The sequence below is a fragment of the Macrobrachium nipponense genome, chromosome 19, assembly GCF_015104395.2.
Source record: "Macrobrachium nipponense isolate FS-2020 chromosome 19, ASM1510439v2, whole genome shotgun sequence".
NCBI lineage: Eukaryota > Metazoa > Arthropoda > Malacostraca > Decapoda > Palaemonidae > Macrobrachium > Macrobrachium nipponense.
Window position 1 is genome coordinate 834,798 of NC_061088.1, and position 71,486 is coordinate 906,283.

General features: G+C 44.6%; 3 protein-coding genes across 4 annotated transcripts in view; 1 reads left to right on the top strand and 2 right to left on the bottom strand.

The window, feature by feature from the left end:
* The first annotated feature begins 5,630 nt into the window (after positions 1-5,630).
* LOC135213417 (ATP synthase subunit b, mitochondrial-like) lies at positions 5,631-32,207 on the top strand. Its single transcript, XM_064247382.1, has 5 exons — positions 5,631-5,787; positions 27,784-27,969; positions 29,402-29,565; positions 30,341-30,529; positions 31,777-32,207. Exons 1-5 carry the CDS (start codon positions 5,760-5,762, stop codon positions 31,954-31,956), a joined length of 747 nt encoding a protein of 248 aa, XP_064103452.1. The 5' UTR covers positions 5,631-5,759; the 3' UTR covers positions 31,957-32,207.
* Positions 32,208-39,399: 7,192 nt separating this feature from the next.
* LOC135219043 (PH domain-containing protein DDB_G0287875-like) lies at positions 39,400-44,666 on the bottom strand. Its single transcript, XM_064255476.1, has 5 exons — positions 44,571-44,666; positions 44,004-44,199; positions 42,716-43,176; positions 41,842-42,018; positions 39,400-39,657 (listed from the first exon to the last, which is right to left on the bottom strand). The coding sequence occupies exons 1-5, from the start codon at positions 44,664-44,666 to the stop codon at positions 39,400-39,402; spliced, it is 1,188 nt and encodes a 395-aa protein (XP_064111546.1).
* Positions 44,667-65,801: 21,135 nt separating this feature from the next.
* The window catches only part of LOC135213401 (putative uncharacterized protein DDB_G0290521), a 13,427-nt gene continuing 7,742 nt past the window's right edge, over positions 65,802-71,486 (bottom strand). For both annotated transcript variants that reach the window (XM_064247376.1, XM_064247377.1), the window contains 3 exons: positions 70,158-70,600; positions 68,680-68,871; positions 65,802-67,326 (listed from right to left, as the gene is read on the bottom strand). In XM_064247376.1, coding sequence (XP_064103446.1) covers positions 66,931-67,326; positions 68,680-68,871; positions 70,158-70,600 — 1,031 coding nt within the window. In that variant the 3' untranslated portion in view covers positions 65,802-66,930. The remainder of the gene's footprint in view (positions 67,327-68,679; positions 68,872-70,157; positions 70,601-71,486) is intronic.

Sequence of the window (71,486 nt, forward strand, 5' to 3'; positions counted from 1 at the left end):
GAGAGGCTTTAGTTTTAAGAATTTTGTACCTTGATTTGATTCTGAACCGTAAAGGTTACTGTGCAAGTCTGCATGATTTCCACAGTTTTGCATAATTTTGACAGGTTACGCAATAGTACTATTTACTGTAATATATTTCAAAGTACTAAACAACTAAGCGATAAGTTGAAAATGTGAAGAATGACGCAAACTATTTTACGTGTAATCTTCTCTCAGATGGTAATGAAGAAACTGTTGTTAACTCTTTTTATTTGTTATGCGTCGTACATTGATGACATTGACCATATGGTCGATGAAGATAGACAAACCGCCAAGAAACCTTCTCTAAGCTGGGCTCAGGTGTGTTTAACCATGACCGCTGTTGCCTCCACAGTGTTTGAAATTGTCATAGCCCAGAGATTCAACTCCATTTACCTAGTGTGATTGTAAGTACAGCTCGGTAAATTCGAAGAAAATTTTGTAAGCTGGATCACATGTAGTTAGAACCTCTATTGTTCCTTTAACTGGAAGGTTGATGAAATCTATTTTCGTTTTTTCCATGGGTAGTACGTACCTATTATTTTGCTAGAAATTTTCAGAATATGTAGGTAGTAAGAGTGATTAACTTTTTTGTCAAACATGAAGTACCTATATATCCAGTAATTTTCAAGTATATGTTCATGTAATTTATGGGCTAAATATGCTAAAATATTAATGGAGAAAGCCTGAAGTCACTGTGCTGTTCAACTGTGGTAATGGTTCAACATTCCACTTGACAATCCCACCACTTATAAGGAGATGCGCACTTTAATCGGAAAGTTTCAGTTTTTTTAATTAATAATAATGTTGCCTTATTACTGATGTTGAGTGCATTTTGTTCATCTTATTTAAAATCGTTTTTGTGTATGTACTTAGATTTTTTCTTGAAAGCTGCGCATCTGCTTATTTTTGTATTTCCATAGACCAAAGTTTTCTATCACTTGTACAGTCAACTTTTGCATTTGCCATTTTGTGCCACTTGGTTAGTTGCATTCTTGATGTAAATTCAGTTATTTAAGTCTATTTTTGAAGAATGTTATTTTTAGATTGGTCACAGTAAACTGTGCGTTAGCAAAGCTGAGGCAGAACAGAGGAAATCTTGTTTTTTTTTTCCCTTTACCGGCGTTACTCATGACAGGTCACATTCAAGTCGTTTTGTTCAGTGTACCAAGTAGGATGAGTGACTGTTCTGAGTAATGTTTGAGAAACTTGGGTCACCCCAGAAGGACTTGTTCTCTGTGAAAAGTGAAACTTGGTGTGTAAGGTGGAGGTGTAGAGGTTAAAATAGTACGAGACGAAAGGTAAAGTAAAATGCGATGCAGCTGGGATGTAAGGGATGCTGAAAAAGAAGGACCTGGAGAACGTCCTCTTTGTGCCGTGTGATGCACTAAGAAGACAATACCTCCTAACCAAGGGGGTGTTTGTTAATTAAAATATTGATTATGAATTGTCATTGTAAATTTTCTTATGTTTCATTGAGAGTTAAGTTCGAAGCAACTTCGGACAGAAAACTGACAGTTAAGAATATTTTCTTGTAAGTATTTACTTTTATATTTCAGTGTGAATTAAACATGAGGCAACTTTGGAGTGAAAACTGTCGCAGTTAAGAGTACTTTATTGGAAGAAAGTTATGTTGGTGTTTTAAAAGCTAGGTAATTAAGATGTCATTTTTCATGATGACTGTAATTTGGGAAATTGCAGGACAAAATTAAGCTAGAGGCAAAAAAGGCACTATATTCACAGTCATGGAAACTCAAGTCAAATAGCCATACCATGTAGAAAAAGCTTATTGTCTGACTGAGCCTCAATCGTTGATTACGAAAGGTTCTTTGCAGTGACCCTTAGACCCCTCAATGCAACCCCTTTTATTCATTCCCTTTACTGTGCCCTCATTCGTATTTCCATTTCAAATTTCACTCCTGACAACTGTTTCAACATTATTACAGCTCTGAATGGCCTCATAGGCCCTAGTACTTGGTCTTTGCCTAAATTCTATTCTCCAATTCCAGTGCACCACCTCTGGTAAAGTAGGATATCCCAAATAATAATAATCGAACTATAGTACTCTGGTTTTTTTTCCATCTGTCCACCCGCCTGTGGGTTTTTTTGTATGGTAACACCGCGTCCCGGGCTTTAGATAGTTACATTCAACAATTATAATAATATCCTATTTCGAATATTAACGGTGTAATTCGCATACAGTAAGTTATTAAAACACTTTTCAGTTGCAAATGTACACCCAGATATCCTTTTATTTACCTAAAACTATCTAAAGCCCAGGACGCGGTGTTACCATACGCAAACACCATGGAAAAAACTGAGTATAGTAAATAAAAAAATAAAATAGGAATTAGGCCTGTGAGTTTAAAATTAAGAGATCTTTTAGATGGGGTGTTATTCGTTAAGGAATTGAACAGTTTCCACATCGAAAGTTATCGTACCCATGAAAGTGAACTTATCAAGTGATAGGGTCCCTTGGGAATTATTTGAAAATTGGGAGGTTCCCACTTCCAGAACAGGAACATTCCATGTTAATCTATCGCTCTCCTTGTCCCTGTCATGCCGTAATGGGTGCTAGTACCGTCAGTAGCAGCACCTCGGTATTGCACTGTATGTATCACAAAAGGAGGCTTGCAACTTTGCAGCTCTCAAACTCCTACCCCCTCTAATATGAAGGACTTCCAAACCTTCTCCAGCGCCTCAGTGGCGTGATTGGTATGGTCCTGGCCTGCCGAGGTCCTCGGTGGCCGCGAGTTCGGTTCTCGGACATTCCACTGAGGGGTAAGATGTGTGTTCGGAAGTCACGTAAAGCCGTTGGTCCCGTTGCTGAAAAACCACTGGTTCCATGAAACACCACCTCAGTGGCGTGGTTGGTATGGTGTTGGCGTCCCACTTCGGTGGTCGCGAGTTCGATTCTCGGCCATTCCATTGAGGAGTGAGAGATGTGTATTTCTGGTGATAGAAATTCACTCTCGACGTGGTTCGGAAGTCACGTAAAGCCGTTGGTCCCGTTGCTGAATCGCCGCTGGTTCCATGCAACGTAAAAACTCCATACAAACAAAAACAAACCATGCAACGTAAAAACCCCATACAAACAAATCCAAGCTTTCTCGTCAATAATCATAATTTATTATATATAAGAGGCACAGTTATTCAACTCAGTCTTTCTTGTAGATTTATGGGGTAAGAGGCACAGTAACTCCCTCTTTTTAATATAAAAGTAAGCCGAAGTATGGTGGAGATAAGCCTACAGCCAAAGCATATTAGAATGACCACAGCTTCTCGTCCTACTTGTCGCAAATCAAAGAACTTTTCTCTATATCATTATAAACATGTCGGTATTTAAATGATTCCGTATCTCTTAAAACTTCAGTGTGACCAAATTTGTATAAATTGCAACATCCCAGGTCGCAAATGATAAAATTCATGCTTCTCTCGGATATGGTAAACCTTTTTTGTTGGTTATCTCGGTTATATATTGCTATTAGGTTAGTCAGATGTTGACATCTATGTGTTTCTAAAGAGGTCCTTAATGCTAGCTATCATATGATTTTTTTATATATTAGGCTCTTGTGTTGATCGTGTATTGAGATCGAAAGCAATTTTCAGTTAAATATAGTTTTCTTATCCATCGTGAGATAATGTTGTTCAAACACGTATGCAATATGACGGTTTTCATAAATTTTAGGTTAATATCAGATTTAATTCGGCGATATAACTACATATCTTAGTAACAGACTGTTTCGTGGTAAACGGTAACTCAAATTTAGGCAACGTATTAAAACTGGGATTAAGCTAGCGTAAGTTATTACATAATGCTTTCAGGTTATAAATCAAAATGGTGAACGTATCTCACAGCGTTGCCGATCATTTTGGCTGCAAGAAAACAATACTACTTCAGGTCTTCCTTATATAGATAGCGATTCGCTATATTTGTCGCTAGGTGTGTCTGAAGTTATGTAATCAGTGTATTTACACTTGAAAGTACTTTTATAAGACAAGAATCTCGATATCAGTGAAATACATAACAATACTTAAACATGAACTTAGAAGTAGTCCATTTTACTACTTCTTCTTCTTTAATTTTTAATGCATACGTTATAAACGTCATGATCAGACGGTGAGAGTTAACTAATTTTTATCTTATTAACCTTATTATGATTGTGGCAGGTGGAGAGGGCATATGATTTTATAATTCAAAATATACTAAAATAGAAATGCCAATTGTTGTTGAATTCTATATATTTTCCAAATTTGTGGTTACAAGCTTATCGTACTGAATCGTACTGAATTGTAAGTTAAACGATGACTTATCATGGCAAAAAATGTATGCAAGCTCAAAGAAAGAATATAAAATAATGTTTTTTTAAAGCAAAAATAGGAAAATGTAATGACCTGAGTTAGCAAGAAACATTGATGACAAATGGACATTGTTGCTGCAACACTGTTTTGTATTGATTTGATATATAAATTTACAATACGATATATTACATTGTCGAAAAATAATTTTTTTTATAAATATATAAAACTTTAAATTCTGAAGTGGCTGCTTTCGCTATTTATTGAGGAATTGTTCAATGATCCTTAGAGTTAACAATACACATCACTGATAAACAAACATTTTTACTGCAACACCAGCTTACATTATCGAAATGTGTGAAAGTATAATATGTGACGCGTTCGCAAAAAATATATAAGTTTTTCTATACAAATTCAAACTTTAAAGCCTGAAATGGCTACTTTTGCTATGTACTGAGTGATTGTTTGATGACTTCCAAAGTTAGCCGTAGCCATAATAAGCATATATTTTTGCTGCAATGTTAGCTTGTGCTAATTATAAATGCAAAATTAAGATATACAGGGCGTTATTAAAATAATATAGAAGTTTTTTCGACATATATTCAAACTTTAAAGCCTGAAGTGGCTACTTTTGCTACGTATTGAGCGATTGCTTGATATGACTCCCTAGTTAGCAGTTACACAAAGTAAGCAACGCCTGAACGCCTATGTTAATTATAAATGTAAAATTAAGATATAGAAAGCGTTATAAAAACATTATAGGAGTTTTATTTCTATATATATTCAAACTTAAAGCTTGACTTGGCTACTTTTGTTGTGTATTGAGCGACTGCTTGATGACTCCCAAAGTTAGATGTACACATAATTATATTTTTGCTGCAACGTCGGCTTGTGTTAAATTTAAGATACATAATGCGGTAGAAAAAACATTACAGAAGGGTTTTCTATATATATTCAAAATTTTTAGCCTGAAGAGGCTACTTTTGCTATGTATTGGAGTATTGCTGTACACATTATAAGTACATATTTTTGCTGCAACGCCGGCTTGTGTTAATCATAAATGTAAAGTTAAGATATAGAACGCCTTATAAAACATCATAGAAGTCTTTTTCTATACATATTCAAACTTTTAAGCCTGAAGAGGCTACTTTTGCTATGTATTGAACGATTGCTTGATGAGTCCCATAGTTAGCACTTACCCAAAATAAGCATATATTTTAGCTGCAACGTCGTATTGTGTTAAAATTAAGATACACAACGCGTTAGAAAAACATTACAGAAGGTTTTTCTATATATATTCAAAATTTTAAGCCTGAAGAGGCTACTTTTGCTGTGTAATGGCGTACTGCTGGCAACACTGTCTCTACGGCAGCTCTGCTCAGCTGAGCTGAGAAGGACGACGGAGGCCACCAAACTACAGCCGGTTGAAGACTTCAATAACAATGCTCTCCCGGCTCGCTCAGAGATCTTGTAAGTATATTTCAGCCTCGGGAAATGAATTAATCATCTCGAGAATGGCGTGGGGCTAATATCGACGCCAGAATGGGCCCGGAAATGGACGAAAATCGGGGAAGAAGTTGTATCTCTCGTCGAAGCAGACGACGACCTTATTACAATGGCGAAAAGGTTGCCGGTTTAGTTTCCGTCGGTTCGACTTCTAATCAATTTTCTCGTTTTCGTCGATAATCGAATTATAATTAATCAAATTAAATTCATTTTATCACGAAATGCTTCGTGACGTTCGTAAAGTGACCTCTATGTACCTAGGCCTAGGCTACGTATTGGTCCAGCTGATGTGAGGCTTAGGCCTACTTCGCTACTAAGCTTTTACGACTTTCGGTTTAGCCTATATTTAATAAATTTGTATTATTTTGTTTGACAGTCTACTAATTAAAAGTGGTAGTTTTTTTTATACCTATAAAAAAAAAATTGTGGTAGATCTAAGCCCTTAAACGGCTGCGAACTATAGACCGGCAGTTGACGTTTTTCTGCAGAATACCTAGTACTACCTACTACCTACTACCTAGTACCTAATTTCCTCCCGAACAAGAATTTAAAGTATTATTTTTTGTGCCGGTTGTATAATTTACCTTTGAACTCTATCGCACGGTAAGGGGGACTGAAGGGAATGTGGGGTTTTGGGGGTGGGGGTAAAACACTTAGGAGAATGACGCCTTAAACTCTAGGTATCCTATGGTAAGGGGAGCCCGAAAGGGGAAGTGGGGTAATGGGGGTGGGGTAAAACACTTTGGGGAAGGTTTTGCTAAATTATTGTGTTATTTCCTCTTATGAGATTTGAAACACGAAATAGCTACTACAAGCTGAAATAAAGCGATAAATAAAACGACAATGGAGCCGTTACATAGCCAAAATCCACCTAGCCCTATTACTACGGCTATTACGATGCTGAATCCAACTGCGCATGCGCCATGGTATAGGAGACTAAGGGGAGCTTTTGTTTCAGTCAGCGACTCCTTAACTATGTTATACATACTTCTAAGCTTGTCTTCCTTCAAGGGGGTGGTTAACACATTCTTCTAGTAGGTTAGGTTAGGTTGTTTAGGTTAGTATCATAACCTAGTAGGTATATGTTACACTCCCTGCTGGATATGTATCCCACACCCCCTACCAGAATTCAAATACTAGTAATGGCGGCTTACTTTTATTGGCCCCGAACCAAAACTTTGAAGATTGTTCAGTTGAAGTAGACTGTGGCAGTTAACGTTTTCCTATGTTATTTTACTGGTAATTCTACAGAATAGTTCCGCACGGATTGCAGGCAACGTAACCGCGGATACGACATACACTAGGGATTGGGGCTTCCTGTGTATTTTGCCGTGTTTAGTTCTGGTCCCCGGGGGTTAATTACAGTCGTCCGAATAATTATTACTTAAAATTCTTGCTCAGGAGGTAAAACTGCATAGAAAAACCGCAACTGCCATAGTCGAGGCCGCCACGGAATAGTACCTTAGATCTGCCATTTCACTTACTTTACAAGAGTTTAAGGTAATATTTTGCCGGTCGCCCGTAACTAATCTGTTATTTACCTTTGAACTCTGTACGTCAGTATATCGCACCCCTTGTACGGTCATGTAGTCTTCAAAGGTAAATTACGGTTTAATTACAGTCGGCTGAATAAATATTACTTTAAATTCTTGTTCAGTAAGTAAAATATCATAGGAAAATGTCAACTGCCATAGTCTACTTTACTGCGGAATGAGGGCTTAGAATGGCCAAATTAATAGTTTTTTCTATCTTAAATTATATCATAAGCTGTTAAAATAGCATAGGCCTATCGTATTACCATACCCTAAGCCTGTGTTGGTTTAGCCGTGATGGGCTAACATGTCTAGATATAATTACTGCCTTATTTCTTAGGTTCCTTTTGTTAAAATAGGTACAATTAATTTTTCCATGATGAAGGACTGTAGGCCTATATCTCAAAGCTTTTAAAATATCCTAGGCCAAAGCACAGCCTTTTGTTGTGATGGGGTAGCATAGGCCTAGCAGTATTACTGTTATTTGGCTAGTAAACCCTGAATGGCTGGTACAAAAAAACAAAGCGGAAGCATCACACGACTCAGTTTTTAGTACCCATCCCACTGGGATGAAAGTAAAATTATAATGAAATATGGTGAATTTCTCAAATGATCTCACCAGTACCGCATCGTACACACCAGTTTCTACACTGCTTAGCTGAAAAATTGTATGAAAACAATATATTCTTGCATCTGTCTCCTTTTGCTTTTACCAAATTGGGGGTAAGTAGACCAATTACACTTTGAGTAGCTTTACAAATGGCTAGTTTGGTTAAAATGGATGCAAGGTATTTTTAAGAACAACTGGAGCAGGGTCTTACGCTATCCCCAAGCAGAAACTTAGTCCATGCTGCAGAATAGTTATATATAGATCTACCAAAATTACAGTTGTTCCGACACGGCATACAAACCTTCGGTCCTTTTACAATAGGAAGGTACTAGCGGCAGCTGGATAGGTCGTAAGCTTTCGAACAAGGGGTTCGGTAGTTAACTGCTTGTCCGACAGGCGCGCGCGCGCGACTGGGAGGTAAACAAACCACTTTTGCTTTCGGCCTCACAGTGGATGGACGTGTGTGTTCGCTCTCTGCCCGCTGCTCGTCGTTTGCTTTTCTAAGTTTGGTTGTAATTGTGTATGAAAGAGTATTGTAAGTACAATTATTCTCTCTTTACATATTAATTACGGCTTCATTGAATAATGATGGAATCTCCTCGCCTCGCTACCCCAAGGAGACTTTGCCCGGGTATCGAAGGGCGCAAATGCGGGAAGTTTAGATCATTCCCGGAGATTGACCCTCATATTTTGTGTGCTCGGTGTCGGGGGCGCGAATGCACCCGGGCCGAGCCCTGTGATGTGTGTATTGACTGGTCGGAGGCGTTTCAGTGGACTTTGTATAGGGCAGGAAGAAGCGAAGGCCTGCAAAGGAGTCGTCGGAAAGCTCTCCCGCGACTCCTTTGGTGACGGACACTTCGTCTTCTTTCCTGCCGCCCGCTCAACTTCCACGTCTCGCGCCTTCCCCTTCGGGGGGGGGTGGGGGGGGGTCTAGGTCCTTCTCCTCTCCTGACGTGTCGAGTGTGGAGGAGGGCGCTAGATACCCTGACGTAGAGTTGTATTCTGGGTCCTCTATCCGCTCGTCTTCGCGCGAGCGGGTAGAGGATCCTCCTAATCACCCGACTTTTGCCTCCTCAGGTGCGGTTGCCGTGAAGGATGACCTCGGACAGGTGTGGGCATCGTTGGGGCTGCAGGGCGTGCCGAGTGTCCAGGGGCTGCTCTATCATCTGGCTGGCTCCGTGGCGGTTACTCATGCAACGGTCACAACCACCACCACGACCCTGACAACACCCGGCTACGCGTCACCTCCTCACCTGGTGTACACCCAGCACGCGGTCTCTGTGACACCCACAACATCGGTGCAGGGGCCAGTCGCCGTAACTCGGGGGAGTGTGATGCCGCCACCTGGGTTTGCCGTGTTGACCACTACCCGGACTTCATGTGCCCGAAGAGCTCGCCCCTGGAACCTCCCAAAACCAAGGCCGGTGGACCGATGACGTCTGTGCCGCTGGTTCGACCATCTGTACCGCCCACACAGCCTGCCGTACCTGCCGTGACCACCGCTGCTGTTCCTGTTCCTGCTCCTGCCGTCTCGACTGCCGTTCCTGTGATGCTCGCACCTGCTGATGTTGTTCCCGTTCCTGGCGCCGCTGCTCCCGATGCTGGTCTGTTTCGGACAGGTACGTCCGGGCCCTGTTGCTTCGGCAACAGCAGCCCCCGGCTCCGTCCTGGATGACAGATCTGACGTCGGTCCTGAGGAGGTTGACGAAGAAGAAGAAGAAGAGGAGGAAGGTGTCGTCGTCGTCTTCATCGTCTTCTTCGTCGTCGTCGTCGTCTGCCGCCTCTTCCCCTTCTTCTTCTAAGGCTCCCCCGCCTAAGAAGAAGAAGGTCGCCTCCCCCCCCCCTCCCCCCCCCTAAGAAGTCTCCTTCGGGAGCTTCTAAGGGCCCGTCTCGCTCTGGTGAGACGGGGGGGTTCTTCCGCTGGTTGCCCTGATCCTTCGGGAGCAGGACCCGTCTCTTCTCCCGCAAGGAAGAAGACTACGGGGACCAGAGGGGTGCCGGCTAACACCGGCACTTCCTCACCTGCTGTTAGTGGTTCGGCCACAGCAGCAGGATCCGGCTCGGCCGCTCGTTCGCGAGACGGTACCGAGTGTACGGTCGCCTACCAGCGACCGTGCAGCCAGGAACCAGACCTCTGAGTCCGCTCAGCGTCAGGTTCACGGCACGGAGCGGAAGACTGGTGACAGCCGCTCACGCGACTCTCACCAGACCAGCTCTCGCTCTCACGGCGAGCGGCTGGCTACCCGGGCGGACGTGACGGTCCATGACCGGCCACGGGCTGAGGCTGGGAAGAGGTCCCCCCGTTCGCCGGCACCCAGCCACGGCTGGTACCAGCGAACTGACGCACCGTGAGGATACGCACCGGTCTCACCGTGACAGTGGAGCTCGCCGGCGTCGCCTGACCGTCGCTCTCACAGAGAGCGATCGGGTACGGCGACCAGACCCCAGCTCCTCTGACACACGAGACCTGGCCGCTGTTCTCGGTCCAGCCGTTCTCCACAGCGAGACGGCTCGACTAGGTCCGCAGCTCGATCGCCACCGCGGGCGGTTGGCGATCGCCTGCAGTCCTCCAAGCCCGCTGGTTCTGCCAGTGAGCGAGGAGAGAGCGTCGGGTCTGCCTCTCCCATACCTTCAACCTCCTCGGTTATTACACCGGGAGGGGCGAGGTATTGAGGAGTGATCGTGAGGGGTGCGCCCCTCAGGATCCCGCCACGTCGTCGTACGTACCAGGCTCGGTTCTCGGACCAGCCAGGTCGTACGCACAGGTGGTTGGCGGAAGGAGGACCGAGAGGGGGCTGTCGCTGCTCCTCTCCTTGAGGGAGGAGGGTCTCGGGAGGTACTCCTGTTCGAGGGACTGGACGGTCCGACTCCACAGGATGCTATCACGCGACGATCCAGAGGAACTTTGCCGAGGTTATTGCGCTGATTCGTCAGCACAACGACCTCGGGGAAGGATCGCCGCTCCCACCATCCGAGCCCACGTCCCGGCTCGAGTCGTTCTGGGGCCGAAGAGGGAACCCAGACCGACGGTGGGTTTGCCGCGTTCCGAGCTTGCGGACTCAGTGCTGGACCAGGTTGAATCGCTTGTCTCCGGACAAGACGGTTTGCTCAGTCTGGCGGCAGGTCGAGCAAGCTGCTTCCACCTCCTCTGCTACGACAGCGGCGGTTTTACGTGCCATCTGAAGACCCGATGCCGCCCAAACAGGTGAACCCGGAGTTAGCTAGGCTGACTCCGGGTGTGTCTCTGCAACAGCTCCTGTCCGAGAACCTGTGGTTCTCGCAGCAAGAGGCACTCGGCCTGGGAATCTACTGCCATGGCAGCTTTCCAGGCCGTCTCCTGGCTAGATCTGTGGTCCCTCACAGTATCTAAGGTCGCAGCCAACTCCGGGGGAATTTCTCCGAGGATGACTCGGCCTTCAGGAGAGTTTGCCAGTCTGGGGAAGAGCCATCTCCTTCCTTGCCCACCAGACGGTGAACCTGTGGGCCAACCTGGTTCTCCTCGACGAAGGGACGCTGTCCTTACTCGGGTTTCCAGGGCGGCCGGGCGTGAGGCGGCGTTGGGGCTTCGAAAACGGACCTCTACGGAGTTCCACGTCTCTCTTCCCAGGAGAGATGGTGGACGCTGCGGTGGACAGACGGCGCACTGAGGACAGTGACCGTCTGGTTCACCAGGCAGTTCTCGAAGGCTTCTGGGCAGCCTCGGGACCTGCGGCCAAGTCTAAGAGCTCGGCTAGCGCTTCCTCGGCTGCTAAGACGGTTGCTGCGTCGAAGCCCCGAGGAATGACTCTGTCTTCTTCGACTTCTAGCAAGGGGGGCCGTAACCAGCCCTCCTCCCAGCCCTCCTCATCCCGTGGAGGCTCTGGGAAGAAGTCGAAGAAAGGGGGGAAACGCTAGGGACGGCGTTCCCCTCACCTGCTGCCGGAAGTGGGGGGGTGCCTGGCCAGCCATTGGGCAACTTGGCAGCGCTACGGCGCCGAGACCTGGATTGTAGATGTCCTTCGGGAGGGATATCTATTACCCTTCGAATCTCGGCCACCCCTCACCTCCAACCCGGTCCAACAGCAGTCGTACGTTCCAGGGTCATCGAAGGACGTAGCACTCAGACAGGAGATCAAGACCATGCTGAGCAAGAGAGCTGTAGAGATCGTCGCGGATCAGTCACCGGGTGGCGTTTTACAGTCGATCTTCCTGGTGGGAAAAGTCTACGGGAGGCTGGCGCCCGGTGATAGATCTCTCTCCCCTGAACGCGGTTTTTTGTTCGCCAGACCCGTTCACGATGGAGACGGCACGCTCAGCGCTCGCAGTTGCTACAGGACAGGGATTCGACTGCCTCGAGTTCTGTCGCGATCTGGGGATCGTTGTGAACTTCGAGAAGTCCGATCTCGAGCCCAAGCAGAGGATGAAGTACCTGGGTATGCTGATCGACACGGTAGCAGGGCGAGTCTTCCCCGCAGACTCGCGGATCAGCAGATTCAGGGAGGCAGCCAACCAGTTCCTGTCTCGGCAGGAACAGGTAGCTCAGCGATGGCAAGTCGTGATCGGACACCTGTCGTCACTCGAGAAGTTAGTCCCTCACGGGCGTCTTCACCTGCGGTCTCTTCAGTGGAGGCTAAAGGAGAGTTGGTCACAGGCGACGGATCCCCCAAGCTTTCCAGTGTCTCTGACACAGGAGGTGAGGCAGGACCTAGCCTGGTGGCTCGACGACAGGAACCTCTTAAGAGGAGTGCCTCTGCGCACTCCCCCCCCGGACATGCAGCTGTTCTCAGACGCATCGACCGAGATGGGATGGGGCGCACACCTGGAGGAGTTGCTGACTTCAGGAGTGTGGGACGAGAACGACAAGCACCTTCACATCAATGTTCTGGAACTCAAGGCAGCGTTCCTCGCTCTCCAAGAGTTTTCAGGACCGCTTGATGGGACACTCAGTGGTGTTGATGTGCGACAACACCACGGTGGTGGCTTACGTCAACAAACAGGGGGGCCTAGTGTCTCTCCCGTTGTACCAGTTGACTCGGCAGGTGCACGAGTGGGCTCAGGCACACTCAATAGAGCTGTCGGCACGCTACATTCCAGGGAAGAGGAATGTAGTAGCAGACACGCTCAGCCGTCGGGATCAGGTGATAGGGACCGAATGGTCTCTACACCAGGACGTGATGGAAAGGCTCTTCGACCTGTGGGGGCGACCAGTCGTGGATCTGTTCGCCACCCGGCACAACATTGGAAGCTCCAGGTGTTCTTCTCGGCCGTGCCGGACCCATGGGCAGCTGCAGAGGACGCTCTTCAACACCCGTGGGACAACCTCTTCGCCTATGCCTTTCCCCCGTTCAGCCTGATTCGCAAGGTGATCAGTCGAGCGCTGGTCACCCCGAATCTCAGGATGATCCTGGTGGCTCCCAAATGGCCACAGGCCATTTGGTATCCGGACCTGCTGGCTCTTCTCGCAGGAGAACCGAGAGAGATTCCCCCTTGGCACAACCTTCTCGCCCAGCCACCACGTCGAGCGGTACCACCGAGCAGTCCAGTCCCTACGTCTTCACGGCTGGCTGTTGTCCACCATCTCTTGCGAACGAGAGGCTTTTCTCGTAGCGCAGCAACAGAGATGGCTGGGAACGTCCGTCAGTCCTCTGCAGCTGTGTTACCAGGGGAAGTGGGGCCGTCTTCTGTGGTTGGTGTCGTAGACGGGGTCTATCTCCTCTCAGAGCCACTCTTCAGCAGGTAGCGGATTTCCTCGTTTTTGCTTCGCCGAGAGAAGCTCCTCTCAGTCCCCACAGTTAAAGGATACAGAGCCGCATTGGCGCTCGTCCTGAAACTGAGGGGGTTGGACATCTCGAACTCGTTCGAGATCTCCTTGCTTATGATGGAGCTTCGAAAGGTCTTTGCCCACCCAGGGAACTCAGGCCCCTGCGTGGGGAAGTGACTCTCGTCCTTAGGAGTCTGACTCGAACACCGTTCGAGCCACTCCGAGAGTCGTCAGACAGGGATCTGACCCTCAAGACCCTCTTCTTGCTGGCCCTGGCATCGGCGAAGAGAGTAGGGGAACTTCATGGTCTTCCCTATTGGACTTCACCGCTAATGATGTCGGATGAAGATGCTGCTTTGTCCTGTGAGGGCGCTACGGCGCTATCTGAAGAGAACTCGACACCTCAGGCCTGAGTGTCGACGCCTCTTCGTTAGCACCGGGTCACCAAGAAAGAAGTATCCAAGAACACTCTTTCATTCTGGCTGCGTGAGGTCATCAGGAGGGCGTATGAGGCTGATGGTAGTGACGACATCCGTACGTCCCGTCCGAGAGCTCACGAAGTCAGAAGTATTGGCCCCTCGTTGGCGTTTCGCAAGAACTTCTCCGTGGCGCAGGTCCTGAAGGCAGGGGTCTGGTCTAACCAGACTACCTTTACGTCCTTCTACCTTCGGGATATTGCCCACAGGTCCTTGGATACCTTTTCCTTGGGACCCGTGGTGGCTGCTCAACAAGTTGTGTAGCTAACCCAGACCCTCGCAGGCTGAACAGCATCGAGTCCTGGTGTGACTGTGTGGATGGATGTGTGAGTGAGTGAGTGAGTGACTGGCTCTCTCTTCCCGTCTTTTCCTTCCCCTCTACCTGCGGGCAGAGGGCCATGGTCGTCACTACGCTGGATGAGGACGAGATGCAAGGTGAGCTATATGACAGAGCCCCATCCTATCCCTTTCACTAGGGATAGGAGCAGAATATCCACCACTTCCTTCTACAAGGGGGGAAGTGGATGCCTACAAGAGTCAAACCCATGACTTTATATTTGCTCCTGTACAGGAACAAGTTCTTGCATTGCTGGTACGAAGAGATACGCATGCCTCTCTTCTTAGTACTCGGTCCAGAGGTCTGACCATTGATCCTGCCGGTGCACACCCCGATCAATCGGACAGGGGCTTGGATCCTCCCTCGCTCTTTACGACCAGGGAGGCTTCCAAGGTTGGGCGAACACCAGTCTGTTCACAAAAGACTCAGATTCCACCCACCAAGAAGTGAGTCTTCCTATTGTAAAAGGACCGAAGGTTTGTATGCCGTGTCGGAACAAATGACAATTTGTCCAAAATTGCATTTTCCTAACTATACAAACCTGAGGTCCTTTTACACATAGCCCCACCTCATGCCACCCCTCACTCTGCAGTTTTTTGCTTGGGCCAAAGCAAAAGTGATTTGTTTACCTCCCAGTCGCGCGCGCGCGCGCCTGTCTGACAAGCAGTTAACTACCGAACCCCTTGTTCGAAAGCTTACTACGACCTATCCAGCTGCCGCTAGTACCTTCCTATTGTAAAAGGACCTCAGGTTTTGTATAGTTAGGAAAAATGCAATTTTGGACAAATTGTCATTTTCCCATAGTATGTGGGTTGCGTATTAAGAATTTGCCATTACATTTTTTGGGGATCGATTGTAATTAACCCCCAGGGGCTAGTATGAAACGCGGAGAAATACATATGATGCCCCAATCCCTAGTGGCTGTCGGGGGTTTTTATTGGTGCCAAGAAGCCAGCAAGTTGTCTTAATTTAGATAAGTCTGAAACTTACTAAACTTACTGATTATATCTTTCCAAAATATGGATGCTACAGGTACACTTGTATTTTAGCTATGTAGTCCAGTGCTATCGTTCATTCTATGTTTATCTAGTCTCCCTTTTGTGACAGTTTTGACTTATAATCCTATGTAAGTAGAGACCAGAATTCTAAGAGACAGTCTTTTTTCGGATGTGGAGGCTTTAATTATTATATTGCAATACACCCCCTGAACACCTGAACTAGCCCTGGTCACTTACCAGCCCGAACCATCATTTATTAAAAATTTACCAAATCTTTGGTTAAAATAAACGATCAGTGTTGCCAATCTCCTGGCAAACACCCTCGTTACCTAGTTACCAGCCCACCGCTAGTAGCCCTGCCTCACGGGCCGGTCACACCTGCCCTCTCACGTCAATCACTTATCGTTCGCGGTGGAGTACAGATGTATCCACAGCGAACTCCTTTTTGGTCTTGCCCGGCCTTCATTTGCACCTTTGATTTGATTGATTTTGGTGACGAATTACGCATCCCTTTGGATTACGGTTGGATTGCTCTTAATACCTTGTCATTAGACATTGATTCTGCAAAGGAAGAAACAACACAGGCTACGACAACGACTACTGCATCCTCGGCCACGACATCACAGAAAACGACGAGCGGAAGTTCAACAACGTATCGTCTTTGCCAACAATGCAAGAAAAGGATGAGTACCCTATTACACGATAGTCATTCCTTATGCGTAAATTGTAGGCCTGTTCAATATAATGTAAAGACCAGATGTTTGGAATGTCAGGAGTGGTCTTTGGACCAGATGTTAGGGTATCTCAAACATAGGAAAGGTCTCGTATTAAGAAGTAACTGTAGGCAGGAAGAGACTAACGTAGATCAAGATAAAGACTTAGAGACAGTGCTCTTGAGAGTACGCTGACATCGAGTATGACATCTGTTACCGATTTTATGTCAAGATTATGTGAGGATAGATCGAGCAATAGGGATACTGAAATTACTAATCGTTCTTTTCCAGCTCCCCTGCCTGTTCCAGAATCAGCCCTAACCGGTGCTGGGGGTTATGGGGATCCGCAAGCCCACAGGGCAGGATCCGCCGTCCCCCCTGGCGCGGAGCAGGCAGTGTTGGCAGCAGATTCCCCTTCCCTCGATGACATCTCTGTTACCGATTTTATGTCAAGATTATGTGAGGATAGCTCGAGCAATAGGGATACTGAAAGTTACTAATCGTTCTTTTCCAGCTCCCCTGCCTGTTCCAGAATCAGCCCTAACCGGTGCTGGGGGTTATGGGGATCCGCAAGCCCACAGGGCAGGATCCGCTGTCCCCCCCTGGCGCGGAGCAGGCAGTGTTGGCAGCAGATTCCCCTTGCCCTCGAATGTTGTGTAAGTTCTCAGGATGATAAAAACTTAGGTCAGATATAGACGAGTAGGGATAATAGGCTACATAGTGTTTAGTTTAGGAAGAGAAGTGCAGGCTTCTTTGGGTCGGGTTTCTATTAAAAGTAGTAGTTGTTCCGACACGGCATACAAACCTTCGGTCCTTTTACAATAGGAAGGTACTAGCGGCAGCTGGATAGGTCGTAAGCTTTCGAACAAGGGGTTCGGTAGTTAACTGCTTGTCCGACAGGCGCGCGCAAAGTTCGAGAAGCCCAGAGGGAAAAAAAAAAAACACACCGGCGGACTGGTAGGTAAACAAATCACTTTTGCTTTCGGCCTTCTGGCGTGTGGACGTGTATCATCGCTCTCTGCCCGCTTCATCGTCGTTGCTTTCGCATGATTGTGTTTTTCTTTTTCTATTTATCTAGTGAAACTGAATTGTAAGTACAATCATTTCATATTTATTTCCATTGAATTCAATTGTGAATTAAAGGATCTTGGTTCATCACCACGCCTCCGATTACCCGAGTGCCGGGAACCTGAAGGGCGTAAGTGCGGGAATTCATTTTCCCAGAAATGATCCTCGTATTGTGTATGCTCGGTGCGAGGGCGGGAGCGCTCGCTCCCGAGCGTATGGGTTGGAAATGTGTAGATGAAAATCGTAAGTAAGTGCTCTTTCATTTATTTTTTTTTGACCTGTATGCCCGTTGCCGAGCGAATGCGCTCGGCACGGAAACTATTCAGTATGGAAGTGGAATCGCAAGTACAGTATTCTTTTTTCATTTTCATATATTATTTTGATTGTAGCAATACTCATTTTGGATCAGTTTCCGAGCTTACCTCCCGGAAATTGATCCTTTCCCCTTTTTATTTTGAATGAAGTGAAATCGCAAGTGCAGTTCTTTTTCATTTTCATTTTTTATTGAGATTGCATTGTTTACTGGGATCAATGTTTCCGCTATTTCCGCGGGAATTGATCCTTCCCCTTTTTATTTGTATGAAGTGAAATCGCAAGCGCAGTATTCTTTTTCATTTTCATATATTTTTTGATTGCATCAATTCATTATGGATCAAGGTTTCCATAAACCTTGATCCATAAAGGTAAGGAATGGATCCTTTTACCCTTGCGCTCGGTACCGAGGGCGCAAATGCGCTCGATCCGAGCCCTTTTTCATTGTGAAGTGAATCGTAATGCAAGATGCATTTTCATTTTATTCCTTATTATTGATTGCATCAATATTTATTTGGTTCAAGTTCCGCTCAGTCAGGGAATTGATCCTTATGCCCTTGCATTCGGGTCCGATGGCACGATTGCTCTCGGGCTCTTATATTGTTGTTGGGTACATGGGTACTGTGCGGGGGGGGGGGTGGGGAACGAGAACCCCCCCCCGCTCAGCTCCCACAGATGGCCCTTCCCCTTGGGGGGGGGGAGGTTATCGGCATTCTTCTCCTCGCCCGATCCGTCGAGCGCGGGGGAGGGCGCTCGGTGCCCGATGTACAATTGTATTAGGGGTCTTCCACTCGTTCGGAGAGGGCTCACCCCCCGCGCGAGGGGACTTCCCCCCCACTAATCGCTACTACTGTTATTTCCGCAGGTGCTACTGCCACGAGGGTGGACCTTGGTGAGGTATGGGCGTCCTTCCATTTGCAGGGCGTGCTAGTGTCCAGGGGCTGCGGTTCTATGTCTGGGCCTACTGCGGTCACCCATGGAGTGGTGACCACGCAACCAGGTGACGACGTCCCTCCTCACCTGGTGTACTCGCCTCACGTGGTAACAGTCTTGCCTACAGCCGCTGTGAAGTGCCGTTCGCCGTACCGAGAGGGGGGCGTGCCGCCGCCGCTCGTGGTTGCCGCGCTGCAGCGACCACACTTCCGCTGCCCTAGAGCTCGCCCCTGGACCTGCCGCCGGTACCAGGATGTTGCTGGCTGCTGCTCCACTTCCTGTGTTTCCGGCGCTGCTGCCGTACCTGCCGATTCTGGGCTGACTGTCCATGCAGTTGCTGCGCTGGCTGTCCCTGCCGTTGCTGCGCTGGCTGTCCCTGCCGTTGCTGCGCTGGCTGTCCCTACCGATGCTGTGCTGGCTGTGCCTGCTGTTCCTGAGATGCCCATACCTGCTGATGTCGTCCTGTTTCGTGATGTACTACCCCCAGACTTTGGTCTGTCTGTACAGGTGCGTCCGGGCCCTGTGGCTTCGGCTACAGCAGCCCCGGCTCCGCCCTAGATAGCAGATCTTACGTCTGTCCTGAGGAAGCTGACGAAGAAGAGGAGGTGGTGTCGTCGTCGTCGTCTTCATCTTCTTCATCGTCGTCGGCTGCCGCCTCTTCCCCTTCGACTTCTAAGGTTTCACAGCCGAGGAAGAAGAAGGTTGCCTCCTCCCTCCTAAGAAGTCTCCCTCGGGAGCTTCTCGGGACCCGTCTCACCTCGGTGGGACGGGAGGGTTCCTTCCGCTGGTCCTCCTGCTCCTTCGGGAGCGGGGTGCCCTCTCTTCTTCCGCAAGGAAGAAGACTACGGGGACCAGAGGGGGTACCGGCTAACACCGGTACTGCTTTCGCCTGGTGTCAGTGGTTCTGCCACTGCATCAGGGTCCCCTCGTCTCGGCCTCTCGTTCGCAAGGGAGGTACCGAGTGTACGGTCCGCCTACCAGCGACCGTGCAGCCAGGAACCAGACCTCTGAGTCCGCTCAGCGTCAGGTTCACGGCACGGGGCGGAAGACTGGTGACAGCCGCTCATGCGACTCTCACCAGACCAGCTCTCACTCTCGCGGCGAACAGCTGGCTACCCGGGGACGTGACGGTCCACGACCGACCACGGGCTGAGGCTGGGAAGAGGTCCTCCCGTTCGCCGGTGCCAGCCACGGCTGGAACCAGCGACGTGACGTGCCGTGAGGACAAGCACCGGTCTCACTGTGACAGTGGAGCCTGCAGGTCGCCTGACCGTCGGCTCTCACAGAAAGCGACCGGGTACGGCAACCAGCACCAGCTCTTCTGACACTCGAGATCGGGGCCGCTGTGCTCAGTCCAGCCGTTCTCCACAGCGAGACGGTTCGACCAGGCCTGCAGCTCGATCGCCACCGCGGGTTGACGATCGCCTGCAGCCCTCCAAGCCTGCTGGTTCTGCCAGCGAGCAACGAGGGAGCGTCAGGTCTGCCTCTCCCGTACCTTCAACCTCCTCGGGTTACACCGGGAGGAGCGAGGTATTGAGGAGTGATCGTGAGGGGTGCGCCCCTCATGATCCCACCCACGACGCCCTACGTGCCAGGCACGGTTCTTGGACCGGCCAGGACGTATGCGCAAGATGGATGGGGAAGACCGAGAGGGCTGTCGCTGTTCCCCCTTCTTCTTAGGAGGAAGGTTCTCGGAATATGCTCTTGTTCGAAGGGCTTAACGGTCCCACTCTGCAAGATGCTGTGACTTTCCGAGATCAGAGGAACTTTGCCGAGGTTATGGCGCTGATTCGTCAGCACAATGACCTCGGGGAAGGATCGCCGCTCCCCACCGCAGAGCCAGTCTCGGCTCGAGTCGTTTTGGGGCCCGAGAGGGAACCCAAATCGACGGTGGGTCTGCCGCGATCGGAGCTTGCCGACTGTGTTGAACCAGGTAGTCTCTTGTCTCCGGACAAGAAGGCTCTCTCAGTTCTGGCCGGTCGACAAACTACTTCACCTCCTCTACTGCGACAGAGGCGTTTCTACGTGTCTTCGGACACCGTATTTAAATACCCCTTCGGTCCTCCTGAGGTTTCGACCTCGACGAGGACTGGAATGAGTCGGAGCGGTATCGGCTCTCTCCTGTCAGGTGTCGATCAGCCCCACCCAGACGACGTTCACAGTGGCGGCAGACACTTACCTACAGTATGAGTTCGTAACCCTCCTCGGGAAAACGTTTTCTCCTGACGATACGTTTTCCCAGGCTCTGAGCGATGGCTGCTCCTTTTCTTATCCAACTGCTAGTTCCGCTGGGAAGGCGAGCCAGTATCCAATTCCTCCCCCATTCCCTCTCTCCTTACGGCTACGAGGGAAAGGGGAGGGATCCTACAGAGATTTCTCTGTAAGATCCCACGTTAGGGGCTGCGCTACCGGGGGGGCCGGGGGGACCTTCGGGTCCTACCTGACGTAAGCCCCGGGCATTGAGGAGGGATCCTGCCCCTTTCTCGATTTCTACGGGAATCGAGAGGACCACCAGCCGATATCGTTTGACGAATTCCGGTGGGGGGTGGGGGGTTCGCAGAGTGCTTAGAATTCTACGGAATTTCTAGCGCACTCAGAGTGTTCGAGAGTTTTACGATCTCCAAACACTTAGGCGAGACCACGGTCCAAAGTGAGCGAGAATCCCCGATAATTGTTACACGATAACGGGAAACTTGCTTATGCTCGAATTCCTGTAATTCTAGCATTGGTAAGAAGACTGCTGCTGAAAGAAGAAGTATCTCACAGTAGGCGCTTAACTGGAATAGAGAAGAACGGACGGGAACTTCCAGTTTGGCTTGAACTATCGTCTTCGGTATTCTGTTCACCATTGAAGCTTTCCTTTGGGGGAAAGACTTCTCCTTCACTCTCTTGACTAGAGAACGAAGGCGGTCGATCTCCAATCCTTATTCTCATTCCTCGAGGGAAAAGAGATTTTAGGATGGAGGTCGTCGTACAGAACCTACAAAATAGACTACGTATATTACCCTCGCGACATGATTCTTTTAACAGTTGAATTGTCCGTGGGGTAGGCGCATACCGTAGTTAACTCTACGGTTTGTGACCGAGACGAATTGTATCTTAATTGAACTGCAACTCGGGGTTGTTTGCCTGCAACCTCCCAGCAGTTATCAAGTTTCGATTTTAGATACTTTGGTATTGTCATGACAACACCAAATCAGCTTTTGTAATTACCGAAATCCGTTTCGGTAAATATAATTGCTCGAGCGTATTCTTTATGCTCGATGGTTCTAGCCGAACGCATTCCTTCGTGGAATAATGGATTACCTGGCAACTCAGGATGACGAGTCACCGGGAGCTACTGCGTATTGAACTGCCTGATAGCGGCTCAGTATCAGCTAGTCTCGGAGATGCACGGTCGGTTACGTCTCTCTCTCCCCTGGTTGGATTGACTACCGAAACCGTATCTCTGCCCAACATCATGGACTTAGGTCTCTGATTAACGGGGATTCTCGCAATAATGAAGGACCATCTACTGCTGTGACGCTCGATTTCATCGCCTTCGACATTGCGAGAATTTTCAACAGAGATATCTCTTGGACTCTTTCATCTTTCTGTTTACCGCACGGTAACAGAAGTCTGTACTAGTCAACCGCTGCATCGCACTGCGATAATGCGAATGATTTTTTGCAGACATCTGAGTTTGTCTTCAAAATATCTCGTATTCGTAGGTGTGCAATTTCATTGCTCGCCCCGAATTAAACAGATATGTCAGAAGACATCGCCTACTCTCCGACCTGACAGCTCTACTTCAAATGTTCAGCCCATGAGAAGCAGTTCTTCAGGCAGTAGTTCCCTGTCCTTCATTACTGGAAGCGCTCCAGCTTTTATTGCAATACTACGATCCTCACCGGACAGCAATGAATAGCGGTTAGCGTTCTCAGTCTTTGTAGCACAGGTTCAGAATCTTGAGAATCCTTCTCTCGGTTCAGCTGTGAAGACGTAGGTTGCATTTTCTGTACACCTTCGTCTTCAACGTCACATAGTGTTGTTTCTCCTTACCCGAGAATCAACTATACTATGAGATATCTTGCCATCAAGGACCTCGGTCTCTAGAAGGCAATTGACTTTCGCCTGTTGGGCACATGCCTTAAGAGAGTCATCACCTTGCCTTCTGGCATCGGTGACGAACAAATTATTTGTTTAGTCTCTTGGCATAACCCTTTTAAGGCGAAGGTCACGTGACTTGGCTCGGGTGCTTGGACAACTTGCCTCCGACCGAACGCAGTCAGTAGGCAGCTGTCAGAGCGCCCAAGTCTGTTTACGAACTTCGCTGTGGACTTAGTTCGGTTGTTCCATAACAATCTTTTGTTCGTCCTAACGGCTTGTCACAGTACCCATACCATCGACACCCACCATTGAGTGTCGGTGTCCTATCCACTACCGAGAACAACAACTTCGCTGCAGACGGATAGACCAGTATGGGTACAGGACATCACCGAAGTCGAGAAGAGGGATAGGTCATACGACCATTCCCTTCTTTTCCTCTGAGGTAATTGCATGACTTTTCCTGCGAAGTCAAGCATCCAGGGGATGGGGATTCGTGACGCTCGATTTCGTACCGAATTTCGTAGCGAAGACTCTGAACCCTTCGGTTCCTGACGATCGGTTAGAGTCCTTCACAATCCCCTCCCTAATGGACTTCACCGCCTTCGATGCGAAGGAGATGCTGCTTTGTCCTGTGAAAGCGCGACCGCGCTTTCTGAAGAAACTCGACATCCCAGGCTAAGTGTTGAAGACTCTTCGTCAGCACCAAGATGACCTAGAAGTCACTCCCTCGAGTTACACAAGAACTTCTCCGTGGCGCAGGTACTGAAGGCAGGGGTCTGGTACAACCAGACCACTGGCACCCTCCTCTACCTTTTGGATATTGCCCACAGGTCCTTGGATCGTTTTCCTTAGGACCCGTGGTGGCTGCTCAACACGTTGTCTAGCTAACCCAGACCCTAGCAGGCTGAACAGCATCGAGTCCTGGTGTGACTGTAAGAATAGATAAAGTGAATGAGAGAGTGACTGGCTTCTCTTCCTATCTTTTTCTACCTCTACCTGTGGGTAGAGGGATACGGTCATCACCTTGCGGATGGAAAGGACGAGATGCCGGTGAGCTACTCGACAGAGCCCCATCCTATTCCCCCCTTTCACTAGGGATGGGAGCGAATATCCACCACTTCCTCCTACAAGGGGGGGGAAGTGGATGCCAACAAGAGACAAACCATAACGTTATGTTGCCTCTTGCAAATAGGAACTTGTTCTTGTTTGCTGGTACGAAGAGATACGCTTGCCTCTCTCTTAGTACTTGGTCCAGGTCTGACCATTGAGCCTGGGCGGTGCACACCCCGATCAATCGGACAGAGGGCTTGGATCCCTCCCTCCCTCGCTCTTACGACCAGGGAGGCATTCCAAGGTGGGCGAACACCAGTCTGTTCACAAAAGACTCAGATTCCTCCCACCAAGAAGTGAGTCTTCCTATTGTAAAAGGACCGAAGGTTTGTATGCCGTGTCGGAACAAATGACAATTTGTCCAAAATTGCATTTTTCCTAACTATACAAACCTGAGGTCCTTTTACACATAGCCCCACCTCATGCCACCCCTCACTCTGCAGTTTTTGCTTGGGCCAAAAGCAAAAGTGATTTGTTTACCTACCAGATCGCGCGGCAGCGCGCCTGTCGGACAAGCAGTTAACTACCGAACCCCTTGTTCGAAAGCTTACGACCTAGTCCAGCTGCCGCTAGTACCTTCCTATTGTAAAAGGACCTCAGGTTTGTATAGTTAGGAAAAATGCAATTTGGACAAATTGTCATTTTTTAGAGGCACAGTGTCCTTAGAGCATCTTTTGGCTTTTTCCTGCTTCGAGTTCCTTGCATCAGAAGCTTTTAGGCCAGGGTTCTGTTTTCAGATATGCTCCTTCGTCTTTAAGGTTACTTTCCTCTACGTATACGATACGATAATTGTTAATATCAACTAATTCTCCGTTCAATGCATATTGACTTACGATATTCAGTATGAAGAGAAATCGAATAAAATTAACTACGGTTAGCCTAGTGTTCACGATGATATATCGTATGCATATTCAGTAGCCTAGCCTAACCTAAAGTATTCGCTGTACAACATATCGGTAGTTATTTTTATATTGGCTAACGCTGTAGGCTTAAGGCATTCTTGACTTCGGATAATTCAATACAGGTGTAATTGAAAACGAACGAGAATCCGATCTGAGGATAATTAATATGAATGTAATCGAACAGAATGAAGATCGGATTCTGTCCGACTAAAGCATTATAATTGTATTATGTGTATCATCATATTGGCGTAGTATAAACACTAAACTCGGCAGTCATTCACGCTGGAATCAGCGGATGACGAATACGGGTTTGCGTAGCCGTATCCATCTCATTCTCTCCTAATTGACTAAAATGACTAACGTAACAACACTCTCACTTATGCCAAGTTTGTACAAACGTCTTAAAGGAGACGTGTCTTCAACTATGTTGACATTTAATATAGTCAATGAGGTATCTATCTTGGGGCATATAATCAGATGTCAGATATAAGGAATTTGTATGTATGACGTCTTCATACGTTTAACAGATTATTGCCGTCACAGTTTTATTTACATTGAGCTGATGTCAAGTTACAGTTACAAATTATTGCCAGTCGTAGTATCAAATTACAATGACAACTGAAATTAATATTAGGCCTAATAAAGTTAATTTAATTACCTTTAAATATTATTTTATTACTTTTCAATTAAATTACAATTACACTAGCTTGTCGTCAAACAGCACTATTGTAAGGAGGTGTGGTTTAGACAGACAAGGATGCCGGCTAGTCTATTTTTTTTTTCTCCTTGGCTTCAGATTCAACCATATCACTTGTCTCTGCTAATGTTTTTTGTGTCCTTAGTTAGCATATTAATGAATATCTGGATACTTAACTTATGTAACGAAGTCATACTGTTTCAGTCTTACGATGTAATTTAAGACCAAAATTTGACTGATACGTCTCATTGGAAGCTAGTTTTTCCCTCGGGTTAGATGGCGTTAAATTTAGGATTCCGTTCGTTTTTTCACTCGTTTTCATAGGTATTACGAACCTTACACTTTATATACGTTATTAATCCTTTGTCTGTGTGAAAACAACAGTAATGAGCTCTTTCATGCTATTAGTTTCTTTTACCACGGCTGCGTTGGAATTCATACAAAAGCTCGGGACTTCTGTCCAGGTTGCTGATGAACGTAATTTTGCCTTATTAGCTTCAGCTGCTATCGGATTCGATTACTGTCACACGCTGATCAATACAATAAAGTGATGTTGTTATAGGAGTCGATCGCATTAGCAACAAGTTCTCGTTCGGTTGTTCATAGCTGTACGGAGTTATACGAGTATTATCGTTAAGATAATACCCTTTTAACTTGCTGCAATTTGCGGAGGTGGAGATATTAGACGATCGTAATTTCTCATCCTCTCTCTCTCTCTCCTCTCCTCATTCCTTCTCTCTCTCTCTCAGCTCTCTCGTCTCACTCTCTCTCTCTCTCTCTCTTTTCCCTCTTTTCCCTGATTTTATCTCTCTCTCTTTTTCCCTGATTTTATATTCCTCTCTCTCTTTTATCCTAGACGATTGTGTTTCTCTCTCTCTCTCTCTCTCTCTCTCTCTCTCTCTCTCTCTCTCCTCTCTCTCTCTCCTCTCTCTCTCTCTCTCTCTCTTCCCTGATTTTATCGCTCGCTCTCTTTTTCCCTGATTTTATCTCTCTCTCTTTTGTCCCTGATTTTAATAATTCTCTCTTTTTATCCTAGAACGATTGTTGTTTCTCTCTCTCTCTCTCTATCTTCTCCTCTCTCTCTCTCCTCTCTCACTTTTCTGATTTCATATTCTCTCCATATTCTCTCATCCTATTTTCCACGCTCTCCTAACACTGGACTCATGTGCAACAGAGGTTTTTCTTCCTTTCACACCTTTTCAAACTTTCTCAATTTCCCTTCAGCGCTGACTGACCTCATAGGTCCCAATACTCGGCCTTTGGCCTAAATTCTATTTTTAAACCCAACAATCTTGCTGTCTGAGTTAGTATTAGAGTAGGGAGCGACTATTAGGAATATGTATAAGGTATTCATGATATGATATATCACAAGAGGATTTTAAGTATTAGGACAGATAGGAAAGAACATGTCTAGGTCTATCTGAGGGTATTCTTTCAAGTGCCAAACAGGCAGAGTACAGACAGGCAGGTACAACACTACAAGAGGACATCACTACGATCGACGACACCGTCGCAGACGCACCGATGGACATGGTTGTCTCCTCCGTACATGAGAGGCCTAAGGCCACATGGGAGGTCTTCAGTTAACCTCCATACATGAGAGGCCGAGAGCCCACATGGGAGGTCTTCAGATTCCTCCATACATGAGAGGCCGAGAGCCACATGGGAGGTCTTCAGATTCCCTCCATACATGAGAGGCCGAGAGCCACATGGGAGGTCTTCAGTTTTTCCTCTACTCAGGTGAGGCACATAGCCAGCTGAGAGGAAACAGGTTTGTATCCCTTCCGCACTCAATGAGTTTTGACCTTAGGGTAGAGGTGCAGGGAGTTTTTCCCTCCACATATGGCAGGCCTAGAAGGCCACACATGGGAGATTAGCTTGGACGAGTGACAAATGAACTTGAGACTGACTCGCGTACTCAATTATATTGACTGACAACTAGTACAGTGGAGGGCCGGGCAGATTTGATTCCCCACCTCCAAATTAATGTTGTTAATCGGGCTAGTTCAGGTGTTCAGGGGGTGTATTGCAATATGAAGTTTTTATTGTAAAACTAATATTGTAATACCTACCTGAACACCTGAATGATTCCCACCCTCCTCCCCTCTCATACAGAGTTATTGAGTTATGATTGACGTGAGAGGGCAGGTGTGACCGGCCTGTGAGGCAGGGCTACTAGCGGTGGGCTGGTAACTAGGTAACGAGGGTGTTTGCCAGGAGATTGGCAACACTGATCGTTTATTTTAACCAAAGATTTGGTAAATTTTTAATAAATGATGGTTCGGGCTGGTAAGTGACCAGGGCTAGTTCAGGTGTTCAGGTAGGTATTACAATATTAGTTTTACAATAAAAACTTCATAATGTTAAGAAGTTAGTTATGTGATTATTTGACTTTATTTTATGATTTTAATAATCCCTCTGACAAGAGTGTCTCACTTTTCAGTGCAGGAGGCAAAGCCTGTGATAGTTGCGGTCAGGCCAACAAGTACAACTGCCGTGAATAAGAGCGCAGAACGCGATGAGGTCAACTTTCCCCGACGTGTTCGACCCATTGAGCCAGGCAAAGTCCGCCTGGGGTTTGTTCCTGAAGAATGGTTCAAGTTCTTCTATCCCAAGACTGGCGTCACTGGTAAGTTGGTTTTGAAGCTTGCCAAACACTCAGTGTTTTTATAGGTGTTGCCACACACTCGAAGCGCTCAATGGGGCCTTTAATGTCAGTTGTATCTGTGTAATGTTTGTAACCTTGGAAGTGCTTTACCCTGTTGATCCCTGCAGGATGCAGTGCACTGTAGCCATTACTTAAGGTGCTTTGCAGCGTCTTTGGCCCCTAGTTGCAACCCCTTTCATTCTTTTTACCATCCTTAGGTTCTTTTTCTTTCTTTCATCTTACTTTTCAACTAACCGTTGTTTCGTAGCTCCACAGCGAAGTTTACCTCCTTTTTCAGGTTTCAAACCTTTTTCCTCTCGGTTTCCCTTTCAATGTCGAATGACCTCATAGGTCCCATTGTTTGGCTCTTGGCTTAAATTTTATATTCCATTCCTATTTAGTAAATGATCTTGAACAAGAATGTATCTCTTTATGTATGTATGTTTTTTTTTAACTAAACTTTAGGAGGTGATTTGTAACATGGTGTTCACATGTCCTCAGAGATCAGTCAGTTGATAGGGAACAAAACAAATTGGTGTCAGGGTGTTTTGTTTGAATAGTGAAGTTGATTAAGATAGTACTATTAGATTTTGCTCAAAATACTCAAAGTAAATCATTTTCACAAATGTAGAAATACCAGCATGATTAGGTATTTAACCTTGAGGTTGTATAATAAAATACAAAAAGTCATTTACTCTGATTATGTAGTTGGGCTTGTAACTATACTCTTTTTCATCTGTCCATCCGCCTGTGGTGTTTTTGTATGGTAACACTGCGTCCTGGGCTTTAGATAGTTACGCTATGTGTAAGTTTTAGGTAAATAAAAGGATATCTGGGTGTACATTTGCAACTGAAAAGTGTTTTAATAATTTGCTGTATGCGAATTACACCGTTAATATTCGAAATAGGATGTTATTATAATCATTGAATGTAAGTTGAATGTAACTATTGAATGTAAGTTGAATGTAACTATCTAAAGCCCGGGACGCAGTGTTACCATACAAAAACACCACAGGCGGATGGACAGATGGAAAAAAACAGAGTATAGTATATGCCCCAAACAGTCTCCTATATATGATTGATTGATTGATTGAGAGTTATCAGGCGTCACAACTACCACCTCCTATATATGAAGGTGTAGGTTTGTATGTTCGAGAAAATTAATAATTTTTTGTTATGTTATGAAGATGAAGGCATAATTGAGCAACTGTCTACAGCTGGAGAAAAAGTAATTGGATAGTTGTATTCTGAAGTTAATAATTTTACTTTTTGATTACCTGTCGCAATGTAAAAGTTTGAGATTACAGTATCTGTCAACAAAATGATGCTGTGCACATAGAATGCAAGACTGCTTCTGAAAGTGGTGGCATGCAAATGTTGGATAAGATTTGAAAATTGTTTGTCTTTTTCATAGGTCCATACATGTTTGGAGTGGGATTAGGTACATTCCTGCTTTCCAAGGAGATCTACATCATGGAGCATGAGTTCTACACCGGTTTGTCTATCTTGCTGATGACAGTATATGCTGTCAAGAAGTTTGGCCCAGGCCTTGCTGCATATTTGGACAAGGAAATTGAGGTAAGGATTGTATTCTTGTGCTTTCAATATAGGGTCCTTTGTTGAATTATAGAAAAGATTAGTTAAAGGTTATTCAGATGTATAGAACGAGTGCTCCGTATGGGGGTAGTGCCATCGGTGCGCCTCATTATGTTCACGCAATCTACTGTAAACATTACTTACGGTTCTTTGCAGCATCCCATTGACCCCTAGCTGCAACCCCTTTAATTCCTTTTACTGTACTTCCATTCATAGTTTCTCTCTTCCATTTTATTTTCCACTGTCTCCTAACAGTTATTTCATTAGTGAACTGAAAGGTTTTCCTCCTGTTACACCTTTCAAAGCTTTGTAATCTTAATTTTCCCTTTACAGCACTGAATAACCTTTGGCCTAAATGTTATATTTCATTATATTAAATATGAATGTTATACATCAGGGCAGTTTTGAATCATCATGGTTATGAAGGCTATATGAAAGTATAGGCAGTCCCTAGTTATTGGAAGGGTTCCGTTCCAACAGCTTGATGATAAGTAAAAATCACATATAACTGAAAATCGGTGATTTTTGGAACCAATAAACGGATTTTGGAGCCGATAACTAGTTAATGGCGCCCCTGTTAGGTATGTATCGGCACCATAACTCTATTATCGGCACTGAAAACTTGAATTGGCACACTATGATGCCGAAAATAGACAAGCTCCATAAAACTGGAGCGCTGATGACTGGGGACTGCCTGGACAGCAGAAGTCAATTGAGGACATAGAGCTTTGCTGATAATGCATTATTCTCTTTATAGGAAGTAGAAGGTAGCTGGGTAAATTACAGGACAAACAGCATAAAGAACATTAAAGACACCATTGAAGCAGAAAAGAAAGCCCAGTGGGAGGCAGAAGGACAGACTGTGCTCTTTGATGCCAAGCGCGAGAACGTGGCCCTTCAGTTGGAGGCTGCTTACAGAGAAAGACTGGCCACTGTCCATGCTGAGGTAAGCTTAAAGTTTTTGTATAATATTAGTCATTGGCATTTTCTTGTTTATTTTTTTATTTTTTTTTTTTGTGGAGAACATTTTTCTTGTACTACTGTTCCTAAACTGAAGCTTTTTAAATTGTAGAATTTACAAAGCTGGACATTAATCTGTATGTTAGTATGGCAAGCGATGAAGAATTTGCCCATGAGCATTCATTAGAAGCTGGCTATTTACCTTGCTAATTGGGTAGTGCCTTACCATCCAGATGTTATTCTCTGCTGCAAACTCACTTTATTTATTGCAACAGTGGAAGAAAGTTGGTGCTTATGGTATGACTTCCATGGTTTTTGATGCAAGTTTTGTTCTTCTTAGTAGTATTTACTGTATTTACTTTTCACTTCTCATTGTATTAAGGGCGAGCATTCATATCTGTTGTGAACAGTTTGTTATATTAATTCCTTCTCTATTTTATACAAGTTTGTTTATGGAGGGAAATGGATGGTTTTAACATGAAAATTGTTCTGTAGTCGAGATTTATTTAAGTGGGTTCCATGTCATTTATAGTAGTACTTATTTTTTTTTTGGTGTATACTTGATATTATGTTATGAAAATTAGGGTATGTGTCATTCACCTGAAAAAGTTTTTTTTTTTTTTTCTACTTTACATTCACATCGTTTTGTTTAGCAATTACTTTGGGATAAATATGAATAATTAACAGGTGTTGGTAGAACCAGACAAAGGTGGTTTTAACATAATTCCGCTATAGTCCACCTTTAAAAACTTGTTTATGTATACATACTTTGTTAAATTTTCCTAGTTTTTAGTAGTTTTTTAATGTTTGTGTAAGCATGTCTTCTTTTGTCTGTTTTGTGAGATAATCCAATTACTTGTAAAGCACTGGTAGTCTTGTATATCTGCACAATATTAAAGATTTGTTAGTCTCGGTAGTAAATTTCCTGAGAAGGGCCAACACCTTGATGAAGATCATACGAGCCGTTAAGGACAAAAAAGATATTTTTGGGTCACAAGAAAAGGTGTCAATACTGTCAGCTGTTGAGTCCTCACAGATCTAGTATTGTTTTTCAGTGAGAGAGACCTTTTCATTTCAAAAGTATGAAGCATACCGAGATGCTGTGGCCTTGTCTTCAAATGTATATTTAATAAGACTGCAAGCTTTTAAGGAGCATTCAGATGAAGGAGTACTAACATTCTTCAGCAAAAGAGATTGCTTATGTCACTGAAATCAGTTTTGTGGGAATTGCAGGTAAAGAAAAGGTTGGACTACCAGCTGGAGACCGCCAATGTCAAAACGCGCATTGAACAGAAGCACATGGTGGACTGGATTGTCAGCAGCGTGAAATCTTCCATCACCCCAGCTCAGGAAGCTGCAGCCCTCAAGCAGTGCTTCTCTGACCTCAAGGCTTTGGCACCCAAGGCTGCATAGAGGAAGGACCTTGTTGTAATAATGTTAAGCTGAGAGTTGAAGATTATTTTTATTCAGTTAATATTTCCCCGTAGGTGACTCAGATCTAGAGGTTTCAGGGATAAATTTTTGCTATCCCTCGTATAAAAGAACTTATGACCGGTGTCATTCCGTACCTATTATCGTAAGAGTTTCTGGTTGGGAAATATTGGTTTTGTAATGTGAAGTGGCTGTGTAGAGGTCATATGTAAATAAAAGATTTTCCAACTGAACTATTTGGATTCGGATATCCTTTTTGATTGAATAAAGATAATTTTCTGAATGAATGCATGATGTTGCCAGTTTTACCAAAGGGTGTTGGAATAGTATGAGAATTTTCATTTGCTAATGCAGGAATATTCAACTCTTGTAGAGGGACATTTTCTGTTCTCAAAAGGAAAATTTAATAGCCAGTGCAACTCAAAATGTGCTTGGCTGAGGTAAAGAACCAGTACTTCAATGGAATGTGCTTGTCTGCAAATGAGAGAGAGCATAGTACTATATGGAAAAAGCAAAAGAAGGCAATAATGAAACAACTGGCTTGAAAGATTTTAGATGCCTGAACTTTGCACATGGCGGCAGCTTAGTAAGTTAGTACTTGGAATATATACTGGTTTTGGACTGTTCAGCCTAGTGATGATAAGTTTGAAAAATGACACTTTTCTATGAATCCGTAATGTAAAAGACCAGGAGGATTTAAATTATGATGAAAAAATTCAAGACTAAATTGCAACCCTAGATATGGCCAAGATACCTTTGTTCTGCATGCTTTTTAAGGTCAGTTTTGACTAAATCGGACCTGGATTTTTCTTATGAGTTGGCTCTCTCTGTAGGCTGTGTTCTCTTTGGAACGCTCTTGGGTTTATAGTCTGTTGAGACTCCTGAAGGGCTTGCAGTTGAAGATTTAAAGAAAGGAAGGAAGGAAGGAACTGCTGAGTCTTTATTCAATTGGTAACCTTCAGGCTAGTCCTATGAATGTAGAGAAGTGGTACAACATAAATCTTAACATGTATTTCTGTACATCTGTAATCTGGTTTGTTTAATGAATTAATTCTTTACTGTATTAGGTTTGTGGAAGATTAGCTCGTGATATTTAGTCCATGATGTTATTGTAGTTGTAATCACTAACTTTTCTTAGCTTTTACAGTGTAATTAAAGTATATTAGAGCACATTTTTTTTATGTAACTAGTAGTTATTGGTAATTTAGGACACTGTTACGGACCGAGGTCCGCTACAGGTTCTTTAAAATAATAAACATAAAAAATTCGACACCAACAGTTGAAACTCGGGATACAAATATAGAAAGAAACACAAACAGAACAAAAGTTTATTCACAAGCTTACTAACAAGATAAATGCAGAATGGTTTCTCCTATTTACATAACAAAGATAAAATCTCACAGTATGTGAACTGGGGAAACGGTGCTGTAATGAAATACTTGCTGGCCAGTTTTGCAGCTGTCGAAAATCAATGCTCAAAGCGACGGCTTCACAAAGGAGAAGTGTAGACCTTCAGATGTCTTCTTGATTCTGTACTGCAGACAGCAATGTCGATTCTTGATACTCGAAGGGCAGGTTACTCCTCTAAACCACTTGTTGGACGTTTCTTCTCTGAAGGGTTGCTCTATGTCGGGATCTCTCTCTTCCTGACTATGGACGACTTAACTCGTTTCTGATCACACACTCGTGCGTCTTCTTCCTCCTCTCTTATCCTTTGTCCCTTCCTTCTTCTCTTATCTCTCTCTGATGATCGGATTTCTCTACTTCCTCAGGGCATATATATATATGGCAATCTGGGGGCGGAGCCTACCAGCGAACGTTATCGTCTCCGATAGGAACTTTTTAGAAGGATCTAGACGAAAAGGTTACATCATAATACGCAGCGTTTCTGACGGGGCGTGTTGAGTTCCATTCCTTTAATATATAATTTTCCATTCCTTTAATATATAATTCCTTGCTATAAAGCAATTACCATGACAGACACCCAGGTAATTATAGAGACAGATGCAGAAACAGTACAGCAAATTCTCTAGGCTCGTATTTTTATAATATCAGTAATTATAACAAAGTAATGTTGAACTTCTCCATTCCAGAGGTCTTTTTTTTTTCCCCACTGTTGGATTGTGAAACTGTCTCCCTGAGTGCAATTAGAACCTCAGAAGTTCTAGCAAAGATGCAGTGCATTGCTTGTAGTTTGAATAATTTATGTTACCTATTCATTATTATGTTTGTTTGCTTTCTAATAGCACTTTCTCTCCGTAATTTCTTTCCAGTGAACCCCATATTCTTTGGAAGCTTGAATTTCAAGTCAGTGGCCACTGCAGTCCTGTCTTGTATGAGTAGGCCTCATTTCCCAAGAAATATAATTAGTAATATTAGTGTACTGGGCACAAATCCTGACCACTGGATGTCATCTGCTATCCAAGGAAACTTCTGCAATAGGCAGACTAACTGTTATTAGTGTTACTGAATAGCCTGTTTGGCCAGCTGTTAAAAGATGGAACATTCTTATTTGGTTTTACCTGTTTAAGGAGGCCGTATCAAATTTAGAAGGTGTTTGTCAAAGTTTAGGCCAAATTTGGTGAGGTGGTTTGCACCAATGTGTCGCGTGGTAATCAATAAGATTTTGTTTTGCCTGTTAATTGTTTGGCAGCTTAGGATGCAGTGGTTGGAGAACATGGCCCCCTACCATTCCTCTAGTGGATTACTTTCCTAGTTACCCAGACCCTGTGGGGGTTAGTGCCGTCAGCGCACCTCATGCAGTGCACTGTAGGCATTACTTGAGGTTTTTTGTAGCATCCCTTCAGCCCCTTGGCCCCAATCCGTTTCATTCTCTTAATAAATGATTGTACTTTTGTCCGTAGTCTCTCCCTTCCATCTTACTTTCCACTTTCTCATAAATTTTTCGTAGTGCAACTACAAAGTTTTCCTCCTTTTTACTGTCATTTTCCGTTTCAGCGATGAATTTATCTCATAAGTCCCAACACTTGGCTTTAGGCCTAAATTCTTTATTCAATTCTATTCTAGTTATCCAGATCATGGCTAGTTCAGTGCCTGCATTGTTAGATACTCCTTATATGAAATGTTACACTTTCTACAAAGGAAATGTTTGAATGACTTCGGAGATTTGAAATATTTCCTTCAAAATCTTGTTTGACAAGTCGGCGGCCTTTTAATGCCTGTTGGATGGGCACAGTAGGCCTTACTTGAGGTTCGTTGCAGTGTCATTTTAGCCCCTCGCTACAACTTCTTTCATTCCTCTGACTATACCTCCATTCACATTCTCTTACTTCGAACCCTCTGTTAACAGCTGTTTCATAGTGCAGCTTTGAGGTGGTGTTCCTCTTGGTACACCTTTAAATTTAGCCTTTCAGTTCTCGGGTTCCCTTTCAGCACTGATTGACCTCACTGGTCCTAGAATTGGGTCCTTGGCCTAAATTCTATATTCCACATGGTTATTTTGTAAATTTGAGCAGTAGCCAAAGGATGTTTGCATCGTTACTGTACGATGTGTTTAGTTATTTGGGTTTGCAAATGTTTATCTTATTTTTGAATTGAAGGTGTATTTACTTTCCTTATGTAGGTCAGTTTTAGTCATAGCCTTAAAGTAGTAGTCCTTATCATCATATCTTATTGCGCCAACGTTGTATCCACTGCAAAGCAGCCTGATTACATTCGTCAAGGTCCAAATCTATACAGATTGGCCCATGTTCACACCCATGAAGTATGTGATCCATTGTCTGGATGGGATGACCACATGGGCACTCAGCAGATGGGGTAAGACCCACTTATGAAGAAGAAGAGTAACCCAATCCTTTCTACAAAGGTTTTTTCCATGGGGAAGAGACTCGCATGGGCTCTGGATGGCCTCACCCAGTGGGCAGTGGTCAGTTTCTCTCCAGCGCTCTAGGCGGTAAGATGCAGACTCCGTGGGGTCGAGGCTGGTGGTGGTGGTTATGAAGCTCTTGCGGGATTTCAGTCTTTGTCTAACCACCTGGTGATCATAGAGTGGGTGCCTTTCATCATTCTCCTGTTTATTTTTTGGGGTCTGAATGGGCTGTTTGGCAGATGTTCGGTGGTCTAATGCCTGCCATTCTATAGAGTACTGAAAGGGGTGTTGGTCTTAAGGCACTAAAGTTATGCGACATGCTAGATTGAGTTCGGCAACAACTTTATGGGAATGATATAACCTTTCCCAGACTGGTGAGCAGTATTCGGCACTGGAGTAGTTGAGTGCCAGAGCTGTTTGTCTTAGGGTTTGGGGATTTGTTCCCCAATTTTAATTGGCAAGTTTGCTCGTAGTAGTAGTAGTAGTATGTATTAGTAGTAGTAAGCATCAGTCTATTTAGCCAATTTTAGTTTTTGTCAGTAGAAGAATTTTACTTGTGAACTAATCTAATTAATCTAACATAATGGAAAACAACTTGCCATGCATTGGGATGACAGGCTCCTGAGAGGTTTTAAGAGTTTAATATAACTGCTGAATTGTGATCTCTTCTGTTGTGTGTGGAGTCTGTCATATTGAACTACTGAATTCTCTTATTGGTTTGATAGGAAAGACGGCAAAAGGGATGGGGTAAAGGTTTATGGTTTAACCATGAAAATAACTAGGAAAATGCTGAGAGAGAGAGAGAGAGAGAGAGAGGGGTTAATGATTTCGCTACACTTGTTGTGCAAGTTATAGGGTGTTTCGTCCCGCCCTGTTATAGGGAATGGCCTCTTAAATTATTTACTTGCCCTCGAAGGGAGTTAATGCCATCAGTGCACCTCATTTGTGTAATGTAGGCATTACTTTAGTTTTTTACAGTTCATTTGGCTCCTAGCTGTAACCTCTCTCCTTCCTTTTTCTGTACATTTGTTCATGTTCTCTTTCTTCCATCTGACTTTCCACCCTCTCCTAACAGTTGATTCATAGTGCAGCTGCAAGGTTTTCCTCCTGTTACACCTTTCAAACCTTCTTAGTGTCAATATCCCTTTCAGAGCTGAGTGACCTCTTAGGTCCATTATTATTAATAGGGGTTAGTTTTTCCAGACCTCTGAGTCTCAAGTCTTAGGTCCGAGTGCTTGGCCTTTAGCCTATATGTATTCCAATTCCTCTTCCTCTAAGATGATTGAGGGGTTCACATTTACTATACTCTGTTTTTTTTCCATCTGTCCATCCGCCTGTGGTGTTTGCGCATGGTAACACTGCTTCCTGGGCTTTAAATAATATCCTATTTCGAATATTAACTGTGTAATTTGTATAAAGTAAATTATTAAAACACTTTTCAGTTGCAAATGTACACCCAGATATCCTTTTATTTACCTAAAACTTACACATAGCGTAACTATTTAAAGCCCGAAACGCAGTTACCATGCCAAAACACCACAGGCGGATGGACAGACGGAAAAAAACAGAGTATAGGTACATATAAAAGGAATTTATATTTATATACTTGAGTTGGTTGAATTTTTGTAAATAAAATAAAGAACATGCAAAATAAGCTTCAGTTGTTCCTACACAAATACAAACCTTCGGTCTTCACATAGGATTGAGGTTGCAGACGTGAGCTGGAATGGCCGTTTAACTTTCAGAGAAGCTTTAAATTTTAGGTTTCTCTTTTAGAATATTTTTAAGGCTTGCAGGCAGTATATACTTGATGTTCTTTGCAGCATCTCTTTGCCCCGTAGCTGCAACCCCTTTCATTCCTTTTGCTGTGCCTCCATTCATATTCTCTTTCTTCCATCTTCTTCCCACTTTCAAAACTTTTTTACTCGTGGTTTCCCTTTCAGCGCTGAATGACCTCTTAGGTTCCAGTGCGTGGCCTCTGGCCTAAATTCTATATTCAATTCTCTGTTCTGAGGAATCTTCTGCATTATTTTCCTGTACCAAAAACCAGAAAAACATTCCACTCAAAAGTGAAAATTTCCGCAAGTATTTCCCATAGATTTTATGCATCATTAACTTTTACTGCGATTTTTATAATTGCCTCTATATTTCCCAGAGTTGAATTTGAATTTCCTTTCGTTAGGTCAGTGGAAGAACAATGCATGATATTGGACTAGTAAATTTTATGTCATTTTTATGGAACAGCAGTAATAACAAATATTGCAAAAGCAACAGAGAATAATAAAAATTGTTACATTATTTGAATGCTCAACATATTATATTCAGCTTAAGACATTTGTAGAACTCAATTTCACTAAACTATAGATATGCAGTATGTAAACATTTGTATGGTAACACTGAATACTGAAGTACAATAGAGCTTCAGAGTATTCTCTTTATATGTAAATATGGCTTCATAAATATGATACTTATTCTCCCCTGTGTAATAGCAAGGTACGTACATCTAAACTCTGTAGAGGGTGATACAGAAGTTAAGTGATGAGTTCCCTGTTCAGTTTGTGCGGAAAATAATGAGCACCATAATCTTTGGAAGCTTGAATTTCAAGTTGGTGGCCTGTTCCAAATGAATCATTATCCGCTTCTGAATATAATATATATAATATAATAATAATAATGATTAATATGGATGGCTGAAAATGAAGTTGTATTTCTATACAGTATTTTAAAGGATTACTATCCTCAGTTTTAAATGGCTATCCTCTATATTGTAAATGGTTAGCCTCTATATTTAAATGGTTATATTCGATATTTAAATGGTTATCATCTGTTGTAGTTGTTTATCCTCTATTTTACTTGGTTATCCTCTGTTTTAATTTGTTATCCTCTTATAATTGTAATCTTTTATTTTTAAATTATCTTCCTCAATTAATTGGTTATCCTCTGTTGTGCTACTTCTTTATCCTCTATTTTAAGTGATTGTCTTCTATATCTCCGATAGTTATCCTTTATATGTATTGCACATGGATATCCACTATTGTAAAGGGTTATCTTCTATATTTATAATGGTTGTCTTCTATATTTTGAATTGTTATTCTCTATGTTTTGGATAGTTATATATTTTATATGGTTATAATCTATATTTTGAATGGTGATCCTTTATTTTAGTTAGATATTAGTTTTCCTCAATTTTGAATGGTTATCCTTTGTGTCAAACAAGAATCTGCAGTGCATCTCTTGCCCAGCCAGCCAATTGCACAAGATTTTTGTATGTGATCTTTGGTCGTTGGTTTTGCAACGAAGGCCTTACCATCTACGATGCCTTTTATGGTTTGTGCTTCCAAAGATGCAGAGTGGGGTTATGATAAGACTGAAGGTACTGTCTATGGATGCCACTTCTGGGTGCAGAGTAAGGATCACTTGGCCAAGGTGCACCTCTTCCATCATCTCTTGAAGACCCAGGTGCAGAATAGTAATAACTCCTACACTTGAAATAGTAGTTGTCACCCGCTGAGGAACCTGGCCTAATGGAATACCTGTCATCCCTGTCAGCCTCTGACCTGGAATAATGTAGGGTGCATCTTGGAATTGGGAAGACTTTAGGGCTCCTGGACAATGAGGGATTGGCAGAGAGGTCTTCCACTGGTTCTTTCTGGAGTTGTAGGGAGCTCTTGGCAGAGGTCTTCCACTGGTTTCTTTTCTGGATGTCTGTAGGGATCTCTGGCCAGAGGTGCAGGCCTGCTGAAATTCTGCATGGGATAGATGTTGCCTCTGGGTCTCGCTGATTCATTGTCCAAATAACCCAGGTTGTCTTGATCGCGAGGGAATCCGTCAACAGGCATGCTTGCTGTGGATATCTGCAGATAAGGATACATATCTTGAGTTTTCTTTTTGAAGGCAATTTGATCTTTGAATCTTCTAGTTTTGAAATTAGCATGATGTGTTAGTTTAGAAAATGGAACAAAATTATTATTATTAATATTTACAAGATGAACGTTATTCATACGGGACATGCCCAGAGAGGCCATTGATGTGAAATTCAAACTTCCTAAAAGTTTTTGGTATTCATTTAAAAGAAATAAGTTTATAGGAGCTACCGAAAGATGTCAGTTATTAAAATGAAAAAGAAATGAACAAACTGGCAGTGAAGACAGTAAGTTTCATTGGAGTTACCGAGGAAACTGTTCAACTGAAACTCAAAACTTAAGTTCAGATGCAATGCACTACTACCCTAAAACAAATCTGTGTATTTACTATAATTTATGTACATATTTATTTGTTTATGAATTTGTCAGTTATTTTCTTTTCTGATTACTGATCCCTTCTTTCTGTATTTCCTATTACTTCTGTTATTCTTTCAAATGAACACCATATTCATGAGAAGCTTTTGTGGGCTGGTTTCGTATATGATAGGGTTCATCTTCTGAATGAAGAAAATAATATTTAGAGTCCAAAAGTACTTGGTTATAAAAATTGTGAGCAGAAGTTTCATTGGATTCACAAAGAGAAACTGGATATACACAGGAAAGTTATGAAAAGTGGGAACAATTTACTGTCTAAGGTGAACGAGAAAACATTCTGGTAGAGACAAGTGGAAGAGTGACAAGCAAGATCATTATGACAGTCTACCCATAGGGGGTTAGTCCATCAGTGCACCTCATGCAGTACACTGCAGGCATCACTTAAGGTTCTTTGCATCATCCCTCTGCCCTAAGCTTCAGTCCCTTTCACTCCTTTTACTGTACCTACTAAGTTCATATTCTCTTTTTTCCATCTTTCTTTCCACCATCTCCTAACAATTGTTGCATAGTGCAACTTTGAGGTTTTCCTCCTGTTACAACTTCCAAACCATACGACTCAATTTCCCATTCAGCAGTGAATGACCTCATAGGTCCCAGCACGTTGCCTTTGGCCAGAATTGTGTATCTCAATCCTTGAATCAGTGTTTCGTGTTCATTTTTTTGAAAATAATCACATATATTCTGATTCATACAAGCAGCAGCCACTATGAAAAATGTAAAAATATTGTAGAAAGTCATCAAATTAAGCAGAACTTTTGATGGAGGTGATGCAAAATTGAGAGAAGAGCTTGAAATCTTGCACCTTTTTCCAGTCATAGGAAATTGGCCTAAATATCTCATGATTTTCTAGAACATGTTCCAACCTATGACTAGTATTCTGAGAGCTACAGGTATTAAAGTGGTTTCATTGTTGAACCAGAAGAGGAATTGGGATTGTCCTCATTTGATCAGGAATGAGAGACACAATATTACCTTAGCTTATAATTTACAACATATATTTTACTCTTAAAATATAATTTATATTTTAGGCTGTGTCCACAAGATCAAGCTTTGTTTGATGTGACGTCAGAAGTGGAGAAACAGCAGAGCAGGCAAAGGGCTGACTGACATTGCCCGCTGGTTCCCTGCTTCTGATGTCACATGGAACGTTCGATCATGTTGAGGCAGCCTTATTCTTGAAATATAATTTATATATTTTACTCTTAAACAGTTTGCAGTAAAAAAGTGGTGCAATTACACAGGCAGTCCCCGGGTTACGACTGGCCGTTCTTGAGACACGTTGTAAGCCGAAAATTGTCATAAGCCGGAACATCGTCAAAAATCATAAGAAAACCTTACTTTTAATGCTTTGGGTACGTTAAAAACTATGTAAACTACATTCTTATTGCATTTTTCATCCAAAAATCCTTAAAATATTGATTATTTTGCATTTTTGGAGTCATTTCTTCTGTCAGATTGATGTTGTAAGCGTCGTAACCCTGGAACATGCATCATAAACCTGGAAATAATTTCTGATAAATATAATTGAAAAGCGTTGTAACCTCGTAACGTTGTAAGCCGAACCCGTCGTAAGGCGGGGACTGTTACTTTCAATTTCAATATAAGGACAGCCTGTAGGTATCAGTTAGAAAGCACACTGGCTAAAGATTAACCAAGCATGTATACGAGTATGCAGTGTGGGTAGGAACATAACGATCTATAGCAACTTTTTAATGAAACTTCGAAAAAATGAACTCATACCTTGTTGTATTCCTTGTTCTTCTTGTTTTTGTTGTTTTTGATGGCCCTGAAGGCTATGTTAGCGATGAGGGCGACAAGAATTATTCCTCCCAGAGTGCCAAAAACTGCGCCGAATATGACCCCGTCTGTGAGAGAGCCAATTTCGTCTTGGACTGCTTTTTGGGCATCCTCTGCATTCTGGAATGAATTGAAACATTAGCTCCCTGGCTTTAAAGAAATAGGAGAAGAGGCTAAAGTAAAGGAAACTTGAGTCAAAAGATGCAAAACCAAACTGAAGGTGTTTAGATAGGAAGCCAAGGGCTGACCTATATTTCAAAGAGTTACGAAGAAGACCAACATTTGTGACATTTGGCAGTTTGAACTAATCTTTCCAGGATAAGTTTCGAGTAGCTGAACACCCAGAATGTTGATAGAGGTGAGAGATTTAATCACACATACTCACAAGCACAATTTGGGTTAATTTAGATTAACTCAGTCCAAGGTTTTGTGTATCTTTAATCTACAACACCTAGCAATCTATATAGCTAAATGTCAAGTACATACAACTTAACCTTGTGTGTAGGAGAGGTTTCAGGGAAGACGCAGCAGCCAACATCCACTAATTTTGGCAGGTCAGGTTAGGATAGGAATACGAGTAAGAGACACCAAAATAAAATGAACTGGTTACACACACACACACACACGCACACACAGAGAGAGTTATAGGCAGGATTTGCTTTAATGGACAATATTGTACCAACTGAGGTTAACCTCGTAGAAAATTAGGAGAGCGAGTGCATCTGGTATGAAGAGTTTAATAAGTGCAACCGCCTCATACTTGTGCATGTCGGATTTAATGTACAACAGAATGAGTTAAGACAGCTAGTTAACTTACCTGTCTCATACTTTCCAGTCTCCTGTTTGTTTCAGTTTTGTCAAGGTTAGCATTAATGAACGCTGGTGTAGTAGCATAGCTCATTTGATCATTGAGGTCTGAGTTGAGCGACGTCAAGCTTTTCAAATTTTCCTGATCCCAGCTGTCAATATTATTCTTCAGAATCTGGAGCTGGTCATCTATATCATTAAGCGTCTTCTCCAGAGCTTTGCACTTTGGATCAGCGTTTTCTACGCAGATACCTCTACTTTCCTCAGCCTCAGCTAATACAATCTTGAAGTGCAGGAGATCGATGAGGGGTCGCCGAAGGTCCTCTCGTTGCAGCCTGCTGGTTTCAGTCGAACTCACAGGCTTTGGAGTTGTTGTTGTAGCTTCAGCGCTTGTCAGAGCATCCTGGAACTCTTGGAGGGTACTATTGATGTTTTGAAGGACAGTGTCCGTCTCCTCCAGGACCTCTTTCTCTGTCGGGAAAGATTTGGGGGAATTTCACATTCTGAAAAAGTAGAGGGGAAGGAAAGTAGCATTTTAGGGGGTCAGGATGGTTTGAGTTCCTGCGCAAAGAGAGTGGAGGTAGTTGATTATGGTTTCCCAGTGTAAATTGTCAAGGAGATGAGAGAGAGAGAGAGAGAGAGAGAGAGCCTCGAACGATTTGGAAGTTATCTTAGCAGATACATTATTAAACTGTAACGTTCAGTTAAACACTCCTTGGTGGCTTAATTTCTCTCTCTCTCTCTCTCTCTCTCTCTCTCTCTGAATATGATTTTAGTCATCATTCATCCTCTTTTTTCCAACATGACAAATAACCATATATATATACATATATATATATATATATATATATATATATATATATATATATATATATATATATATATATATAGTATGTATATATATAATTTCTCGTGACTTTCACTTTACTCTTACGCTTGAGATGGTCAAGGTGATCCATTGTAAACACAGTAAGAATAAATGAGTTGTGTGGAATGAATTAACGTTTCCAATGAACACTGACTGGGTTTCATTCCTAAGCCAAGACAATTCATCAGGAAATGTTCCTAAGACAGAAAGCTCACTAGACTGACTATGTGATCCATAAAGAGGGGAAAAACCTCTGTGGTTATAACTGAATTATTGAAATAAAGGTGCCACTTTGATCATCACTGGCAGTGTTGACGTTGAAAAGGTATTTATGGCATTTAGTGAGACGTTTTCGGAATGGTTACTCATGCCCTACCTTGCCTCTGTCTGCAGTGGTGTAAACAGAAATGAAACGATGCTGAAAACTCACTTGTTTTTGGTTTTGGAGTGGTTGTGGGGGATGTAGTTGCTGTAGACGTAGTCGTTGTAGATGTGGTTATTGGGGTTGTGGTTGTTGAGGTCGTCGGGTTGTGGTTGTTGTAGATGGGGTCGGTTGGGGGATGGATCTTCAGATGGGTGGTGCTTTGTTGGATGGACTTCAAGTTTGTGGTCGTTGTTGAATGGATCTTCAGATGGGTGGTCGTGGGGTTGAAATGGAATCTTCAGGGTTGTGGTCGTGTTGATGGATCTTCAGATGTTGGTCCGTGGGGGTTGAATGGACCTTCAGATGTGGTCGTGTTTGAAATGGACCTTCAGGGAAATTGTGGTCGGGGGGGTGTTGAATGGATTTCAGTTGTGTCGTGTTGAATGATTATTCAGTTTGTGGTCGTATTTGGAATGGATCTTCAAGATTGGGGTGGTCGTGTTGAATGGATCTTCAGTTGTGTCGTGTTTGAATGGATCTTCAGGTTGTGGTCGTATTGGGGGAATGGATCTTCAGAATGGTGGTCGTATTGGGGGATGGATCTTCAGGATGATGGTCGCATTGAATGGATGCCTCAGTTGTGGTCGTATGAATGGGATCTTCAGTTGTGGCCTCGGGGGGTGTTGAATGGACGCTTCCCAGAGTGGTCGGTGTTGAATGGATTTCCATTGTTGGGTCGGGGGTGTTGAGTGGACCTTCAGAATTGTGTCGTATTGAATGGATGCTTCAGTTGGTGGTCGTGTTGAATGGATCTTCAGTTTGGGGGTCCGTGTTGAATGGTGATCTTCAGTTGTGGTCGTGTTAGATGGATCTCAGTTGGTGGTCGTATTGGGGGATTGGATTCTTCAGGTTGTGGTCGTGTTGAATTGACTTCAGGATGTGGTCGTTTGGGGGAATGATCTTCAGGTTTGTGGTCGTGTTGAATGATCTTAGTTGTGGTCGTGTTTGAATGGATCTTAGTGGTGGTCGGTGGGGGGTTGAATGGACCTTTCAGATTGTGGTCGTTGTTGAATGGACCTTCAAGATGGTGGTCGTGGGGGTTGAATGGATTACAGTTGTGGTCGTGTTGGAATGGATCTTCAGTTGGTGGTCGTGGGGGTTGAATGGACTTCAAGATGTGGTCCGTGTTGAATGGATCTTCATGTTCAGGTTGGGTCGTTGTTGAATGGTCTTCAGGGGGATGGTGGTGTGGTTGAATGGACCTTCAGATTGTGGTCGTGTTAAAGTGGATCTTCAGTTGGGTGTCGTGTTGACCTGGATCTTCAGGGGTTGTGGTCTGTTGAGTGGATCTTCAGTTGTGGTCGTATTGAATGGATCGTTCAAAGGGGGATGGTGGGTCGTAATTGGAATGGAGCTTCAGTTGTGGTCCGTGTTGAATAGAATCTTCAGGTTGTGGTCCGTGTTGGGAAATGGACCTTCAGTTTTGGTCGTGTTGAATGGATCTTCAGATGTGGTCGTTGTTGAATGGCTTTCAGTTGTGGTCGTATTGAGATGGATCTTCAGATGTGTGGTTCCGTATTGGGAATGGATCTTCCTGTTTGTGTGTGTTGAATGATCTTTCAGTGTGGTCGTGTTGAATGGACCTTCAGATGTGGTCGTGTTGAATGGATCTTCAGTTGTGGTCGTGTTGAATGGATCTTCAGTTGTGGTCTGTTGAATAGGACTTCAGTGTGTCGTGTTGAATGGATCCTTCAGTTGTGTCGTGTTAGATAGATCTTCAGATGTGGTAGTGGAGGGGATGGATCTTCAGATGTGGTCGTGGGGGATGGACTTTTTCAGATTTGGTCGTTGGGGATGGATCTTCAGAGTGGTCGGGGGGATGGATCTTCAGATGTGGTCGTGGGGGATGGATCTTCAGATGTGGTCGTGGGGGATGGATCTTCAGATGTGGTCGTGGGGGATGGATCTTCAGATGTGGTCGTGGGGGATGGATCTTCAGATGTGGTCGTGGGGATCGGATCTTAGATGTGGTCGTGGTGGATGGATCTTCAGATGTGGTCGTGGGGGATGGATCTTCAGATGTGGTCGTGGGGGATGGATCTTCAGATGTGGTCGTGGGGGATGGATCTTCAGATGTGGTCGTGGGGGATGGATCTTCAGATTGTGGCTGTGGTGGATGGATCTCGATGTGGTCCGTGGTGGATGGATCTTCAGATGGGTCGTGTGGATGGATTCAGATTGTGGTCGTGTGGGATGGATCTTCAGATTGGTGTGGGGATGGAATCTTTCAGGGATGGTGGTCGTGGGGGATGGATCTTCAGATGTGGTCGTGGGGATGGATCTTCAGGATGTGGTTCGCGTGGGGGAATGGATCTTCGATTTGGTCGTTTTGGGATGGATCTTCAGATGTGGTCGTGGGGGATGGATCTTCAGATGTGGTCGTGGGGGATGGATCTTCAGATGTGGTCGTGGGGGATGGATCTTCAGATGTGGTCGTGGGGGATGGATCTTCAGATTGTGGGGTCGGGGGGATGGATCTTCAGATTGGTGGTCCGTGGGATGGGATCTTCAGATGGTGGTCGTGGGGGATGGTAATCTTCAATGGTGGTCGTGGGGGGAGGATGGATCTTCAGGATGTGGGTCGGTGGGGGGATGGATCTTCAGATTGTGTCGTGGGGGATGGATCTTCAGATGTGGCCGTGGGGGTGGGATGGATCTTCAGATGTGGTCGTGTGGGATGGATTCTTCAGATGTGGTCGTGGTGATTGGATCTTCATATGTGGTCCGGGTGGTGGTGGATCTTCAGGATTGGGTCGGTGGATGGATCTTCAGATGTGGCCGTGGGGGATGGATCTTCAGATGTGGCCGTGGGGGATGGATCTTCAAGGGGATGTGGTCGGTGGTGGATTTTGGGATTCTCAGGATGTGTCGTGGTGGGATGGATTTTCTCAGATGTGGTCGGGTGGATGGATCTTTCAGGATGTGGTCGTTGGGGGATGGATCCTTCAGGATGTGGTCGTGTGGGATGGATCTTCAGAGTGGTCGGTGGGGGGATGGATCTTCATATGTGGTCGTGGGGATGGATCTTCAGATGTTTTCGTTGTGGGATGGATCTTCAGGATGTGGGTCGTGTGGGATGGCTCTTCAGATGTGGTCGTGGTGGATGGATCTTCGATGTGGTCCGTGGGGGATTGGATCTTCAGATGTGGTCGTGGTGGATGGATCTCAGATGTGGTCGTTGGTGATGGATCTTTCAGATGTGGTCGTGGTGGATGGATCTTCAGGATGTGGTCGTGGTGGATGGATTCTTCAGATTAGTCGTGTGGGATGGAATCCTTCAGTATGTTGTCGGTGGGATGGATCTTCAGATGTGGTTCGTGGTGTATGGATCTTCAGATGTGGTCGTGGTGGATGATCTTCAGATGTGGTCGTGGTGGATGGATCTTCATATTTGTCAGTGGTGGATGGAGCTTCAGATGTGTGTCGTGGTGGATGATCTTCAGATGTGTCGTGGTGGATTGGATCTTCAGATGTGGTCGTGTTGGATATATCCTTCAGATGTGGTCGTGTGGATGGATCTTCAGATGTGGTCGTGGTGGATGATCTTCCAGATGGGTCGTGGTGTATGGATCTTTCAGATTTGGTCTTGTTGGATTGATCTTCAGATGTGGTCGTGGTGGATGGATCTTCAGATGTGGTCCGTGTGTATGATCTTCCAGAATGTGGTCGTGTGGGATGGATCTTCAGATGTGGTCGTGGTGGATGGATCTTCAGATGTGGTCGTGGTGGATGGATCTTCAGATGTGGTCGTGTGGGATGGATCTTCAGATGTGGTCGTGGGGGATGGATCTTCAGATGTGGTCGTGTGGGATGGATCTTCAGGATGTGTCTTGTGGGATGGATCTTCAGATGTGTCTTGTGGGGATGGATCTTCAGATGTTGTTCTTTTGGGATGGTCTTCAGATGTGGTCGTGGTGGATGTCTTCAGAGTGGTCTGGTGGATGGATCTTCAGATGTGTGTCGTGGTGGATGGATCTTCAGATGTTGTCGTGTGGATGGATCTCAGATGTGGTCGTGGTGATGATCTTCAGATGTGGTCCCGTGGTGGATGGATCTTCAGATGTGGGCGTGTGGGATGGATCTGTCAGATGTGGGTCGGGGTGGATGGATCTTCAGATGTGGTCGTGGTGGATGGATCTTCAGATGTGGTCGTGGTGGATGGATCTTCAGATGTGGTCGTGGTGGATGGATCTTCAGATGTGGTCGTGTGGGATGGATCTTCAGATGTGGTCGTGGTGGATGGATCTTCAGATGTGGTCGTGGTGGATGGATCTTCAGATGTGGTCGTGTGGGATGAGTCTTCAGATGTTGTCGTGGTGATGGATCGTCAGTGTGTCCGTGGTGGATGGATCTTCAGATGTGGTCGGTGGGATGGATCTTCAGATGTGGTCGTGGTGGATGGTCTTCAGATTGGTCCGTGGTGGATTGATCTTCAGATTTGGTCGTGGGGATGGATCTTCAGATGTTGTCGTGTGGGATGGATCTTCCAGAATGTGGTCGGGGGGGATGGATCTTCAGATGTGGTCGGTGGGATGGATCTTCAGATTGGTCCGTGTGGGATGGATCTTCTATTGGTCGGAGGGGATGGATCTTCAGATGTGTCGGGGGGATGGACTTCAGATGTGGTCGTGTGGGATGGATCTTCCGAATGTGGTCGTGTGGGATGGATCTTCAGATGTGGTCGTGGGGGATGGATCTTCAGATGTGGTCGTGTGGGATGGATCTTCAGATGTGGTCGTGGTGGATGGATCTTCAGATGTGGTCGTGGTGGATGGATCTTCAGATGTGGTCGTGGTGGATGGATCTTCAGATGTGGTCGTGTGGTGATGGATCTTCGATGTGTTCGTGTGGGATGGATCTTCATATGTGGTCGTGGTGGATGGATCTTCAGATTGGGTCGTGGTGGATGATCTTCAGATGTGGTCGTGGGGGGATGGATCTTCAATATGTGGTCGTGTGGGATGGATCTGCAGATGTGGTCTGTGGATGGATCTTCAGATGTGGTCGTGGTGGGATGATCTTCAATGTGTCGTGGTGGTGGATCTTCATATGTTGTCGTGTGGGATGGATCTTCAGATGTGGTCTTTGGATGTGATCTCAATGTGGTCGTGTGGGATGGATCTTCCAGATTGGTTCGTGGTGGATGGATCTTCAAATGTGGTCTGTGGGATGGATCGTTCAGATGTGGTCGTGGTGGATGGTCTTCAGATTGTGGTCGTGTGGGATGGATCTTCAGATGTGATCCGTGTGGGATGATCTTCAATGTGGTCGTGTGGGATGGATCTTCCGATGTGGTCGGGTTGAGGATCGTCAGATTGTTGGTCGTGGTGGATGGAGCTTCAGATGTGGTCGTGGTGGATGATCTTCAGTATGTGGTCGTGGTTGATGGATCTTCAGATGTGGTCGTGGTGGATGGATTTCATATGTGGTCGTGTGGGATGGATCTCAGATGTGTCTTGTGGGATTGTCTTCAGATGTGGTCTTTGTGGGATGGATCTTCAGATGTGGTCGTGGTGGATGGATCTTCAGATGTGGTCGTGTGGGATGGATCTTCAGATGTGGTCGTGTGGGATGGATCTTCCGAATTGGTCCGTGGGTGATGGATCTTCAGAGTGTGGTCCGTGGTGGATGGATTTCAGATGTGGTCGTGTTGGATGATCTTCAGATTGTGGGTCGTGTGGGATGGATCTTCAGAATGTGGTCGGGTGGATGTCTTCAGATGTGGTCGTGGTGGATGATCTTCAGATGTGGTCGTGGTGGATTGATCTTTCAGATGTTGGTCGTGGTGGATGGATCTTCAGATGTGTCGTAGGTGGATGGATCTTCAGATGTGGTCGTGGTGAATGGATCTTCAGATGTGTTCGTGGTGGGATGGATCTTCAATGTGTCGTGGTGGATGGATGCTTCCGATGTGGTCGTGTGGGATGGATCTTCAGTATGTGGTCGTGTGGGATTGGATCTCAGGATGTGGTCGTGGTTGGATGGATCTTCATAGTGGTCGGGTGGGATGGATCTTCAGATGTGGTCGTGGTGGATGGATCTTCAGATGTGGTCGTGGTGGATGGATCTTCAGATGTGGTCGTGGTGGATGGATCTTCAGATGTGGTCGTGTGGGATGGATCTTCAGATGTGGTCGTGTGGGATGGATCTTCAGATGTGGTCGTGGTGGATGGATCTTCAGATGTGGTCGTGTGGGATGGATCTTCAGATGTGGGTCGTGGTGAGGATCTTCAGATGTGGTCGTGTGGGATGGATCTTCAGATGTGGTCGTGGTGGATGGATCTTCAGATGTGGTCGTGGTGGATGGATCTTCAGATGTGGTCGTGTGGGATGGATCTTCAAGAATGTGTCTTGTGGGATGGATCTTCAATGTGGTCCTTGTGGATGGATCTTTCAGATGTGGTCGTGGTGGATGATCTTTAGATTGTGTCGTGTGGGATGGATCTTCAGATTGTGGTCGGGTGGGATGGAATCTTCAGAATGTGGGACGTGGTGGATTGGGATCTTCAGTATTTGGTCGTGGTGGATGGATCTCAGATGTGGTCGTGTGATGGATCTTCAGATGTGGTCCGTGTGGGATGGATCTTCAGATGTGTTCGGTGGGATGGATCTTCAGATGTGTCGTGTGGGATGGTTTCATATGTGTCGTGTGGAATGGATCTTCAGATGTGGTCTGTGGTGGATGGATCTTCAGATGTGGTCGTTTGGGATGGAATCTTTCATCTTCAGATGTTAGGTCGTGGTGGATGGATCTTCAGATGTGGGCGTGTGGATGATCTTCAGTGTGGTCGTGTGGGATGGATCTTCAGATGTTGTCGTGGTGGATGGATCTTTCAATGTGGTCCGTGTGGGATGGATTCTTCAGAGATGTGGTCTCGTGGGATGGATCTTCAGACGTGGTCGGGTGGTGGATGGAATCTTCAGATGTGGGTGTGTGGAATGGATCTTCAGATTGTGGGTCGTGGTGGATGGATCTTCAGATTGGGTCGTGGTGAGATGGATCGTTCAGAGGTGTCTGGGGATGGATTCTTCAGATGGGTCGTGGTGGAGGATCTTCAGGATGTGTCGTTGGTGGATGGATCTTAGAATGGTTCGTGTTTATGTGGGAGGATAATCCAGATGGTGGTCGTGGTGGAGGATCTTCAGGAAGGTGGTTCGTGGTTGACTGATCTTCAGATGGGTCTGGTCGTGTGGGATGGCATCTCAGATGTGGTCGTGTGGATGGATCTTCAGATTTGGTCGGGGGGGATGGTCTTCAGATGTGGTCGGTGTGGGCTGGGATCTTTCAGATGTGGTCGTGTGGGATGGATCTTCAGATGTGGTCGGGGGGGATGATCTCAGATGTGGTCGGGGGGACTGATTTTCTTCAGATGTGGTCGTTGTGGGATGGATCTTCAGATTGGTGTGTGGGATGGATTTCAGATGTGGTCGTGGGGATGGATCTTCAGAGTGTCGTGTGATGATTTCAGATGTGGTGTGTGGTGGAGGATCTTCAGATGTGGTCGTGCGGGGATGGATCTTCAGATGTGGTCGTGGTGGATGGATCTTCAGATGTGGTCGATCGTTTGGGATGATCTTAGATGTGGTTCGTGTGGATGGATCTATCAGATGTGGCGTGGTGATGGATCCTAGATGTGGTTCGTGGTGGATGGAGTTCAGATGTGGGCGTGTGGGACGGATCTTCAGATGGTCGGTGTGGGAGGATCTTCAGATGTGGTCGTGATGGTATGGATCTTTCAGATGGGTCGTCGGTGGAACTGGATTCTAAATGTGGTCGTGGTGGATGGATCTTCAGATGTGGTGTGTGGGATGGATCTTCAGATGTGGTCGTGTGGGATGGATCTTCAAGATGTGTAGTGTGGGATGGATATTCAGATGTGGGTGGTGGATGGGATCTTCAGAGTGGTCGTGTGGGATGGATTTCAGATGTGGTCGTGGTGGATGGATTTAAGATGTGCGGGTGGGATGGATCTTCAGATTGTGGTGTGTGGGATGGATCTCAAGATGTGGTCGTGGGGATGGATCTTCAGATGTGTCGTTGGTGGATTGGATCTTCAGGATGGTCGTGGCGGATGGATCTTCAGAGTGGTCGTGGTGGATGGATCATTCAGTATGTGGTCGTGGTGGATGGACTTCAGATCGTGGTCGTGGTGGATGGATCTTCAGATGTGGTCGTGTGGGGATGGATCGTCAGATGTGGTCTTGGGGATGGAGCTTCAAGAGGGTATTGTGGGATGATCTTCAGATGTGGTCGTGGTGGATGGATCTTCAGGATGTGGTCGTGGGTGGATTGATCTTCAGATCGTGGTCGTGGTGGTGGGATGGAATCTTTCAGATGTGGTCGTGGTGGATGGATCTTCAGATGGGGTTGTGTGGTGGATGGATCTTCAGAGTGGTCGGTGGTGGATGGATCTTCAGATGTCGTGTGGTGGATGGATCTTCAGGGATGGTGGCGTGTGGGATATATCTTCAAGATGTCGGTCGTGGTGGGATGGATCTTCAGATGTGGTCGTGGTGGAGGATCTCAGGATGTGGTCGGGTTGTATGGATCTTCAGATGTGGTATTGTGGGATGGAATCTTCCAGATGGTGGGCGTCGTGGTGGATGGATTCTTCAGATGTGGGTCGTGGTGGTTATGGATCTTCAGATGTGGTTTTGTGGAGATCTTCAGGGGATGGTGGTCGTGGTGGATGGATCTTCAGATGTGGTTTGGTGGATGGATTTCAGGGATTGGTGAGTGGTGGGATGGAATCTTCCAGATGTTGGTCGGTGTGGGATGGATTTATTCAGGGGAGTGGTCATTGTGGGATGGATCTTTCAAGATGGGTGGTCTTGTGGGATGGGATCTTCAGGATGTGGTCTTGTGGGGATGGATCTTCAGATGTGGTCTTGTGGGATGGATTTCAGGATTGGTCGTTGGTGGATGGATCTTCAGATGTGGTCGGGTGGATGGATCTTCAGGATGTGGTCGTTGGTGGAGGTCTTCAGATGTTGGTCGTCGTGGGGATGGGATTTCTTCAGATGTGGTTCGGTGGTGGAATGATCTTCAGATGGTGGTCGTGGTGGATGGATCTTCAGATGTGGTCGTGATGGGAGTGGATTTCTTCAGATGGGGTGGTCGTGGTGGAATGGTATCCTTCAGAGTGGTCGGTGGTGGAGGATCTTCAGATGGTTGGTCGTGGTGGATGGATCTTCAGATGTGGTCGTGGTGGGATGGATCTTCAGATGTCGGTTCGTGTGGGAGATCGTCAGGATGTGTGTCGTGGTGGGAGGATCTTCAGGATGTGTCTTGGTGGATGGATCTTAGATGTGGTCGTGTTGGGAGCGGCATCTCAGGATGTGTCGGGTTGGATGGATCTTCAGATGTGGTCGTGGTGGATGGATCCTTCAGAGTGGTCGGTGGTGGGATGATTCTTCCAGATGTGGGTCGTGGTGGATGGATCTTTCAGATGTGGTCGTGGTGGATTGGATCTTCAGATGTGGGTCGTGTGGGATGGATATTCAGGGGGATGGTGGTCGTGTGGGATGATCTTCAGATGTGGTAGGGAGGGGAATTGGATCTTCAAGAATGTTGGTTCGTGGTGGGATGGATCTTCAGATGTGGTGTGTGGGATGGATCTTCAGATGGTGGTCGGGGGGGATGGATCTAAGATTGTGGTCGGGCGGGCTGATTTTCAGATGTGGTCGTGTGGGATTGGAATTTCAGGGATGGTGGTCGTGTGGGATGGATCTTCAGATTTGGCGTCGGTGGGGATGGATCTTCAGGGGATGTGGTCGTGGTGGATGGATTTCAGATTTGTGGTCGTGGTGGTTGGATCTTAGATGTTAGGTCGTTGTGGGATGGCATCTTCAGATGTGGGTCGTGGTGGAATGGATCTTCAGGAATGTGGTCTTTGTGGGATGCGTATCTTCAGTATGGTCGGTCGGGGTGTGGAGGATCTTCAGAGTTGGTCTTGGTGGATGGAATTCTTTCGATGGGTTCGTGGTGGATGGATCTTCAGATGTGGTCGTGGTGGGATGGATTCTTCAGATGTTGGTTCGTGGTGGTATGGGACTTCAGATTGTGGTCGTAGTGGATGGATCTCAGGATGGGTCGTGGTGGGGATGGCTCTTGCCAGATGTGGTCGGTGGTGGGGATGGATCTTCAGATGTGGTCGTGTGGGATGGATCTTCAAGATGTGGGTCGTGTGGGAGGGACTTCAGGATGTGGTCGTTGTGGGATGGATCTTCGGATGGTGGTCTGGTGGGATTGGATTTCAGGATGTGGTCGTTTGGTGGATGGATTCTTCAGATGTGGTAGTGGGGAGGATCTTCAGATGGTGGTTTAGTGGTGGGACTGGATCTTCAAGATGGGTGGTCGTGTGGGATGGATCTTCAGATGTGGGGTCGGGTGGGATGGATCTCAGGATTGGTCGTTGGTGGATGGATCTTCAGATGGTGGTGGTGGTGGGGGATCTTCAGATGTGGTCGTGGTGGATGGATCTTCAGAATTTGTGGCGTGGTGGGATGGATCTTCAGATTGTGGTCGTGGTGGATGATTTTCAGATGGTTGGTCGTGGGGGGTGGGATGGATCTTCAGGGCATGTGGTTTGTGGGATGGATCTTCAGATGTGGTCTTGTGGGATGGGATATACAGGATGTGGTCGTTTGGTGGCTGGATCTTCCAGATGTGGTCGTGGTTGGGGATGGATCTTCAGATGTGGTCGTTGGGATGGAGCGCTTCAGAGTGGTCGTGGTGGATGGGATCTTTCAGATGTGGTCGTGGTGGGATGGATTCTGTCGATGTGGTCGTGTGGGACTGGCTCTCAGGTTGGGTTCGTGTGGGATGGATCTTTAGATGTGGTCGTGGGGGGTGATGGATCTTCAGATGTATGGTCGTGGTGGATGGATCTTCAGATGTGGTGGGTGTTATGAATCGTCAGAGTGGTCGTGGTGGATGGATATTAGATGTGGTCGTTGGGGATGGATCTTCAGATGTGGTCGGGTGGATGGAATCTTTCAGATGTGGTCGTTGGTGGATGGATCTTCAGATGTGGTCGTGGTGGATTGATCTCAGGATGGTGGTCGTGTGGGATGGATCTTCAGATTGGTGGTCTTGTGGGAGGATCTTAAGGATGGTGGTCGTTGGTGGATGGATCTTCAGATGTGGTCGTTAGTTGGGATTGGGATCCTCAGGATGTGGTCGGGTTGGATCGGATCTTCAGATGTGGTCGTGGGGGTGGAGGATCTTCAGATGTGGAGTGGGGGATGGATCTTCAGATGTGGGTCGTGGTGGGATGGAATTCTTCAATTGTGGGTAGTGTGGGTATGGTCTTCAGATTGTGGTCGTGGTGGATGGATTTCAGATGGGGTGGTCGGGGTTGGGATGGATCTTCAGATGTTGGCGTCGGGGTGGGTCGTTGGCTTGGTTTGGCGCGTGGGAGTTTTTGGGATGGATCTTCAGATGTGGGTTGGGAGGTGTGGGATGGATCTTCAGATGGGTGGTCGTGGGTGGGTGGATGGAATCTTCAGATGTTGGTCGTGGTGGGATGGATCTTCAAGTGGTCTTGTGGGATGGATCCCTTGGCATGAATGTCGGTCTTGTGGGTGATGGAATCTTGGCAGATGTGGTCCTGTGGGATGGATCTTCAGGGGGATGTGTGGTAGTGGTGGATGGATCTTTTAGATGTGGTCTGTGGGAATGATTTTCAGGATTGTGCGTCGTTGGTGGGTGGATCTTCAGGATGTGGTCGGGTGGATGGATCCCTTCAGATGTGGTCGTGGTGGGAAGGATTTCAGGATGTGGTCGTTGTGGGGATGGATCTTCAGAGTTGGTTCCCGTGTGGGATGGATCTTCAGATGTGGGGTCGTGTGGGATGGATCTTCAGTGTGGTCGTTGTGGGATGGGATCTTCAGATTGTGGTCGTGGTGGGATGGTTTTCTTTGATCTTCAGATGTGGCGTGGTGGAATGGATCTTCATATGGGTCGTGTGGGAGGATCTTCAGATGGTGGTCGTGGGGTGGATGGATCGTTCAGATCGTGGTCGTGTGGGAGGGATCTTCAGGAGTGGTCGTGGTGGGATGGATCTTCAGATGTGGTCGTAGGTGGGGATGGATCTTCAGTGTGGATCGGTGGGAATGGGATCTTCAGGGGAATGGTGGTCGTGTGGGATGGACTTTCTGCAGAGTGGCGCGTGGTGGGATGGATCTTCAGATGTGGGGCGTGTGGGGATGGATCTTCAGATGTGGTTCTGTGTGTGGGAATGGATCTTCAGGAGTGGTCGTGTGGGGATTGGATCTTCAGGATGTGGTCGTTGGGGATGGATCTTCAGATTGTGGCGTTCGTGGTGGGATGGATCATTCGAGATGTGGCGTGTGGGATGGATCTTCAGATTGGTTCGGTGTGGATGGATCTTCAGATGTGGTCGGTGTGGGGATGGATCTTCTTCAGGATTTGGTGGTCGTTGGTGGGATGGATCTTCAGATGTGGTCCGTGGTGGAGGATCTTCAGGATGTGTTCGTTGGGTGGGATGGATGCATTAGATGTGGTCCGTGTTGGGAATGGATCTTCAGATGTGGTCGTGTGGGATGGATCTTCAGATGGTTGGTTCGTGGGGATGGAATCTTCAGATGGTGGTCGTGGTGGATGGATCTTCAGGATGTGGTCGTGGGTGGGATGGAATTTCAGATTTGTGGTCGTGTGGAGGGATCTTCAGATGGTCGGTACCACCGGGGTGGTAGGATGGATCTTCAGATGTGGTCGGTGGGGATGGATCTTCAGATGTGGTCGGTGGGGGATGGGATCTTCAAGATGTGGTCGTGGTGGGATGGATATTCAGATGGTGGTCGTGTGGGATGGATCTTCAGATGGGTGGGTACGTGGTGGATGGGCTCTTCAGATTGTGGTTCTTGGTGGGTTGGATCTTCAGGAGGTAGGCGTGGTGGATGGATCTTCAGATGTGGTCGTGTGGGATGGTATCTTCAGGGAGTGGTCGTGGTGGATGGATCTTCAGATGTGGTCGTGTGGGGATGGATCGTCAGATGTGGCGTTGGTGGATGGATTCTTCAGATGTGGTCGTTGTGGGAGGATCTTCAGGATGTCGGTTCGTGTGGTGGATTTCAGATGTGGTCGTGGGGTGGGATGGATCTTCAGATGTGGCGTGGTGGATGGGGGATCAGTTTCAGATGTGGTCGTGGTGGGTGGATATTCAGGATGTGGTCGTTGTGGGCTGGATCTTAGATGTGGTCGTGGTGGGATGGATCTTCAAGATGTTGGTCGTGGTGGGATGGATCTTCAGATGGTGGTCGTGGCGTGGGAAGGGACTTCAGGATGTGGTCGTTGTGGGAGGGAATATTCAGATGTGGTCGTGGGGTGGATGGATCTTCAGATGTGGTCGTGGTGGATGGATCTTCAGGATGGGTGGTCTTGTGGGATGGATCTTCAGATGTGGCGTGGTGGAATGGTCTTCAGGATGTGGTCGTTGTGGGATGGATCTTCAGATTGGTGGTAGGGTGTGGGATGGATCTTCAGATGTGGTCGTGGTGGGATGGAATTTCAGATGTTGGTCGTGGTGGATGGATCCTTCAGATTGTGGTCGTGGTGGGATGGATCTTCAGATGTGGTCGTCTGGTGGGATGGGATCTTCAGAGTGTGGTCGTGGCTGGATGGATCTTCGATGTGGTCGTGTGGGATGGATCTCAGGATGGGTCGTGGTGGATGGATCTCAGTGTGGTCGTGTGGGAGGGATCTTACAGATGGTGGTTCTTGGTTGGGAGGATCTTCAGATGGTCGTTGTGGGAATGGATCTTCAGAGTGTCGTTGGTGGGATGGATCTTCAAGATGTGGTCGTGGGGGTTGGCTGGATCTTCAGCTGTGTGGTCGTGGTGGAGGATCTTCAGAATGTGGTAGTTGGTGGAGTGGATCTTCAGATGTTGGTCGTTTTGTTGGATGGATCTTATATGGTGGTCTTGTGGGATGGATCTTCAGACGGGTCGTGGGTGGAATGGATCTTTCAAGATGTGGTTCGTGTGGGTTGTGGGATTTCGGTGGGGTGGATCCTTCAGATTGTGGTCTGGGGGATGGATCTTCAAGTGTGGTTGGTGGGGATGGATCTTCCAGATTGTGGTGTGTGGGAGGATTCTTCAGGATTGGTTCGGCTGTGGACGGATCTTCAGATTGTGGTCGTGGGGAGGATCTTCAGGGGGATGGTGGTCGTGTGGGATGACTTCAGAGTGGTGCGTGGTGGATCGGATCTTCGACGTTTTTTTTTTTTTTTTTTTTTTTTTTTGGTGGTTTTTTCGTGTGGGGTGGATTCTCAGGATGTAGGCGTGGTGGATGGATCTTCAGATGGGTGTTCGTTTGGGTGGGATGGATCTTCGAAATGTGGTCGTGGTGGAGGATGGATCTTCAGATGTGGTCGTGGTGGGATGGGATCATTCAGATGTGGTTCGTGGGGGTGTGGATGGATCTTTCAGATGTGGTCGTGGTGGATGGATCTTCAGATGTGGTCGTCGGTGGGAAATGGATCTTCAGATTGTGGTTCGTGGTGGGATGGATCTTCAGAATGTGGTCGTGGTGGGATGGATCTTCAGATGTGGTGTGGTGGATGGCTCTTCAGATGTGGGTCGTGGAGTGGATGGATCACTTCCAGTGTGGTCGTGTGGGATGGATTTCAGGATGGGTCGTGGTGGAGGATCTTCAGAGATGGTGGTCGTTGGGGATGGATCTCCAGGAGTGCGTTCAGTGTGTGGATGGATTCTTCAGGATGTGGTCGTGGTGGATGGATCTTCAGGATGTGGTCGTGGTGGGATGGATCTTCAGATGGTGGTCTTGTGGGGATGGGATCTTTCAAATGAATGTGGTCTTGGTGGGATGGGATCTTCAGATGTGGGATCGGTGGTGGAGGGATCTTCAGATGTGGTCTTGTGGTATGGGATCTTCAGGATGGTGGTCGTGTGGGATTGGATCTTCAGATGTGGTCGTGGTGGATGGAATCTTCAGAAGTGGTCGGTTGTGGGATGGATCTTCAGATGGGTCGGGTGAGTGGATGGACTTCAGATGTGGTCTTGTGGGGGATGGATCTTCAGATGTGGTCGTGGTGGATGGATCTTAGGAGTGGTCGTTGGTGGATGGATCTTCAGATTTGGTCGTGGGGGTGGATGGATCTTCAGATGTTTGGTCGGGTGGTGGAGGATCTTAGATGGTGGTCCGGGGTGGGGAGGATCTTCAGATTTGGGTCGTGGTGGGATGGATCTTCAGATGTGGTCTTGTGGGATGGATCTTCAGTTGTGGGCGTGGTGGATGGATTCTTATGATGGGTCTTGTGGGATGGACTTCAGATGTGGTCGTGGTGGATGGATCTTCAGATGGGGGTCGTGGGGGAGGAATGGATCGTTCAGATGTGGTCTTTTGGGATGGGATCTTCGGATGGGTCTTGGGGATGGATTTCAGATGTGGTGTGGTGGATGGATCTTCAGGATGTGGTCGTGGGGGATGGGATGGATTCTTCAGAGTGGTCGGTGAGTGGATGGGATATTCAGGATGTGGTCGTTGTGCGTGGGATGGATTTAGATTTGGTCTTGTGGGATGGATCTTGCAGATGTGGTCGTTGGGGGTGGATGGATCTTCAGATGTGGTCGTGGTGGATGGATCTTCAGGGGGATGGTGGTCGTGGTGGAGGATTCTTCAGATGTGGGTTCGTTGGGGATGGATCTTCATATGTGGGTCGTGGGGGATGGGATCTTCAGATTGTGGTCTGTGGGGATGGATTTCAGATGTTGGTTAGATGTGGTCGTTGGGGTTTGTAGTTGTTGTGGGCGTGGTAGATGTGGTTTTTGTGGTTGTTGATGTCGTGGGGGTTGTGGTTGTTGTTGTTGTTTTGGGGGTTGTGCTGGTTGTTGTTGTTGTTTTGTGTGTGTTGTTGTTGTTTTGTTGGTTGTTGTTGTTGTTGTGTGGTTGTTACGATACCTATTGCCGAAGCCCAAACGAGGACTAGCAAGAACGCCAGTCTCCGGGAATAGGTGGCCATGGTCCTGCAATAGTCAAAAAAAAAAAAAAAAGTAAAATTTTATGTTTCTGGTGACGAGGTTTGATTGAAATGCCCAAAGTTGGTACATGTGCAGGAGCTATGGCTGATATTATTGCGTGAGTATGTTCATGTTTGTGTATGTGTCTCAGTGGGCGTGCTTGTGGATATGTTGGCATATGTTTAAGGTGATATGTTGCAGCCTAATTCATATAACCATGTGATGAAAAGAACCTTTACGTGTGCATGTATAATGCATATTACACAATGTGCACAAACTGATGCGTGATTGTAATTAGGAAAAGAATGTAAAATGGGAAAGGTTGTATTATTATTATTATTATTATTAATATTATTATTATTATTATTATTATTATTATTATTCAGGAGCTGAACCCTATTCATATGGAACAGGGGCCCTTGGCTCTAAATTCAAGTTTCCTATGATTATGGCTCACATTAGGAAAAAGAGAAGGTACAGTTAAATGCAGAAAGAGATCAACTACTAAAAAATATTAATAAACATAATATTATTTAAATGCAAGATTAGAATTATGGTAGTATTGCTTGCATCTTCTATTGATCTCTTGAGATAACCATTTCACGACATCTTCAGGGAGAATTCCATAGTCTAACACTGTTAGGAATGAAGGACCTCTGGAACTGGGAAGTTCTACAGCATGGCATATTTAATTCTTATTGGTTCTTCTGTTCAGCTGATTAGCGAATCTGGTTGCTGTCGGCAGGTAGAGGGGATCAGCGATCAATTGTGAATGTGGAAGATCTCGTTTTAAAGCACAACTTATGAAAAATATTAACAAGACTCCAGGCAATGTATATAAGCAGTCGCCCTCCCTAAAAAAATGTACATCACTCAATCACATATGATGTCATTACTAAAAAGATACACAAACAATCGCACACACACATTTACGCTTTTATGCATCAGTACTCACCCGAAGGTTTAGGCCCAAAGGAGCCTACTCATTTAGTTTAAAAAAAAGACACCTAGATAAAAAAGTTCTGCCACATACGATTTGTCAAAAATAGGTCTAGTTGCGATCAGCTGTCCTGTTACACTGAGTGTGACCACAGATTAATCGTTTTTACATTCTGCTTGGAGTTTTGGTTGGGGGGGGGGGGGGGGGGGGGGGGGGTGGGGGGGGGGGGGGGAGGGGGGGGGGGGGGGGGGTGTTGATGGTGGGTGTGTGGGTTACCCCAATTGTAAGTTTGGAAAGCCCTCTGCAGTAGATAAGTCGATGGGGCGTGTGAGAGATGGCATTGCAGAATATCAGTGGTTCTGCTCATTTTTTTGTTACGACTAGAGAGAATTGAGTCTAGGAGACTATACTCTTGTTTTTTTCATCTGTCCATCCGCCTGTGGTGTTTTTGTATGGTAACACTGCGTCCCGGGCTTTAGATAGTTACGCTATGTGTAAGTTTTAGGTAAATAAAAGGATATCTGGGTGTACATTTGCAACTGAAAAGTGTTTTAATAATTTACTGTATGCGAATTACACCGTTAATATTCGAAATAGGATATTATTATAATCGTTGAATGTAAGCTGAATGTAATATCTAAAGCACGGGACGCATTGCTACCATACAAAAACACCACATGCGGATGGACAGATGAAAAAAAACAAGAGTATAGTTTAGAACCTGAGGGTTTCATGCTCCCTGGAGCCACTCTGTGCTTCCCACCAAGAAAGTTCCGAAGCCGTAGGAACGGTGGACTGTACATTTCTCCCCTTGAGCTGATGCTAACTCGAAAAAAAAAGAGCCAAGCTCTGGATAATCAATTCAAACTGATTAAGAAAAAGTTGGAACATTGCCAGTACATAACCCCATAGGGGGGCCCAGTACCCTAGCTGCAACCCCTTTCATTCCTTGTATTGTACCTCAGACCATATTACCTTTCTTCCATCTGAGGACCTATGCTATTTTTATTTATGTTGACGACTGTGGCAAAATTACTGAGTAAATTAGATACTCGTTTTAATTCAGAATGCAGATGATTCTCATGCTCTCTGGAAAGTCAGTGAATTGGAAGACTCGCAGAATGAACCTGGCGATGCCCTGAATGAGGCAAACAGATAATTTCCAAGTGAAAGGCTTTATTGTTGACGAGGAAAGGATGACGCCAGTTCATATCTAGATTACCTACCTGCAAAGTAACAATGCTCTTTGATAAGACACCGCCTTACCACTTTATCACGAGCAATAAAAATCCTTGGTTCATTTATGGATCAATATAAGGCATTGGGTCACCACATCGACCACGTGATAAAAATGTCACTGGTTTATTATTATTCTTCAACCGCACTGGAGATAGGTTTGATAATACATCCCGCCCAACAATAACAGAGGCTCTGGCCTTGAGCATCAGAAATTGGGCAATTTTGCGGCTCAGAGAGCTTGTGTTGGTTTGGGGGGGGGGGGGGGGGGGGATGGAAAACATGAAAAGGTTGGACCCCTCATGTAGGTAACTGCTTTGAGGTTTTCCTTCTGTTAAACCTCTAGAATCTTCTTACTATCAACTTCTATGGGGTTCATTAAGGACTATTATCTGAGAGAGAGAGAGAGAGAGATGTGTCCTATAGGAAGTCATTGAGTGGGACTATTATTTAGAGAGAGAGAGAGAGAAAAGTGTCCTATTGGAAATCATTGAGTGGGACTATTATTTGAGAGAGAGAGAGAGTGAGAGAGAGAGAAAGAGAAAGAGAGAGAGGCAATCATGTTCCCCAAGAAACTATTAGGACGGTCCACCATTTTTAAGAGAGAGAGAGGGATATAAAGTTACATAGGAAACCATTAAGAGGAACTATTATTTGAGAGAGAGAGAGAGAATTTAGTATGACTCGCATGTTCATCAAGTTATAATAACAGAGACCAAATACCGAGTTAATTATTGTCTTTTAACGTCGAACGATTTTCCATCAGATAGACAGCAAAATGTTGTTGGTTAAACCCGGTTGCTGTTTTAGAAGTGTTCGTTTCTCTGCTTTTTTTTTTCTCTCTCTTTAGAAATTATTTTAATATATCTGGATACCTGGTTCTCTCTCTCTCTCTCTCTCTCTCTCTCTCTCTCTCAAATAATAGTCTTACTCAATGACTTCCTATAGGACACATTCTCTCTCTCTCTCTCTCTCTCTCTCTCTCTCTCTCGTATGAATTATATGTACAGACGGCCAACGAAGAATTGGCGTAGTTTCTTAATTCATTGTTCGTTATGGAAATATTGCCATATGCAGGTGCCAGATTATTTACTTAACAATAAATCAAATATCCTTTCAAAGGTGCTATACTTGAAATAAATCACATTAGAATTGAGTAAACTTATTCAACGTATTAAAGATAATCATTTTGCAAAGTAAGGAAAATATATACCGATGGGTCCATGATTTCTAATTTTATTCTCAACTCTAGCTTCGTGACAGCATACCGAAGATTTTGAAGTTGGCTTTGCTGCCGCTCGAGTCTTGACTCAACATATCGTACTGCACTGGGGTGTTGTCATTTCGTCTCCTACAGCCGATAAATAATACAGCAAGGCGTTAACATTCTTTGAAAACGATGTTTAATTAAACAAATTTTGTCCTTTGATCAATAAAATAATTTGCATGACACATTTTCCCACATGATTGGCCAAGGTCTTTTTTCAGCAGTATACTCTCTCGGATACATAATATTAATGAATATTAAATCGATATATATATATATATATATATATATATATATATATATATATATATATAATCTGCTTTATTTGATTATTCCCGTTATTCTTGTTTTATTAGCCATGTTCGCCTTTCTTCTTATCCTTTTCATAATTGCTTAACATAATTAACTCAGACCTAGCTATTCAAAGTCAAAAAGCAATCATAAAAAAATCAAACGAATATAATTCCGTGTTATATTTTATCGAATTCCTTGCATATCATCCTGTTTCATTTAGACACGTTGGAAAGGTGTGGGAGTTAAAACTGACGAATACATTTTAAGAAAGGCTTACTTTCATTAAAGCTTTCTTAGGGTGATCTTTCTGTAGCTATTCATTTCTTCTAAATAGAAATCAATTCAAGTTAGTTTCACATGTATACCTAGACCTACTACCATAAGCATATTATAAGTAGCTGAAAGGATAAGAATGATGAAAGGTGACCTTCTCGTTTGAGTCTATTTCATATGTTTTTTTGTTTTTTTTTCAAGAAAAACCTACTGCTTTAATCAAGGGTTGCTCTTTGACGGCTACAGGGTGTGTAACACAGTGTATGCCCATATTTTGTGGAATGAAAGATAAAGTTTCTTTGAACAGAAAATATTTTATAAACATGCATTTTAAGGCGTCCGTTGTCAGCGCGGGGAATTTTAAAATAACCGTTAGCATTAGTGATGCTTTTGCGCGATGGAGTTCGTAGCGAGAAGTCGAATCAAGTTGCCTAAGATGTAGAAGAGAGCGGAGGTGGCGTATAGGAGTGATGGAAGGATTAGGCCGATGTTAATAAAGTATCTCCCAATAAAATGTATTCTTTAGGTTTTGAAGAAAAAAAAATGCATGCATCGTTGAAACTGTTTCCCTCCCTATCCGGGGTATTCACTGGCCACCGATAAAAAACAAAACAAAAAGAGTAAGCCTAACTGAATCTCTCATCCATCAAAGATAAGTTTGCTTATTCATTAGACTTATTCATTAGACAACTATTAAAAACTTCAAGTGTAGATTTAGAAATCTCTTCCTCTCCATCTAAAGTATTCATCAGATACCAGTCATAAGTGTAGAGCTAGTTATGATTCTTGGTTCAGCAAAGTCGTTACGAGGCACTAGAATTCAAAGTTCAGAAATGAATGTTGCTCAGCAACATTTACACTACTGTATTGTCTTGCTCTCTTGTGGTGCTCCGAGGTGTTCCACCTCTTGGCCCATATTCTAAATTTTGCCGTTCTTTAAACAATTTGACTCATCTATGTATGATTCTCTCCGGTTTATTAAGCTTTCTTGATATCTCTCCAACAGGAACTTGCACCGAATGCAGTGCAATAATTGTCTCTCGTTCATCGAGGGATGTTTCTTAGACCGATAAATGACACATTGACAGTAGATTCCCGTGCACATAACTTCAAAAGCAATAGAGTGAGGTCGCCTGGTTCACACTGTTACGATATCGTTTTTTTTTTCTTTTCTTTTTTTTTTAAATTTGATAGCGTTTTGTGAGATTCCAATGTTTTCTGTAAAATTTAACAAATGGAATAGTTCAACTACCTTCAACTTAATATTGAAATGATAATTTAAGGACTATGTTTATGCGATGCTACTAGTGATAGGTGTCTCCTATCTATTTGATAATGTATATCTATGGTTGTGATATGACGTTTTTTATCACTTCGTTTCGTTCACGTCAATATTGCTATATGGAAAATAGTTTTACACAATAACATAGCATAATGTTTTAAAGATATCAGTGACTGTTTTTAACGTCATTACACATGATTTCTTCCATCTTTGAAAAGAAAAATAGATAAATAAGGCATGAATCGTGCGTCAGGCAGGTGAACGAAAAATTATGAAACTCTGCCACGAGTTTTTTGGCCGACAGTACGTATATATCTGGATATCTGGTTCTCTCTTTCGTCTCTCCCTTATAAGCCTTCAATTGTCTGTCTCTCCCATTTTCTTCTTCCCTCATTTTTCTCTCATTTTGTGTGTGGGGGTAGAGTACATCCCACAGTGTTGCCATGACCAACTGTCAAGGGATGTTAATATTTCGGTAGCAGATGGGTTGAAACAAAGGAGAGTCAATTTGATTTGTCATTTTTATTAGAACAACAGTCATAACACGGACATTGTAAAAGCAAATAAATTGTATATATTTTTTTACCACACCATTTGAAAGCTCAAAACATAACACTATTTGTCCCCAATGAACTAAGCTATAGGTAAAGAGGATGTAAATGTTTTTATGGTAACACTGAATACTGTGAAAATTTGTGTGGTAATACTGAATACTGTAAATATTTGTATGGTAACACTGAGTACTGTAGATATTTGTGTGGTAACACTGAATACTGTAAATATATGTATGGTAACAGTGAACACTGTAAATATATGTACGGTAACACTGAATGCTGCAGTACAAGACTATGATATTTCCCTTATTTACTAAGTAAATATGTCTTCTTAAATGTCCTACTCATTCTTCCCTAAAGTGCAGCTAATGCAATACAAAGGTTGACAGTGGTAAATTTGATTTAATATAGTAAACTATGTCGATGGTAAAGCAGCAATTAAGTATGAAGCTCCCTTTTAAATTTATAAGGAAAATAATGAACACCATATTCTTTGGAAGCTTGAATTTCAAGTCAGTGGTCCTGAGGGCCTGTTCGATATGAATTATTAGCAGCTGAATAATAATTATGATAATGATTGATATGGACAGCTGAAAGTGAAGTTACTATTGTATTTCTATATTTTAAATAATTGTCCTCTATATTTTAAATGATTATCCTTTAGATTGTACGTGGTTATACTCAATTTTAAGTGGTTATCCTCTAAATTTAAAGGATTATCCTCTTATTTTAAATAGTTACTCTCTATTTTAAATGGTTATCCTGAATTTTGATGGGTTATCCTATATTGTAATTGGTTATCCTCTATTTTAAATGGTTATCCTCAGTTTTAATTGGTTATCCTTCATTTTAAATGGTTATCCTATGGTGCCAAACAGAACTCTGAAAAGCATCCACATAGTACACCTTTTTCCCAGCCGGCCAATTGCACAAGATTTGTGTACGCGATCTTTTATTGTTGGTATCGCAATCAAAGCCTTAGCAGCTACGATGTTCTTGCATGATCTCTCTTCTAAGAAGTTTGCAGAGTGGGCTTCTGATAAGACTGAAGGTACTGTGGGTGGTTGTCAGTGTAGCTCCTGTTAATTATACCTTCTCATACCACTGCTGGGTGCAGAGTAAGGATCCCTTGACCTAGGTTCACCTCTTCCATCATCTCTTGAAGGCCCAGGAGCAGAGTAGTAATCACTCTTAGGCCTGGAATAGTAGTTGTCACCTGCAGGGGAACCTGGCCTGGAATAGTTGTTTCTTGGAATTGGGGAGATTTGGGGACGCCTGGATGTTAAGGGTTTGGCATAGAGATCTTCCACTGGTCTTGTTTGTGGACGTCTGTAGGGATCTTTGGCCAGAGGTGCAGGCCTGCTGAAATTCTGCATGGGGTAGACGTCGTCTCTGGTTCTCGCTGGTTCGTCGTCCACGTAGCCCAGGTTGTCTTGATCGCGAAGGAATCCTTCGACGGGCACGCTTGCTTCGGATAACTGTGGATAAGGATACACATCTTGAATGTGTTTTCAGTGTGAAGGCAGTTTGAGCTCTGAAGTTTCTAGCTTTGAAATCAGCATGATAGGTTAGTTTAGAGGGTGGAACAAAATTATTACTATGCATTATTGTTCTTTAGAAGGTGAACCCTATTCATATGGAACATGCCCAAAGGAACCATTGACTTGAAATTCAAGCTTCCAGAAAATATGATGTTCATTTGAAAGAAGTAACAGACGTTCATAGTAGCTGCAGAAAGAAGAGATCGGTTATTAAGATAAAAGGAAGTGAACAAATTGTCAGTAAAGACGGGATGTTTCAATTCAAATGAACACCATATTCTTTGGAAGCTTACATTTCAGATCAGTGACCCCTTTTGTGGGGTTGTTTCATATGATAGGGTACATCTTCTGAATGATGAAACTAATATGTTGAGTCTAAAAAGTATTCAGACATGAAAATTGTAAACAGAAGTTTCATTGGAGTCACAAAGAGAAACTGGATATACACAGGAAAGTTATGAAAAGTGGGAACAATGTACTGTCTCAGGTGAACGAGAAAACATTCTGGTAGAGACAAGTGGAAAAGTGACAAGCAAGATCCCCAAGAAAGTCCACCCATAGAGGTTAGTCCATCAGTGCACCTCGTGCAGTACACTGCAGGCATCACTTAAGGTTCTTTGCATCATCCCTTCTGCCCTAAGCTTCAGCCCCTTTCACTCCTAACAATTGTTTCATAGTGCAACTTTGAGGTTTTCCTCCTGTTACACCTTCCAAACCATCTGACTCAATTTCCCATTCAGCAGTGAATGACCTCATAGGTCCCAGCACGTTGCCTTTGGCCAGAATTGTGTATCCCAATCCTTGAATCAGTGTTTCGTGTTTATTTTTTGACAAATAATCAGATTTATTTTGATTCATGCAAGCTGCCACTATGAAAAATGTAAAAATATTGTAGAAAGTCATCAAATTAAGCAGGAATTTTGATGGAGGTGATGCAAAATTGAGAGAAGAGCTTGAAATCTTGCACCTTTTTCCAGTCATAGGAAATTGGCCTAAATATCTCATGATTTTCTGGAACATGTTCCAACCTATGACTAGTATTCTGAGAGCTACAGGTATTAAAGTGGTTTCATTGTTGAACCAGGAGAGGAATTGGGATTGTCAAACAATTTAGGGCAAAAATGTGGTGCAAGTCTACATGCAATTACAATATAAGGACAGCCTTTAGGTATCAGTTATAAAGCGCACAGTGGCTAAAGATTAATCAAGCGTATATGCGAGTATGGATTGTGGGGGGGAACATAACAACCTGTAGCAATATTTTAATGACTTTAAAAAACAGAATCATACCTTGTTGTGTTCCGTGTTCTTCTCCGTCTTGTTTTTGCTGCTTTTGATGGCCCTGAAGGCTATGCCAGCGATAAGGGCGACGATGATTAGCCCTCCCAAGGTGCCGAAAACTGCGGCGAATATGACCCCATCAGAACCTTCATTGAGAGAGTCGATTTCATTCTGGACTGCTGTTTTGGCATCTTCTACACTCTGGAATGAAATTGAAACTTAACTTCCTTGGTTTTGAAGAGGGACGGATGGCTATAGTTTCATGGTTTTCTTTGTTCTGGAAAGAAATTGGACGTTTGCTCGCTTGGTTATGAAGATGGACTTGTACCCACTGTTTCATGGTTTCCTAAGTTCTGGAAAGAAATCGGACATTAGCTTCCTTGGTTCTGGAGATGTTCTTGTAACTATAGTGTCTTGGGTTCTTTAGTTCTGGAACGAAATTGAAACATTACCTCCTCTGGTTTTGAAGGAATGTTGAAGGAACAGGAGAACATGATGAAGCAAATGGAACTTGAAGTCAGAAGAAGCAAAACCAAACGGAAGGTGTTAGATAGGAAGCCAAGGGCCGAGTGCAGTAGATTTGTGTGTTGATTGTTTCAGTTGGTGTCACAGAAACTGCTCCTCGAGTTTGATATATTTCCTTTGAATGAGGGAGCTCTACTGCTGTATTTATTGTGGGTGAAGCGATCTTTTACGTACAAATTATGGAATATTTTGCATCATTGGGACGTTCTCTGTCAGTGGTTAGCGGTCTTTGGGGAAGGTGACACATCCCAAAAAGGTGAAAGTCATTTGTAAGGGAAAACAGAAGCAAGTAGAAAGCCAGACTTAGAATCATTCAAGTTGGCTGGGCAAAGACCAGAAGTCTTTGCCACTCTTAATGGGCTCCCACCTTTTGGCCATTGCCCGTGTTGGCATAAGGCCTACGTAATCTAAACCAATCACCTTACCTTTATTTCAAAGAGGTACGAAGAAGGCCAACTAAATTCTCGAAGAAAGGAACTTATGACATTTGCTAATTTGAACTAAATAATCTTTCCAGGACAAGTTTCAAGTAGCTGAACACACAGAATGTTGATAGAGGTGAGAGATTTATTCACACACACACTTATATACAAACACAATTTAGTTTAATTCAAGTTAATTCAGTCCAAGGTTTGTGTGTCTTAGATTTATAATACCCAGCTAAATGTCAAGTACCACTTTCCCTTCTCTGCGGATCAGGTTAGGTTAGGTTAGCAATACGAGTAAGAGACACCAAAAGAAAATGAACTGGTTTCTCTCAGAGTAAAAGAGGAGCACACACACAGAGTTATGGGCAGGATTTGCTTCAACTGACAAACTTGTACCAACTGAGGTTAAGTGCGTAGAAAATTAGGAGAGGGAGCGCATCTGGTATAAAGAGTTTAATAAGTGCAACCGCCTCATACTTGTGCATGTCGGATTTAATGTACAACAGAATGAGTTAAGACAGCTAGCTACCTTACCTTTTCCATACTTTCCAGTCTCCTGTTTGTTTCAGTTTTGTCAAGGTTAGCATTAATGAACGCTGGTGTAGTAGCATAGCTCATTTGGTCATAGAGGGTCGAGTTGAGCAACATCAACCTATTCAAATTTTCCTGATCCCAGCTGTCGACATTACTCTTCAGAATCTGTAGCTGGTCGTCTATATCATTAAGCGTCTTCTCCAGATCTTTGCAACTTTGTTCAGCTTTTTCTACGCAGATACTTGTACTTTCCTCAGCTAATACACCCTTGAAGTGCATGAGATCGATGAGGGGTTGCGCAAGGTCCTCTCGTTTCAGCACGCTGGTTTCAGGCTTTGGAGTTGTTGTTGTGGCTTCAGCTCTTGTCAGAGCATCCTGGAACTCTTGGAGGGTACTATTGATGTTTTGAAGGACAGTGTCCGTCTCCTCCAGGACCTCTTTCTCTGTCGGGAAAGATTTGGGGGAATTTCACATTCTGAATAAGTAGAAAGGAAAGGAAAGTAGCATTTTAGGGGGTCGGGATGGTTTGAGTTCCTGTGCAAAGAGAGTGGAGGTAGTTGATTATGGTTTCCCAGTGTAAATTGTCAAGGAGACGAGAGGAGAGAGAGAGAGGAGAGGAGAGACGAGAGAGGGATGAGAGAGAGAGAGAGAGAGAGAGAGAGAGAGAGCGAGCTTCGAACGATTTGGAAGGCATCTTAGCAGATACATTATTAAACTGTGATGTTCAGTTAAACACTCCTTGGTGGCTTAATTTCTCTCTCTCTCTCTCTCTCTCTCTCTCTCTCTCTCTCTCTCTCTCTCTCTCTCTCTCTCTCTCTGTTTGAATATGATTTTAGTCATAATTTATATTCTCTTTTCCAACATTACAAATAACCCTAAAATAATATATATATATATATACACACACACATATACATATACATATAAGGAGGAACAGGATAGCCAGAAAACGTGGTAATATTCTAGACATTATTATTTTCCTTAAAATAAAACAAAGGCACAGCCGAGCTTTAGGGAATATATTACTTTGCCCATCAACAGGGTCACTTATCTATAAATTGATACAAAAAAGAGAAACAGTAAGAAAACTATACTGATTGACTATATCTAAAAACATTACAACACTTTAAAATACATAACATAAAGTTAAAAAGGAACATAAAAACTAAGTTAACTGCAAATCATAAAAGAGCAATGACAAGTTCAAAGAGATTACGTAAAACGCAGAAATATATTGAGAGCGAGAAAAAGAAACTTGAATTTAAGGAGGAACAGGATAGCCAGAAGACGTGGTAACATTCCAGACATTATTATTTTCTTTAAAAAAAA

Excerpts from the sequence above, each read along its gene's own strand:
- LOC135213417 (XM_064247382.1), top strand. The coding sequence starts at position 5,760 with ATGCTCTCCCGGCTCGCTCAGAGATCTT. Across the intron at positions 5,788-27,783 it reads CCGGCTCGCTCAGAGATCTT|TGCAGGAGGCAAAGCCTGTG; the intron begins GTAAGTATATTT and ends CTCACTTTTCAG. Across the intron at positions 27,970-29,401 it reads TCCCAAGACTGGCGTCACTG|GTCCATACATGTTTGGAGTG; the intron begins GTAAGTTGGTTT and ends TCTTTTTCATAG.
- LOC135219043 (XM_064255476.1), bottom strand. The coding sequence starts at position 44,666 with ATGGAAATCCATTCAACACCGACCACTCTGGGAAGCGTCCATTCAACA. Across the intron at positions 44,200-44,570 it reads TTCATACGACCACAACTGAG|ATCCATTCAACAACGACCAC; the intron begins GCATCCATTCAA and ends ACCCATCTGAAG. Across the intron at positions 39,658-41,841 it reads AGAACAAGGAATACAACAAG|ATATCCACAGCAAGCATGCC; the intron begins GTATGAGTTCAT and ends CCTTATCTGCAG.